At 40.7% G+C, this 72,089-nt stretch overlaps 2 long non-coding RNA genes across 2 annotated transcripts in view; one reads left to right on the top strand and one right to left on the bottom strand.

Moving 5' to 3' along the window:
• The window catches only part of LOC137618699 (uncharacterized), a 375,124-nt gene extending 363,602 nt beyond the window's left edge, over positions 1-11,522 (top strand). Inside the window, exons 2-3 of the long non-coding RNA XR_011039801.1 lie at positions 194-374; positions 5,045-11,522. This is a non-coding gene — a long non-coding RNA (uncharacterized lncRNA). The remainder of the gene's footprint in view (positions 1-193; positions 375-5,044) is intronic.
• A 19,074-nt stretch (positions 11,523-30,596) lies between these two features.
• On the bottom strand, positions 30,597-54,762 carry LOC137618701 (uncharacterized). The gene is made up of 5 exons (XR_011039803.1): positions 54,418-54,762; positions 46,210-46,367; positions 43,092-43,307; positions 38,894-39,022; positions 30,597-31,915 (listed from the first exon to the last, which is right to left on the bottom strand). It is a non-coding gene; the product is annotated as an uncharacterized lncRNA (long non-coding RNA).
• Positions 54,763-72,089: the final 17,327 nt, after the last annotated feature.

The following is a 72,089-nucleotide window of genomic DNA, read 5'->3' as shown; positions in this document are numbered from 1 at the left end:
AATATTTTTTGTCCTTTTTTTTAATATTGTATACACTATATCACCCTGAGAGAAGAGTAGTGCCACCAACACACTACACGTGGTTCACTGTAGGCATCCTTTTTAACCTTCTGCTATACAGTACCTCCATTCCCACTTCCTTTCTTACCAGATTATCCGTAGTACATTGTTTTGACTTATTTTTATTCTCCAGGGAACCAATTCAATGTTTATCAAGAGCAGAAAGGAAACAAGCCATGACACGACATGGAAGCTGCTGCCGATGGCCTCGGGTCACATAGAATCTTGGTCTAGTCTAACCTCCTAGAATTACTTCTCGAATGTCAACCGAACGTCAAACCATCTCCTGTCTGGATTCTTGCCAGTATCAGCATGTGAGTATCACTGGGTCTTATTTCTGTAACTGTACACATTCTCAAGCTCTGATTTCCTTCTCAAGTTAGGTGTAACATTTTATCTGCACATACTTGCATTCTCTAAAGATCATAGATATGTTCCTGAAAATCCAGCCACATAATGTGTTTCATGCAGATGGAACCAAAATCTTCTCTGGTTTAGAATCTCTTTTCTTTACTCAAAAGTGCAAGTGTTTTTGCAGCATATTTATTTACAATATGGCCATCAGTTAAGTTGATTAAAACCTGCTTGTACAGAATTTTTTTTTACTATTATGTACAGTAATAGAAGCCCTTTGAAATTATTTTGCTAAAAGCTCCATTTGTTCCTACGCAAATACAAACCCTCATCATTTATATGGGTTACACTTGCTATGACCAAAATAAAGGGAATCCTGTGGGTCTAGCAACATTGTATGGTTGTCCTCTGCTCCAACTTGCGCTGGGTAGGCGTGTAGGAGCCGGTGGCTCAATCTCCACTTCAGTCTTGGTTGCTGCATTAAACGGACCTCTGCTTGACCGGTGTCCACAATGTGCTTTTCCTTTTCAATTCTTGTGATCATGAGTGCTTCTCAAGTATGTACGGGAACCTGCTCTGCCCCTGAGGTCGTCCTTATGGTACCTTCACGAGTCAGTTTAAGGTAGATCCCTGTTGTTTGTGTCCTGCATGTCGAAGTAATCTTAACAGGAGAAATTCAGTAGCTTTCATAAGAGGAAAGCTAAAATAGATCGTTCCCTTCTGCTTCTTCCTCTAAAGAAAACAAGAAGCAGAAATCTTCTCTTAAGAGCCAATATTTTTCCCTGTCTGACCCTTCGTTATTGGATTTTCCAGGGACGCCAATAACAAAGGATGGCATCAGTTAAATAAAACAGGATTTGCAAAGGACTTGAAAAGCCTGTCTCACAAAGACATGTCTACGCAAAGGGAAGCAGTGCACGGATAGCTCTTCCTGCCACGTTTAGGTCGGAATTATGTAATGGATTTCTCTGTTACTCCTGATCAGTACTAAAACTCCAGAAATTCATCTTTTCATCATCAGGAATATTTTTCAACTGATAATTCAAATGGATTAACTGACTAAATCCAGTTCATCATCACTGATTTCAGTAATATATCAGCTGGAATCACTTTCTGATGTCATCAAATGCTGAGAAGTTTCATTCTTTGCACCTTGTCTTCACCACCAACAACATCTACGGATGACATTTGATCAAAAGGTGATACATTGTCTTACATTGACCTTCTCTTCCCATTTCCCATCATTTCATTAAAGCTTTCAAGGCATCTATGAATTTTAATGTTTGCATTCCTTCCTTGCATCTGAAGATTCAGCTGCTCAAAAATCTCAACTAAATAGGCAAGATGCATAATCCATTCCTAATCATTAAATAAGGCCAAAGATTCACTTGTCTTTGTCAAACATCAATTTGAGTTCATCTGTAAGATTAAATACTGTATTCACTCAGTTAAAGTTTCTTTTGACAACTATTTATTATTTGTGAAAAAAAAAAATCAGTTGATTGGCTGCATCTATGTTAATACATCACTGTTTGAAAAGTTGGGAGTTGAGAGCTGTTCCAATGACAAAATTCACAGTGTGAATAGTTTGATCGAAAACCTTCCTAGCATTGTTAGATGTGTCTTAAAGTCACTGGCTAACAATAGATCATACAATGAATGCCTTTTACTTTTGAAGCTTGCTTGCATCACACAAACTTGGAATCCCAATGTTGTCCCTAACATTACGGGTGCTCCATTTGTACACCATCCACAGATAAATCACTATACCACAAAAGATTTTATGATTTAAGAAAAAAGATGAAACATTTTATAAAATATTGCCATCACAGAAACCACAAGATTGAGACTTACAATTATTTTACAGGCAATCCTAACTTTAGAGTCGACAGGTAACTCCTGTTGTTATCTGTTCCTTCTGAGAAAGGAGGAAAAAGGCAAACACAGAATTACCGGTCTGGTAGTCTTTCGAGACTTTGACCTATTCCTGTGCATGGTTTCGTGGATCTAAAACCCAACCCCCTGGAAGGATTTTCAGTATGAGGTACAAGAGCTTATGCTCTTGTTACCAGCAAGTCTCCCAAGCACAGCTGGCTGGAATGTGGGAAGCTGCCCCTCATCTCCTTCCTGATGCTGCTGGGCATTCCATAGAGTCTTCGGTGACAACATCATTCAAGATTGCCTAACGGACCTATACTGCTCCTTGGTATAGATCTGCCCACACTCATAGCCCCATGACAGAGTTTTCCCAGATGCCAAGACCTTCCAACTTGGTCGCTAGTTCCAGTTTGGAATGTGCCTTTTCAAATCTATTCTTAGCATTGAAACAAGCACTTAAGATGCCACATCTTGCTCTTTAGGTTGTTGGCAAGAATTCTCTCCAACCAAGGACAGGCATTCGGTCACTTCTTTCTGTCCTTGGTTGTCTGGTGAGTCTCCTGTGGCAGGAAGAATTCTTCGATAGGATCTCATGCACCTGCCGCCTATGCTCTGTTCTTACATGAACCAGCTCCTGCACAACCAGCAGTAATAAAGGTCACTGGCCTTCTTTCCCCTTGCTGGCCATTTGACTTTTCTCTCTCTTCAGGAGAGTGGGAAGCAGTGATAGATAATTTGCAAGTAGTTTGGAGACATTTTCAATTAAAAGTTATGGTTTATGAGGGTTAAATGTCCATAACCAACTGACAGTCATACTTTTGGTTTTAAGAGGATATAACTTTATCCATCTGAATGAAAAATGAATAAAAGACCTATCCAAAGAGAAGGAAGAAGTTACCAAAGCACAGATTGTGGTCTCTGACAAGACATTGACTGATCCCTTTGCAGGGTTTTGTGGGAGGAGCAGTACTCTACCAATAGTCACGCTCCCGTGACCACGCTAGGGTTAAAAGAGATTGAACACAAGATATTGGCAGCCGCAATCGTCTCTCTCATGTCTCCAGACATATTCAAGACACTTTTGAGACTCTGTCACCACTGTTCATTGATTCAACAATGTCGGTACTGACAACAGGGATCTAATGTAAGACTCAGGCACTCCAACACTGATCTTGCGGCCAGAGTCTCTTCCCATAGAAGCCACTTCCATCATCTACTGAGCTTCCTCTTATTCAATCTTTGGTTGGATGCAGTCATATACTTTGCATCAACTTGGAGCTCGACATTCCCAAAGAGGCAGAAACAAGGGGTGGTACCCATCTACATTTGCAATTCCTGGGGACATCTCTTTAAATTTATGGTAGCGACTTGGAGTCGGTGTGCAATCTATACCTGGCCACAGCCTGCTAACCACTACAGTGTGATAAGTATTTTTCTTGGTAGTAGACTGTACAGTACTTGGTTCCCGTCTTCCTCTTGAACAGGAAGAAGATTGGTCAGTGAGCCTCAGACAAATTTCCCTTCAAAAGAGTTGATTGTGAAGACCTGCAGAACCATCTAGAGGACTTTAAGTGCATTCCTCTTCCTTGTGTTTCTTCGGGATTCACAAGACCATTGGTAAGGTGGCTGCTATGTCAGAATGGTAATTGCCTTCTGCCTATTTTGGCACTATGCTTTGATTTACACTAGATGCAGGCGAGCCTCACAACAGAGTTAACTTTTCTTGATAGATAAGTTTTGTATTGTGAAGTATCACCCCTATCCTTCCAGACAAGGTAGAGATGGATGAAATGTACGCAGCCCATTTCTTATAATAATCCCACATTCAGACACCATACCCTTATGGGTATAGGTTCTTACATGTCCACCTTGTAGGGAGGGACCTTGTCTGACAACCTGCGACATCTTCATGCTCAAGTAGTTAGGAGGTCGACAGTAGTCGTGAGTTTGCTCCAATGCAGGACCAAATTACCTGACATATCCCCAGTCAGTAATCAGCCAGCTCGGTTATTGGGACTTTGACCTCTTACAATTAATCTCCTATGAAAGATCTTCGGTTTGTATAGTTATGGAAAATACAAAACGATTGTAAGATTGTGATATTAGGTAAGGCTTTGAGGACATGATTCTACAGTAGATTTTGTGTGTAATGAGTTCTGTTTTGACTACTGACACAACCATGCTGGTGAAATTTATTCTTTTTTTTAACTGTAATTTATAAAAATCTCGTTGTAGTAAACCTAAAGTTCATGAATGAAATAGGCAGACCTAAGAGACCTTACAATTCATGGGGTTTAAGTAACAAAGCCTTAAAATGTGATTGTTTTGTCTTCAGAAGACTATGTCAAGTAAAAGTTCAAACATATATTTAATGATTTTTATGTTGAACAGGCTGACAAAAGTCTCTCTATAGAATATTTATGACAGTTGTGTCTGTTTTTAAAATGTTTTATTTTGATTGTTCATTACTTCTCTTTTAGGTTATTTCTTTCCTTGTTTCCTTTCCTCACTGGGCTACTTTCCCCTTGTTGGAACCCTTGCTCCTATAACATCTAGCTTTTCCAACTTGTATTGTAGCTTAGCTAGTAATAATAATAATAGCAATAATAATAATAATAATAATAATAATAATAAATTTGTGTTTTTGTGTAAACTTTTCAATATCACAAGAACTTTTACAGTGTTGTGAGGTCATTAATGTGAACAATAACTTTGTAATATATTAGAATAATTCTCATCTTGTATCTTTCAGGTACAAAACTTGCTCGTGTGTTACTCCGTCCTCATGTGGAAGGTTTCTGAGCACCTCAACAGGAAGAAACTCACCTTAGAGCTACTTCACCTGCAGAACTTGTTAGTTGAGAGAGATTATATCAGGGTCAAGGAATCGTAGATGAGGATTATAGATGAAATGGCAAAAACTACCTTTAGTAAACAGGATTAAACCCTGAAGATATATGTGCTATTAGACTGCAGAGAAGGTTGGAGGAGATTCACTCTGAAAAGGGTTCAGTTGGGCAAGTCTACTGTATACATTAGTTTCCCTGTGCTAATACAGACATTGTTGATAAAGACCGTAGTTTCCCCTAGGAAAAAAGGATAGTAAGACAATATTACAGTATATGCAAGAGTTCAATAAGCATAATTATTTACTTTTGCTTCAAAATACCTTTCTGTTTTTATCAAGTTTATCAAGCATTATGTCTCAATGAAGACTTTTCATGGTTCTTGTGTCATTAGTGTGTGTGTGCAGTTGATCAATGTAGTATGGTTGGGGTTTTGAAGAGTCAAGTCATAACTGGTTCTTAATACAGTAAATAAAGATTCTAAACACGAAGGTATACATTGCAGATATGTCTGTGAAAAGCTCTTGTAGGTTACTATCCTATTATTGTAGATCCTTTTTGAAAGTGAATCCTTTTGACTTTGTTTTCTAACACATGAATTGCATGGCCAGTTGTCTGTCAGGTGTTGAGGTTGGTTGAAAATTGAAGCTTGTCTTTGTCTAAGAAGTCAGACGGTTAGTTGAACATTGACTAATAATAGTATGTGCAAGAAGTTAGGAAAAGGAAAGACTTTTCTTTAAGCTTTGTGAAATTTTCCATCACTTACAAAGGAATCTTCAGAGATATTCTGTCATTGACACGACATAAGAATATCACACACAGGTACTGATTATCGCTCTTTCAAAAGTCAGGAGAAGACAACTCCATAATAGGAAATTAATATCTTTCTTTTAGTAAAGAACATTTCCTATATAGGACTCTTGAAGGACTAGACCATTTTCCCCAAGTGCAAGGGCAATACAGCATTACCCGTTCTAATATGTTATTGTTTGTGTGAAATATCCTGTTCACATTAATTATTTCCTGGCAGATCTCCCTACTCTTATGTTGTTCCACTGGATACCATTCACTAGACATATTATTGTTTAACTTGAGTTGTTGTTATTTCAATTCTCAGAGAATTTGGTCCAGCATTTGTTAATATCTGCAAAGAATGTCAATTAGATATCCACAAAAAATAATACACTACTTAATAGTTTGGTTATATTGGTACAGAACTTTCCTGCTTCTTTGTAGTACTACAAACATCATCTTCCCTAATTTGATTCAAACATTTGAGCTCATTTGATTATCTGTACAAAACTAGAGGCTGTTTCATGAGTCTTCCTCTTTGCTTATTCTTTAGGTCCACAAATTAATGTATCTTTTTCACTATTGGTGTCTGCAAACTACTTATCCAGGGGACCTGAAACTTCAGACTGATGCAATAAATTGTCTAATGAAAAATCTGTGTAAGGTTTGATTGCAAAGTATTCAACTTGCAACATTTTGAAACGGAAGTTACAAGACTCCACATTGTGTAAAGGATCTACATGTTAACATACAATTTAATTTATGATTCCTTTATAGGTTTACATATTTTACATTATGTTGAATGTACACATTGTCCAACTGAAGGATTGTGCGAGATATTACACACTTAATGCATCCAACACTAGCATGCACCGAAAGCTCCATCTTAGATTATCCTTTGCCTAAATACAGTACTTACACCCCATACCATAAGACAGGCTCTCATCCTGCGGTTTGTTTGAGGCCATAAAACCTTTCAAACACATTGCACACTTTGTGTATCACCCTTATTACTAATTTGTATTCATAAGACCCTTTTAGAAATATCAATCCTTATTAATGGTCTTTCATTTTTGGTTGTCAATAATCTTATGCGAATCAAAAGCCATTATTAATTTCATTTTCCTTCTTATCAAACTTTCACGTAAGCTGAACATAGAAATGGATGTGTCAGTCATATATTGAAGACTTCAGGTTAGCTTAAAAGTCAAATCTTTTCAATACCAACATCCAAGATTCGTTTGTAACATTTGAACATTCTGAGAATTATTGTCAATTTGTTTTTTTATTTCTTAAAGGTTTGCCAGATTGAATCCTGTTTTGCAAAGTGTTAGTGAACTAACATTGATAAGAGCATTGATTTTAAGGTTATGACGTAAATAAAACATTGTTTTTATATTCATTTACCTTTGTAGTGAATAAAATTGTTATTTTTACTGTGCCATGACAATATCATGAAACTGGTTTCCTTTGCAGGTAGAGAATTTGGGGTTTATATCTTTGGTTTTAACTTGTGAAATGAGATGATGTTCTGTGATGTTATATTTTCTTTGATTGTTAGGTTAGGGATAGAAATATAGACTCTGTAAGTTTAAAGACTGTATAACCTTATCTTTTGGGTCATTGGGAAGAATCTTTGTTGTCTTGGTGATTTGGTGCAAGAACTCTTCCAACTAGATTCATGAATAACATATCAGGAAAAATTGTAAAATAGAATTTCCTCTGTAGGAGAAGTGAATTTAGTTTTCAAGGATTTTCTCTTGAATATTACAGTTATAATTCAATTTTAAAACTTGTAGTTCAATGTATGCGAATATTGTGAAATAGAGACTGTTTTAAAACTGCTTGATTAAGTTAGTTTTAGGAATAGCAGAAGTTCCTTAGATTTTATAAGGGAGTTTAAAGTTCCTGGGAGTAGTTTTGATAACTTGATATTCAGTAGACTTAGGAGGGAACCATTTTGTCTGGTGTTATTTTGAAGGAAAGAAATTGTTTGTTATTTTGTGTTAACTGTTTCCTTCTCTGTTGAGCCATAAAACTTTCTTCTCTTTGATTTCCTATATATCTTTTTCATGAGGATTGCTGGAAAATTTATATTTATTGCCACCAACTTTTTTTTATTGATGAAAGTTCTCTTTTATTTTGTTCCTTCTCACTGATTGATATCGGCCTGTTCTGTTCTATGACATTTTTAAATCAACTTTGTTAATGAAATTTATTTATGTCTTGGGTCAACACATTTATGGAAAATTTCTGTTGTCTGCTCTTCCAATCACATTCTAGATGTGAACCTTTTGTATAGTTAAACTTTCAACCTGTTGGACGAATCTTTGTCATCATCTTCAGTGTAAATGTTTCTATATTTCTAATGTGGTTCGACTTGAAATGATAGCGCTTTTTTCTATGCTGTACTTTGTATCCGAGTTCCTTGTAGGTCTGTATTTATATCAGTCCTCTCTTTCTTTGGCAGCAAAAAGCATTTCTTTTAATTGTATTTTTAGTTGGAAAACTGTTCCAAGGCAGATCAGTTAATTACCGGACACTTTTATAGGCTGTTGAAAAGTTGAGGTCATTTGTAGTTTTGTTCTTCTGTTAATATTGTAGGGGATTCATTTTTCTCTGGGTCCAAGTGTCTTTTTCAATTGTTTCTTCAAAGAGTTTCATGAAAAATTGTCAAATGGCAAAATGAAGGTCTAAATAAACCATGGTTTTAACATTTAATCTTATTTTTGGGAAAGAATTTATGAACAATTGTATCTAGAGGAAGTTAGTCATGAGATTATACTGTATATTGAAAAACATGAACTAATTATTTGGTTGTCCTTTAGGAGTTTGCAAGGTGAGGAAAAAACTATACAATTGGTTCTTGTTTTCTGTTCGCATATTGCAATCTTAACTGGTTTTGACAAAACTGATGGATTTGTTGCAGTGAAGTGTAACTGCATTTGCCTTACATTGGTCTCCTGCATTTGCCTTACATTGGTCTCCTGCATTTGCCTTACATTGGTCTCCAATGCAAAGGGACAAAGTTGTGGTGTACAGTATGTTGGGATCGATTATAGTTTGTATTTTTTATTCAATATTTCATTTGATTCCTAAGGATGGGCGAGTGATGCTTTTTCTACATTGTATTTTGCCTCCTTTAAACTTTGTCTCTTTACACCTTGAACGATGGTTTTTCTCTCTGCCGTTTTCTGACAATATGAGGGTGTCACTTCTTGAGATGACTCTTGTCTTTTAGCCTTGAACGATGGTTTTTCTCTCTGCCGTTTTCTGACAATATGAGGGTGTCACTTCTTGAGATGACTCTTGTCTTTTAGCCTAAAGGAATGACCTGGTAGTTTAATGAATTCATTTGAATCTGTGCGAGTCCTTTGAGGTCCCTTATGGTGGTGCCTTCCTTTGTCAGACTTTTAGTTGTGTTCAATAATGGTTATAGATTTTGCATTGAGCCAAAGTGTAATCGTTATGGACTCAAATCTGTTGCTTTTAATGCATAAAATACTTTTATTTGTGGTTCCATTATGTGTTTAAGGCCAATTAATTCTTCCTTGTTTCATTGCAAAACAAAAGTGTTTGTTTAAACAATCTTTTGTCAACAGAGGATTTTAATTAAAGGGAATTTAAGGTTTCAGGTTTGAGTCCTTTGTTGTTTGACACTTGTGCATAACACCTGTTGTTTTGATGGTGACCAAGTGTTTAGGTTGCAAGGTCCTTCTGTTTTGTTATGATGACGCCATGTTCCTTTATTGCCTTCAGAAGTTTTCATTTTATAGAGTTTTCCATGATTTATACTCTGATTTCATTTGTGCTTTTTAAGAGATTCATCTATAGTTTGTTGGAGATTTAAAAGTACTACTTCTCTGTATTCTAATTGGTTTCTGTAAATCGTTTAATATTGAGTTATTCATAAATTTTATGCCATTTTAACTTCAGTATCTTTACCATTTCCTAAGAATTTTTATCTACTTCAGATTTTGAGAATTTGAAATTTTTACTTCTGCAAATTCATTACAAATTGCAACATCATCATAATAAGATGCAATTTGTTCATTGTTGTTTCCAGCTTCTCTGTAATGTGGTAGACTTTTCCAAGATTCTAAGTTCCAGTGAGATTTTCCAGACGTTTGATCGCAATACTGTACTACACACCGGTACATTGAAAACTTAATCGGGCAAAAATGATATAAGGATCTTGGTGTTTCTGTTGTCTTTTGTAGGTCCCAACTATTTGATTGTTGTATCATTTTTGATGAAGGTGGCTGCTCCCGTCAGTATTCGTACCCTTGGTATTCTAGTGTTTATAACTCATATTTCGGTTGTTACTTTCCTGGTTTCTCCTTTCAAAGCAATTATGGAAAGGATATGTTGCAAGACTTGCATGTGGGATCCCTTGCAGTGAGAATATTTTCCTTATTTGAGCTGGAATAGATTCAGTTGCTCTACCAAGAACACATTCTTTATCTAATGTGACGTTGCCTTCCTTCCTGCATTACTTTTAATAAGGAAGAAATAAGCTTCTCATAAACCTTTTTACCTGATTTGCACAACATGACCCTTTTTAGCATCATTTTCTGTTGCACTTTGGTCTTCTGTTGTCCTTTGGGATCTGATTTGTGTAACTTTTTTCTTCTGTTGGTTTTCTCTGGTCAAGTTATTGCTCCTTGGAACAAATTGGCCATAGAACAGCAGTTGTCAGTTTCTTACATATCTCCAGATATTTTTTAATATCTATTTATCTTTCTTTATTCTTTACTTTTTGTGGGTTGTGCTGCTTTCATTCTGGGTCTGGTCTCTTGGGCTTATAGCCATCTACTTTCCCAAGTAGCTCTAATAATGGCCAGATTAATCTGTTGTGACTCACCTTCTCTGCAACCTAATGAAGTAAAAAGTCACCGTCCTGTTTTACACCTTTCTTTCAGGGCAATGCAAATCAATGCTTTGTAGTGCAACCTCATGGTTTTTTTCCTTGATTTCAACTCTTATGTCAAGTGTACTCTAGGCCTTAACACTACCTTACTGACTAAATTCATCGCTGGAGAGACATTTGTCTTAATTCATCTTGTCATGCATCTGTCAATTTATGTAGCACCTGTTACTTTGTTCCACAAAATATCTGGATTCCAGTGTTTCATAGGTTATTTCATTGCTAATGGGTCTTCCACACCTCTCAGACTAACTGTCCAGGTTTAATATTGTCACATTTGTAATAAATTATATTTAATCGAATAGAGTTGGTTATGGAAGCCAAAATATTGACCACTTTCAAAATATACTAGTTGATAATGGTATTATATAATGAAGAAGGTAATATACCAGAAAAGTTAGGAATACAAGGTCATATATTGGTACTACCTTCATTAAGTTAATGTGGTTCTAAATCAATGTGAACTAAATAAGGAAGATGAACAGCATCATGGTAGCCTTGAATAAATAAATGTTCTTGATATAGTGTAGACAAAATTACAGTGAATTGAACATATTTACTTTTAAACATGAAAGGCATTGTATTGGGAAGGGAAACTCAATAATGAATTGATAATTATATATGATAGAAGAGGATACAATAAAAATTTACTTAAGTATACACAATTTTACTTAAAACCTAAATACATTACAAAAATTAAAGCCAAATAGCACCTCTTGGGTTGCATAGGGCAGGGAGTGCAGTGTGGCCGCCCACCTGAAAAGGAGGAGAAGGAAAGAAGAGGAAGAAGAGTTGGTGGGGAGGAGGTATGGGATCCCAAACACTAATTTTTCATTTCCCCCCCCCCCTTCTCTCTCTCCCCCTCATTCTGCCTACCTCCTTTCCTTGGTGACTTAAATTTCTCAGATTCATTCCCTCAGTGTCTCCCGCTCTTTCTCTCTCACCCAAGCTTCTGTTCCAACCAGTTTCATCCAGAAATTCAGTTCTGTAACCTTAAGTCTTGAATGTAACGACCCTTAGTATTGTTGCCTCGTAAGGCGGTTGAATTGGCCAGTTTGAATATGGTGTTTGAGAGGGTGACCCTTGAAGGATTCTTTTCAGTAAGTTTAAAGTGTCCATCTAAAAGGGCTTAGTCATGTTCCTCTTAAGTGAAAGTGGGTGAAATGAGTTTTGCTTTTGCAAGAACCATAAACCAGTTACTTATATAATTAAGAACCACTTATTTTGGTACAGAAGTTTCCTAATAAATATTCATCAGTTTTAACCTGTGATTTTCTTTCTGTAGTTTGATCAAAGTTCTAGAAATGATGGTGACAGAAACACAAGCACAAGATTTGATGTATATTTGTATGAGAAAATAAAACAGACTTTGAATGCAAAAGGAAATGTTTGAAATCCTTCTCGTTTCCCAAAGGAACACAAAAGCATCGTCTCCAAAACTTTGCAAGATTTTCTTTTGGATAAAAAGAGAAAATGAAAACCCAACCAAGGCCCTCCCTAAGTCCCACCTAGTAACGAATGATTGAAGCAGTTTCTGTTCTTGAACAAAAGGCGTCACTAGGTCCTTGAATGTTTTCATTTTCTCTTTTCATCTTTCTTTTTTTATCAATTTATTTTCATCAACAGATTCACATGAATGCATAAGTTTAAACTGATAATTTTACTACTTACATTCTGACCTTAAATCTCTCTGGTTGAACAATCTTATAATAAACTCTTTAATGAAATAAATTAAATTTTCAAAGTCAACTTTTTAGTCTCCAAATTTCTTTGGTTGCCAAAATGCCACAATATTTTCAGAAGAGATAAGATACACAAAGTTATTTCTTAAAATATCATTCAAAGTCAAATGCAAGTCAAAGTCACTTCAATAAAATGGCATCAAAAGACCTTAAGGCATTTCTTGCATTTGCAATAATTGCAAAAACATTTCTGTCTAATTTCCATTAAAAATTGCACGGAAACCATAAACACTAAATTGTGCAGACAAAGACACACAAGACTTCATGGGTCACACGCTTCCATCTCTTGAGCCAAGACAACTTTCCAAAGGGAACCACAGTCTGCAGTCGACCGAATCCTATGCCAACCTCTTACACTAGACTTGTAACAAATCCTGAATAGAAGAACCATGGTATCCCCAAGCGCTTGTCAGAGCTATGCAAGGAAAACACTGTTGGTTGAATATGGAGCACTGTAGGCTTGGAACTGTTAAATTAGCATCTTAAATGCCTTTTAGTCTTGTACAGTGGAATGCTCTATGTACAGAGAATTTGGTCACCTGTGTACAGACAATGACATGTTTCTGAACCAACCTCAGAAACACACTTCTGAGTATCAATGCTCCAAATGAATTCACAATAAAACAAATTTGTTTTGGATCAACATTGGAATAAAATGCTTTTGGAATGTCAATCCAACGTTTCAAAGAAGAAACGTACAGTACTGCAATTTAATTCACCTACAAGATACCAGAATGTACAGTAATTTCATCTGAGTACAGACACCAAAAGTAGCATCTCAAAGGTTTCATCACAAAACCAAGGATGGATTCCAACCAATGCCTTTTAGGTAGTTGCTCTTGACATTACCACATGTCAATGCTCTTCAGTTGCTTCTCTACTGAAATTTTGCCAAACAAAATCTATTCCTTCATGATGGAGAAGTCCAAAATCCATGAGGGAATTGAACGAAGGACATGACTACAAAACATGACCATTGAGTTGCCAATATCCAATTAGGCCTGATTTGTGCAACAAAAGCAGAAGAGACTGACTAGTCAAGAAGCCCTTATGAACAACATACAAAGAATGTCTCTTAGAATAAAAGAGAATCAATTTAAGCATTCTTCATAAGAGTATCTCTCATGCAAAGAAAGGGCTAAATGCCAAACTTGTCCAAGATGTGAACTTGATTGGAAATCATCTTCACATCATTGCATTGAAGGATACTTAAAGGAATCCCAGTTGGGACAAAGAGCGTCTGCATTGAAACACTTTGATTTCTCAATTGGGAAGAAGTTGGAGGAGGAGGAACATAGAGAAGAGAGAAAAGAATACCCAAGTTTAAGTGAGGAAAACCCTAGTCAATACCAATGAGGTTTTCTGGGTTAATCCCACAAGAATATGAGGCTGAGCTTGCACGAGGACAATACTTTCTCAGAGCCATAAATGAATAAAATTAACTTTCTAAATATCCATCAGGAGAAAAAGATAAGAGGAACTGCCAATTGCAGTACAGTAACCCTTAAACACAACTGCTAAGCAAACACCACTGTATGATGCCAGGAGTGAACTGAGTCAGTTGAGACTCCAACATTCCTAACACTTTGCCAGGCAAACATGATCTACATTGATAAATACCTCAAATCTCTATGATTGAAGTTACCTCAAATTCTGAAATGTTGAATCAACACGACTCGAGTTTACCTCAAAGCAACTAAAGGTCTCCTGGTACCTTAGACTTAAAACACAGCTTTCCACTGACTAAAATGACTTTTAAACTAAAGCACAAATATCACCTCCTCTTTCTCTCTTTTTCTTGCAACCAGAGACTGTGGTTCATCTGGTATTCTTGAAAGTACCAGATGCATAATAAAGGAACAGATGACCCTCAGAAATATCTAAATGGTGAAGACGTCCTCATCACTATTTGAAAACCGTATGCATAACTAAGGAGACAGATGTTAACCAACATTCAAGGAATGGAAGCATGAGACAATTCTGAAGATTTTAACTTCCTGATCAACAAGATGTACAAAGACACTTCTTCCACCTTCAAGGCTTCCTTTCAAAGGATCCTTCTTTGGCACCAATTCAAAACAGCACAAAACCAAACAAAAAACTCATTTCCAAAGAAACAAGGAAAAAAGGAAGATGGTGTTAGACATATTATCAGAAGCTCAACACAAAAATATCTGTCTGCCAATAGAATCCTTTCAGAAATGACCAACAAGAAAGGCAATTCCTTTCAAAGAACAAAGGGAGACAAACAGCATTCAAAGATAACATCCTCAATATTCCAAATCCAAAATTTCCTTCTGGTCTTTCTACAGCTGGACTTCCAATGAGATTTTTCATCTCTCAACGAAGAACAAAAGTTCCCCTAGAGCCTAGAGAAAGTAGGAATTAGATTTGGCTGTCAGGAGGTAAAAATACTTGACAATATTAATAACAATATTCAAAGAGGAAACCTTTCTAATCATCTTCAGTTATTTGACAGAAGACAAAAGATCCCAAACAATCTTCGTATTAAAACAGTCAATAAAGAAGACTAATAACCTTTGCCTGATTCCATTTCAAACCAGCATCAAGGAAGGCAGAAGACCACCAATGATTATCAGAATAAAATTCAAATTCATGCAGTTTTGAACCTCCATTTAGTGGCTACAAATATTATTCTTTTGTATCTAGCCAGGCTGGACACGAAGGATTTCTCCCAAACGAAAAAAATAATTCCATCATCAAAGACTTGACTTTCAACAAGAAAGCTCTCATGAGATTGGCTGACAAAAGCCAGACTCAAAAGACTATACCAGATTTCTTAAACTTAAAACCTGTATTAAAGAAGAGAAAGAGATGACGAGAGAACCAATCTAAGGAGGATTTTTTCTTAATACATAAGACATAGGCAGAGCAACCTCCTCTCAAAATACAATGGTCAAAAGCTTTCAAGAGACCTGAGGAGGCTTGGAAATGCAGCCTAAGAAACAATTGCTAAAGAAAGGTAAAGGGAAGAACATGAACTTGATTACAGATTACAATTGCAAATGTAATTTACAAACTCATTTAGAATTACAAACTGCAGGAAAGCAGTGTAATAGGAAAAGATGTCATCATACACAAATAAATGAACCATGTATGGCATCCATCAAAATGTATGGCCTTTTTATAAAACACACTAATCCTTTGCCATCCTGTTTACAGAAGACAATGTCGGCAGTATGTTTCTTAAACTTAAAACCTGTATTAAAGAGAAAGATTCTTGAAGACAATGTTCAGGTAACAATTCAAGTGTTCACTAACTTCATTCCCATACTGACTTGTTCAAACACTGAAGTCTACGTCAACACTTGCAACATACCAGTGTTGTGCTGGAAACTGGAATACTGTATAGTCTTTGTGCGAGAGAGAGAGAGAGAGAGAGAGAGAGAGAGAGAGAGAGAGAGAGAGAGAGAGAGATTCACATATCAGATTATCACACAAAGACAAGAGCTTAATGTATCGTACTTTCTTTCTCAGTGATGACAGAAGAGGAGCCTCTTCGAAATGATTTTAGAATTCCAAGGGAAGAACTTTTTCATCAAGTTCTCTCAAATAACTCCTAAATTAATACACAATAGAAGATAGCTAATGCTTTTTTTTTTGTTTGAAAAGTTGAACAAGATTCTTGTACGGACTATTTTCACAAACAGTGTTCATCATGATTTTAGAGAAAGCTGCAATCAAGATAAAACTTCAATCTTGAGGCATAAAAGAGGCTTTCATCTCATCCTGACTTATAGGATACAAGAATGAAAAGGACAAAATTTAGGAGTTTTCCTATTCCCTAAATTCAAAGGTTATTGGAATTTATAATCTTTTATAGCCAAGACTCAAAGCAAAACAAGATCAAGGAAAAGAAAGGCAGAGGTTAAGGAAAAGACAGACCTTTGGACCTCTTGAGGGAAGGAAGGTTATCTATCAAGAAAAACATATAAAGAGAATTCCTAACAGTGAGTCTTCAATTAAGACCAATCACAGAAATCAGGAGAAAGATCATTTAGGCAACTTCTATTGGTTACAAAAAATCTTTCAGGTAATTTTCAAAACCTTCTTTGAAGAACACAATAGCTGTGTTCCGTTGACATCCTGAACACAAAACTTTAAGAAACTGCCGGTAGTTTGTGACAATTTCAAAGATTAAACCTTGTGGATATTGATACTATATTGTACAGTACTGTAAGTAGTGTATCATTTGGCTTAAATACATTTATCACCATTTCATCAAATGGAAATACTTTTCCTTTTTCAAAATAGGATATTTTATTCTAAAGAAGATTCCTTTGCAAAAAAAAAACCCTTTTTAGAATTATTGTGGAACTGCTCAATTTCTCACACTCTGTTTTTGTTCTCATTTTTAATAACAGCTTCAAAATAATACCAACTGTAGGGAAATAGGGAAGGACCTTGACAGGGCCGCTGTTTATCACTTATAATGAAATGCATTTCGCTAGAATTATAAAATTTATGCAAAAAGCCGCATTGGAACTTGTTAGATCATTCAATGACATCATTTAGTAAAAGAACAGTTCTTGTGGAAATATCTTTTGCACTATTGTATTGGGATAAAGACTTGTATCAATGGCCAAAGTCAAACAGTGAACCAGTGTCATCAAGGGCTAAGTCTTTACTGTAGAAACTGTTGGAAACTCCATATGCATTTAATGTTGTCCATCAGAGCATTACTTGAAGATTATCGGCTGACTGAACATTGAAGCAGGTTACAATTTGCTCAAATGGGTTAGCAGGACATGATACTTGCTTGCTTCTTTTCTTATAGAACTCTGTACATTATGCTCTTTGAAGCAACAATTTGAATCCCCTCGATTCTGAAAAGTCTTCTGCTCTCTTAATTCCATCTGGCCTCCTCCCAGACAGCTGTGTAAGATCTCCAACTTTGCATTGTTCCAGCACTCAATTCTTATTTCTAGGAACAAAGTCAACAGAATTCTATGACCACACTCAAGCAGTCCGTTCAGCTGTGATAGAATACTGTAATAAGAATCTCAACTTGATCCCAACAGTGGAAGAAGGAAAAAGACCTTGACATAAGTCACAACTTATCGCATGTAATGAAAGAATTCAACTTGTGCGCTGAAACTTCTGCTGAAGGCCACACACTGGAACCGATGAAGTCCAACAGCATCATCACAAATTCATTAAAAGAAAGATTCTTGTGGAAATATCTTTTACATAGCATCTGGAGGTAAATACCATTTTCTATGGCTGGACTCAAACAGTGAGCCAGCTCTCTATACCACAATAGAAACGGCTTTTTATTTTCTGAGATATATTTTCATGACAATCAGCTGTTAATATTTTGTTACTTTTAAAACCAATTTTGCACTTATGAAAGTTGCCTTTCTGATATCTCAACAAATCTCGGTAGGACTGAACAGGTGTCGGACACTTAAGAAAGAGTTCTTACTGGCTCTAGCCTTGGCAAAGAGAGGAGGCGAGTTGCACGGCATCTCGTATGACGTTAATCAATCTGAGGAATTGAACAAGGTCCCAATGATCTTCATTTCTAAGCTTGTCGCTTAGACGCCCTTCCTCTCTCTCTCTACACACCGGTGCTTTCCTTATTCAAACGGTAGATTTTAAAGCAATAAAACCTGCTTTTGATTTTGTTCCTTCTCTCTTTCTCTCTCCACACTTTTCTTGGGAGACCTTATTCAAAACTGGCGGAACTTTCACAATACACCTAATCTGTTTCAGAACTTAACTCAAAAATTGTGTTCTGTTTGAAAAAAAAAAAGTTTTTATTAATCATTTCCATCTGTTGTTCATTTCTAATCTTTTGAGTTTAATTGTCTCGAGACATATTGGGTGGAAAGTTAAAGGACTTTGGGTTTGATTCTTTGTGCATAACATCAAGAATTATCTCCCAAAAATGATATTTTAATTATAAAATAAATTTTTGAATATACTTACCCGGTGAATATATAATAGCTACAACTCTGTTGCTCGACAGACACATACAGTAAAAACTCGCCAGCGATCGCTATACAGGTTGCGGGTGTGCCCACCAGCGCCAACTGTCGGCCAGATACCACTCTCGATGTAAACAAAGACTCAATTTCTTCTCATCCCACTGCGTCTCTATTGGGGAAGAAGGGAGGGTCGTTTAATTTATATATTCACCGGGTAAGTATATTCAAAAATTTATTTTATAATTAAAATATCATTTTTAAATATTTAACTTAGCCAGTGAATATATAATAGCTGATTCACACCCAAGGAGGTGGGTAGAGACCAGTTCAATATGTTTACATCGTATAAGCTAAGAGTTTTTTATTTCATTTTGACAGTTATCAATATAACAAAACCAAAATAAATAGGTACCTGGTAAGGAAGTCGACTTAGACGATTACTCTGCCTTGTAAGTACGTCTTCCTTACGGAGCCCAGCGATCCTCTTAGGATGCTGACAGACCCCCAGGAGCTGAAGTATCAAGGGCTGCAACCCATACAACAGGACCTCATCAAACCCCTAATCTGGGCGCTCTCAAGAAATGACTTTGACCACCCGCCAAATCAACCAGGATGCGAAAGGCTTCTTAGCCTTCCGGACAACCCATAAAAACAACATTAAAACATTTCAAGAGACAGATTAAAAGGATATGGAATTAGGGAATTGTAGTGGTTGAGCCCTCACCCACTACTGCACTCGCTGCTACGAATGGTCCCAGTGTGTAGCAGTTCTCGTAAAGAGACTGGACATCTTTCAAGTAAAATGACGCGAACACTGACTTGCTTCTCCAATAGGTTGCGTCCATGATACTTTGCAGAGATCTATTTTGCTTAAAGGCCACGGAAGTTGCTACAGCTCTAACCTCGTGCATCTTAACCTTAAGCAAAGATCGGTCTTCCTCACTCAAGTGTGAATGAGCTTCTCGTATTAACAATCTGATAAAATATGACAAAGCATTCTTTGACATAGGCAAGGATGGTTTCTTAACCGAACACCATAACGCTTCAGATTGGCCTCGTAAAGGTTTAGTACTAGCTAAGTAGAACTTAAGAGCTCTAACAGGGCATAAGACTCTTTCTAGTTCATTGCCTACGATCTCCGATAAGCTGGGAATATCGAAAGATTTAGGCCAAGGACGAGAAGGTAGCTCATTTTTGGCTAGAAAACCAAGTTGCAGAGAACAAGTAGCTTTTTCTGACGAAAATCCGATGTTCTTGCTGAAGGCATGAAGCTCACTGACTCTTTTAGCCGAGGCTAAGCATACCAGGAAAAGAGTCTTAAGAGTGAGATCTTTCAGGGAGGCTGACTGTAAAGGCTCGAACCTGTCTGACATGAGGAATCTTAGGACCACGTCTAAATTCCACCCAGGAGTAGCCAAACGACGCTCCTTAGTGGTCTCGAAAGACTTAAGGAGGTCTTGCAGATCTTTATTGTTGGAAAGATCTAAGCCTCTATGCCGGAAGACCGAGGCCAACATGCTTCTGTAGCCCTTGATAGTGGGGGCTGAAAGGGATCGTCCTTTTCTCAGGTATAAGAGAAAATCAGCTATTTGGGCTACAGAGGTACTGGTCGAGGATACGGAAACTGACTTGCACCAGTCTCGGAAGACTTCCCACTTCGATTGGTAGACTCTAATGGTAGACGCTCTCCTTGCTCTAGCAATCGCACTGGCTGCCTCCTTCGAAAAGCCTCTAGCTATCGAGAGTCTTTCGATAGTCTGAAGGCAGTCAGACGATGAGCGTGGAGGCTTTGGTGTACCTTCTTTACGTGTGGCTGACGTAGAAGGTCTACTCTTAGAGGAAGACTTCTGGGAACGTCTACTAACCATCGAAGTACCTCGGTGAACCATTCTCTCGCGGGCCAGAGGGGAGCAACTAACGTCAACCTTGTCCCTTCGTGAGAGGCGAATTTCTGCAGTACCTTATTGACAATCTTGAATGGTGAGAATGCGTAAAGATCCAGATGTGACCAATCTAGGAGGAAGGCATCTATATGTATTGCTGCTGGGTCCGGGACTGGAGAGCAATAGATTGGAAGCCTCTTGGTCAGCGAGGTTGCAAAGAGATCTATGGTGGGTTGACCCCAAGTCGCCCAAAGTCTCTTGCACACATCCTTGTGGAGGGTCCATTCGGTTGGAATTACTTGACCTTTCCGACTGAGACAATCTGCTAGGACGTTCAAGTCGCCCTGGATGAACCTCGTTACTAGTGAGATGCCTCGATCTTTTGACCAGATGAGCAGGTCCCTTGCGATCTCGTACAACGTCAGTGAGTGGGTACCTCCCTGTTTGGAAATGTACGCCAAGGCCGTGGTGTTGTCCGAGTTTACTTCCACCACTTTGCCTCGAAGGAGATACTCGAAGCTTATCAAGGCCAGATGAACCGCCAAAAGCTCCTTGCTGTTGATATGCATGCTCCTCTGACTCGAGTTCCACAGACCTGAGCATTCCCGACCGTCCAGCGTCGCGCCCCAGCCCAAGTCCGATGCGTCCGAGAAGAGAACGTGGTTGGGTATCTGAACTGCCAGGGGAAGACCCTCTCGTAGGCTGATATTGTCCTTCCACCAAGTTAGACAAGACTTTATCTTTTCGGAAATTGGGATCGAGACCGCCTCTAGCGTCTTGTCCTTTTTCCAGTGAAAAGCCAGATGGAATTGAAGAGGACGGAGGTGTAGCCTTCCTAGTGAGACAAATTGCTCCAGGGATGACAGCGTCCCTACCAGACTCATCCACAGCCTGACTGAGCAGCATTCTTTCTTCAGCATCTTCTGGATGGAGAGCAGGGCTTGATCTATTCTGGGGGCCGACGGAAAAGCCCGAAAAGCTTGACTGTGAATCTCCATCCCTAAATACAGAATAGTTTGGGATGGGACCAGCTGCGACTTTTCCAAATTGACTAGGAGTCCCAATTCCTTGGTCAGATCTAGAGTCCAATTGAGATCCTTCAGACAGCGACGACTGGAAGAGGCTCTGAGAAGCCAGTCGTCCAAATAAAGGGAGGCTCGGATGTCCGATAAGTGGAGGAATTTCGCCACATTCCTCATAAGCCTCGTAAACACGAGAGGAGCTGTGCTTAGGCCAAAGCACAGGGCCCGAAACTGGTACACCACATCTTCGAAGACGAATCTCAGAAAGGGTTGGGAGTCTGAGTGAATGGGGATGTGGAAGTAGGCGTCCCTTAGGTCTAAAGAGACCATCCAGTCTTCCTTTCTGACCGCTGCTAGGACTGACTTTGTGGTCTCCATGGTAAACTTCGTCTTTGTGACAAAGACATTCAGAGCACTGACGTCTAGCACCGGTCTCCAACCTCCTGTCTTCTTTGATACTAGGAAGAGACGGTTGTAAAACCCCGGTGATTGAAGGTCCGAGACTTTGACCACCGCTCCCTTCTCTAGCAAAAGAGACACTTCCAGTTTCAGGGCTTGTCTCTTTTCTTCCTCTCTGTACCTGGGAGAGAGATCGATGGGGGACGTCGCTAGAGGGGGTTTGCGTACAAAAGGGATTTTGTACCCCTCTCTGAGCAACCTCACAGATTGTTGATCTGCGCCTCTCTTCTCCCAGGCTTACCAGAAGTTCTTGAGTCTGGCACCTACTGCTGTCTGAAGTTGCGGGCAGTCAGACTCTGCCCTTAGAGGACTTGGATCCTTTTCTCTTTCCTCTTTTCCCTTCGGCACGAGCACCTCCCCTGCTGGAGGCTCTGCCACGAAAGGGCGGGATAAACCGAGACGCTGGAGTGTCTATCCTAGGTCTAGCAGACAATGTAGGCAAAGGGGGAGCTTTGCGAGCCGAGGACGCAACTAGATCGTGGGTGTCCTTCTGCACTAAAGACAAGGCAATTTCCTTAACCAAGACTTCAGGAAACAGGCACTTGGACAAGGGCGCAAAGAGAAGCTCAGATCTTTGGCATGGCGTCACTCCAGCAGACAGGAAAGAACATAGAGACTCTCGTTTCTTCAGGACTCCGGACGTGAATGAAGCGGCAAGTTCGTTGGACCCATCACGGACGGCCTTGTCCAAGCAGGACATAATGAGTAAGGAAACATCCTTATCAGCAGAAGAGATTTTCCTACTCAGGGCTCCTAAACACCAGTCTAGGAAGTTAAAGACTTCGAACGCCCTAAATATACCTTTAAGAAGGTGGTCCAGGTCCGAGGGTGACCAACAAATCTTCGAGCGTCTCATGGCAAGGCGGCGGGGAGAGTCTACAAGACTTGAGAAGTCGCCCTGGACAGAGGCAGGAACTCCCAAGCCGAGAACTTCTCCCGTGGCATACCAGACGCTCGATCTAGACGAGAGTTTAGATGGGGGGAAGGCAAATGCTGTCTTCCCTAAACTCCTCTTGATCTCTAACCAATCGCCTAACAGCCGTAAAGCTCTCTTGGATGAGCAAGAGAGAACGAGTTTAGTAAAGGCAGGCATGGTAGTAGGAACGCCTAAGACAAACTCTGACGGCGGCGAACAAGGAGCCACAGAAATAAAGTGGTCAGGGAACAACTCCTTAAACACAGCCATGACTTTTCTAAAGTCCAAGGATGGTTGAACTGCTTTAGGCTCATCAAGTTCTGAAGGTTGATCCTCAGGATGTGGTTCAGCAACGTCCTCATCTGACAGTTCCTCATCCGATAACTGATGAGAAAACGGCAAAGGTGTGGGCAACGTTTGACTCGCTGAGTCCGGTCGCACTGGTGCATACGTGACGGAGCCGGACGCAGCGTCATGGAACTGCTGAACAGACTAGGAACTGTCAACAACCACAGGTGCGCGGGGACGCACAGCGTCCACCCGAGACTGTTTAGACCGTCTGGGTTGTGCAGTCAACACAATACCGGGTTGCGGAGGTTGACGCACCGCGTCAAAACAAGTCACCTCTGATGGTTGATGAACGTCCTGAACGTCACCAACCACATCCGTGCGTTGCCTAACGTCAACGTGTGGCTGGAAATCCACACTGGGTCGCATCGGTGGAGGTACTATCCCAACTGGTTGACGCGAGAAAGCTACCTCAACGTCAACAGGACGCACAACAGACCGCTTGGATGGTTGTTGGCCAGTAGGTTCAGCGGCAACCTTCTCCGCATTGTAGTCCTCCATCAAGGACGCAAGCTTGGACTGCATGTCTTGCAGTAACACCCATTTAGGGTCTACGGAAGCAGGTGCGGTAACAGACGGGGTGAGCGACTGAGACGGTACAACTTTGCCTCTCTTAGGCGGCGAGCAGTCATCAGATGACGGCAACGGGTCTGAACTGTCTCAGTGGCTACAACCGGGACGTTGGACTTGTCCTGAAGGGACCGACTTACGTTTTAAAGGTCTGGAGACCTTGGTCCAAGGTTTCTTACGAGAAACACCTTCGGACGACGAGGTAAAAATGGGCTCTCTCGTCTTACGTTGGTAGGGGCGATCTTGGAGAGATACGCCTGATACCAAAGAGGGAACGTCTGTTCGCTGATCAAGGCCTCTCGAACCCATGAGTCGTACGACATTGCCTCTCCCCTGGGCTTGGGAGCTTGCAAGAGGTCCCGGACTAGGAGGACGACAGGCACGAACAGACGAACCCTCGAGCGCAACACTGTTCACAACACTTTGCGTAACACTAGGCACTTTGACACTATCCTTCGTGGCACTTTGACACTTGAGTTCCTTAACGTCCGCCATGAGTTGATTTCGGTCACTTGCTAAAGACTCAACTCTCTCCCCCAAGGCATGAATAGCACGCATCATGTCTGCCATCGACGGTTCCTGAGTGCTAGGAGGGAGGTTAGGAACAACCACTACAGGGGAAGGATTAAGTTCAGGGGCATGCGGAGAGGAAAAATCTACCGACCTAGAAGAACTTCTCCTTACCCTATCTCTCTCTAGTCTGCGTGTATATTTCTCAAATTCGATAAAATCGAATTCCGAAAGGCCCACGCATTCCTCACACCGATCTTCCAATTGACAGGTTTTACCCCGACAACTGGAACAAACAGTGTGAGGGTCGAGAGAAGCCTTTGGAAGACACCTATGACAGTCCCTAGCATTACATTTTCTGAACTTGGGAACTTGTGAAGGGTCAGCCATTTTGAATTAGTCAAGGGAAAATTCCAAAAACGATCTAAGTCATCAACAATTAATCCGATCCAAAAAAGAGTTCAAGGATTTATTTGAAGAAAAACACATGTACTGCGAAAGCTCAAACCAAATTAAAGTACTTCACCAAATATGATGGGAAAAACTCCAGGTTCAACAGCGAGTAAAGTACGTCTTGTCGACACGTCGACAGAGAAGAAATTGAGTCTTTGTTTACATCGAGAGTGGTATCTGGCCGACAGTTGGCGCTGGTGGGCACACCCGCAACCTGTATAGCGATCGCTGGCGAGTTTTTACTGTATGTGTCTGTCGAGCAACAGAGTTGCAGCCATTATATATTCACCGGCTAAGTTAAATATTTAAAAATACGGCAACACAAAACCAAACATTCTTCAGATGCAACAAAAAGCATTAGAATAAGAATGTGTAAAACAAGGTTCTCAACGCAATAACGAGATGAGACAAAAGCCAAAACATCCAGAACTTTGAAACGTTCCTGGAACAAAAACAGGAAAAGAAGGACAAAAACCTTTTTAGGGATACACAGAACAGAAACAGTAATCCCTATAATTCCTCCCAAGGTCCATAACATTCATCCAACAATGCTTCCAAGATTTCCAGACATCTGGAAACCCACCTTCCAGTGCCATAGCAAAGACAAGAACAAGAAGACAACATGACACCCCTATCCAGAATTTCCTACAGGGTCGCAAAGGTCTAACCGGCACTACCTACTGTGGCCCGCCCTGTACGGTCCCCTTGGAACCAAGAGATCTAAACGCACCCGCAATATCAATGCGTCTGTCTGCACAAATGGTGAATACAGTTGACGTGTAATCCTAATGACAATTGAACAGAACTTCCATTCAATTACTGCAGCATAAGAATGCTGTACACAGTCTTTTAAGACCATTATACAAAAGTGGCTTTTACATTTCATATGACTCTTACTTAAATGATACTTTACATTTCATTCTGCATCTCAGTTCAACTGAAAATAAGTGACATCTACAACAGCCAAAGAAATTAAGAATTTTACAGTACAATTTAGAACAATATTACTATTAAGTTTTTTAAATATATCCAATTATGACTTGTAAATATTGTCAACCAGATTTCATTTGTCAGATTATAAGTAGTAATTACAATCTTGCTTCCCAGTTATAGGAGACAGAACACATATTCCTTCATAGAAACCAGAAGTATTTCAAACAAAACCTTGAAAGTGTTAAGCACTACATTTCAAGTCATATTTTCTCATACAATATACATCAAATAATGTGCATAATCATTTCTACATTTGCTTAAAGAACAGAAAAAATACCACACACAAAAACTGAAAAATATTCATCAGAAAAGTTATGTACTGAAATAATTGGATCAAAATAATGAAAGTAACAGGGAAATGGTTTTGACAAATGCAATACTACAGTTATTCACTCTGTCTTATCAAGAACATTAAAAGCCTTTTTACAAATAAACAAACTTACTGGCGAGAACTATCTAAGGTTTACTCTTAAACAAAATATTCCTTCTATCCAATTTAACTAATGAGGCAATCGTCATATTTCAGACCAAAGTTACAGAACTGAACATCTCGAGGAAAATGGTTGAAACAGAGACTTGGGTGAGAGAGAGAAAGAGATAGAGAGACATTGAGGGAATGAATCTGAGAAACTCACAAAGTCACCAAGGAAAGGAGGTAGGCAGACTTGAGAGAGAGAAAGAGAGAGAGAGGGGGGGGGGAATGAAAAAGAAGTGTGTGGGATCCCATACCTCCTCCCCACCAACTCTTCTTCCTCTTTCCTTCTCCTCCTTTTCAGGTGGGCGGCCACACTGCACTCCCTGCCCCATGCAACCCAAGAGGTGCCACAAGGCAAAGTAAGTTTTAAATCTTCCCAAATTCTGTTGGGAAAAAAGTTTCACAGTTAAGAATCCACAATCTTTCACAAGAGATGACGTACAACAGGTATTTAACATCGATAAGATCTTCCCAATGGCTGAATATAATCCAAGATTAAAACCTGCAGGTTTTCAATAGAAAATGTTTATAAATATTTGTAAAGGAACTTGACACTAGCAAAGGATTTCAACAGATTCTGACTTCTGAAACTTGATAACAATATCAAAATGACATTTTAACTTCAACAAATGTTCAACTACTTTTCTCATTAATAATTTTACTACAGAATTTTTATGGTCAAAGATTTGCAAATGGAATCTGTCATTAATTTCATTCTGTCTCCTAATTATGAATGGAAAATTTGCTTCCTGAAGATTCTATAAAATTCAGAATAAAAGTAAAATATATTTATACCAAAGTTGTTTTATATTCTAAAATAAGTTTAATGTTCCCCACATATCTTTGAGAGATGGAAAAATTTCTTTGAGATAAAATGTAAAATATTTTTCCTAGGTAAAAAAACTAAATATCTATATAGGAGTGATACTGAAATTGTGTGAGAGCAGTAATTAAAACTAGCAGTGTCAAAGACCACCTAAGCTTCAAGCAGCGTGAAAAACTGCAGCAAGCATCAGTTGCAAAACAGATAAGATGTGATTCACTGAAACAAGAGAGGAGCTGAAAGTAAGGGACAAGTTTAACTGGAGATACAGGGCGACACAGAAAATGTCACTGGTGAAAATTGTTTTAATATTTCATGTTTATCAAGAGGCTTTGCAAGGACGGTTAAAGTAGAGCAGTTTCTAAAATGTCTTGGACAGTTCAAGAAAAGACATTTTGTGTAAAATCTTACTTTGAGACAAAACCAATGGTGACTGAGTAAGCTCCCTCCAAGAGAATATTTCATTGTTGTCAATATCCAGAAATGAAACAATGTACAGGTGGGTCCAGAAAATCAGGGCTCATAGAACAATCTTAAACTTGAACGTTAAGGGCAACAAAGCCGCTCATTCTGGCCGGCCCAGGAGTTCTCGATCACCAGTCAATATTGATGCGGTCAGGGACTCGGTTGATAACAGTCAACGCAAGTCGTTAAGACGTCGCAGCCAAGAACTTGACTTTTTCGGGAGTCCATAAAAAGGATCTTAGTGTAGGATCCGCACTTGTACCCCTACAAAACTAAGATTAAACAAAAACTTACTCAAGAGGACATGGAAAAGCTTGTGGTGATGTGTCAATGGTTCTGCGACAAGATTAATGAGAACCCAGACTTGTTGAAGGATGTTTGGTTCTGTGGTGAAGCTCATTTTCTGTTGTCTGGAGATGTGAACTCAAAGAATTACATCTTCTGGGGGACAACCCCAACAGAAGATTGTCTGCAAAGGCCACTGCACTCCATCAAGTGCACCGCATCAATTGCAATATCAAAACATGGGATCATTGGTCCGTACTGGTTTGAAGACCAGAATGAATGGTCAGTCCCCATTAATACTAAGCACTACGCACTAGTTGTTAAGAAGTTTTGAGCAGATGAAAAGATGTTGTGAGGGATGAACAGCAGTTTCAACAGGATAAGGCAACAACTCCCCACACTTCAAATGACTCGTTGGAATGGCTGCAGGGACACTTTGGTGATAGTCTCATCAGTAGAAGGTGTGATTCTGAATGAGCTTCACACTCACCGAAACTTAAACCCCAAGATTTTTATCTGTGGGGTTATCTCAAAGACAATGTCTATCAGAACCATCCCCAGACTATTCCTGAACAGAAGAGGGCCATCACAACCAAATTCATGGCAATGCCAAGAAAGGAGTTTGTTAAGAGTTACTGACAATTTTGCATGTTGTATCCAGGTGTGCTTGCAACGCAGAGGTGCACATTTGGAACATATCATGGAATGAAGATAAAACAAAGACTGTTGGATATTCATGGCTGAATCTTGGAGGACAAGTCAGGCATAGACTGAAGTTGATTTGCACTAAATATGACTGGATTGCAGAAAGCATTGTGAATTTTATTAACTATTACATTTATGGCATTTTTTTTTTGGGGGGGGTGTCACCCTGTATGAAGTAATTGACTGAAACAAGAGAGGAGCTGAAAGTAAGGGACAAGTTCAGTTGGAGATGATATCAGGAAGGTAAGCATTGGAAATCTTGGGTAGTCTATTACCATTCAGGAGTCTCTCAGTTGCCCAACAGGAACTTGCAAAAAGTTAGAAGCACTGTAAAAATGCAATTTGGGAACTGCCTGATCCAAACTGATTACAAATATATATATATAACATCATCAATAACATTATGATACAGTAATATATATTAATACTCAAAACTAATTGTGACTGACGCTTGCCTTTAAATAATTCTGTCCCTCACTGTGGCAGCAATAAAAAGAATTATGGAAAATAATTAATATTATATAAAGCGTATTTTCTTTGACCATAAAAATTTGCTGGAAACAAAAAGGATCTTGATAAAACTGTAAATGAGAAAACCTGCAAGTTAATATTCTTTGCCTGGATAACCACAAGAGCCACATTTCTGTTTTATAGGGTCAAGGGAATCCCTCTTCCTAAAGGGGAACTATCATAGTTGAACATATCATCTGAAACAGTCATGAATAGATATAGCATTAAAAAACCAGTTACTCTAACTCTTAAGAAACAAAAATCTAACACGAATTTGAAACACGGCCAGTAGGAGACGAGTCCACTGAAATCGTAGTTTGACTTATCAAGTCTGTATCTAAAACAGCATCATCATTTCCTACCTCTTCTTATTTTCCATTAAGGAACTCTCTGTACTGTATATTATATCATTAACCTTTTACTGATATCCAAAAATCAATTCTCTAGAACCCTAGAAATATCCTGTACAGAATATCATTCAAATTAAACCCTGATTTGATAAAACACACACTTTGAATCCTTCACAGCTTAAGGAAAGGTGAATCTTCAAACTTAAATACTACTAGTTATAAAAAACTAAGTTACCTAACAAATCATGATAACAACATTCAATTGTTTATGTTCCACTATCCCTAAATTGAAGTGGTTAGACGGACAGGAAGTCATTAAGCGATAGTTATGAAAGAAGATTAATTGAATCATTAAGTAATATTTCAAAAAGAGACTAATTGTTAGATTCAAGTGGAGGACTTGAATGTACAGTCATCAGGAATTCCTGTGTCTGTACTTCTATAAAAGTATACAGAAGTTTTGCAGTAATATTAAATGACTGTATCTTCAACAGGAAGAAGACTAAGAGGCCAGTAAAACTAAATAGAAGGAAAATGAGGCACACTGTTGCAACAGACCTTGGCAATGGGTCACATTGAGAGCCTGTAAGTTAACCAAGGAAAAGCTTGAGCACAATTCTCAAAGGTTCAGGTTTAAGGGTTTGTTATGAGTTGAACCTTCTCGCAGTGGAACCTCCACGAGACGAGCAAGAGAGGCTGCTTCAATCATCTTCAAAAATATCCAAGTTTTTTCTCACCCAAAAGAATTTTCTGTCTTTTTCCACGCACGCACGCACACACACACACACACACACTATCTCTCTCTCTCTCTCTCTCACACACATGTGCACACACACTCTCTCTCTCTCTCTCTCTCTCTCTCTCTCTCTCTCTCTCTCTCTCTCACAAACAAACACACATATTTACTGTGCTTAAAACTGTGGTTTGCCTATACTTTACATTTAAATACAAAATAAAATAGTTTTCTGAGACCAAATGCTAAATCCTTAAACTAAACTTAACTCTAAAACACCACTGACAGAATCATATCCATTTACTCCAGAGGCAATACACTGCAATGCTTCAAGTCTCGGTACTGACTAAATATCCTTACATTGTATAGACTGAGTCACATGACTGAGAGAACACAACCTATGAGAGACTGTCGAGAGAAGGTCCCTAACCAGAAGACATTGCCTCAAGAGTAAATGTGTAACAACATACCATCATTTTACAGGTGGTCTTCACAGATTACTACCTTCACATCTTACTAATACCAACAGTGACAGACCAGTCAGGAAATAGGAGAGCTGGTTGAGAGCTTAGGAGGTTGAGTCAGTAGTCAGTTTAACTCATAAATAATTCTAATAACAAAATTTGATGCTCAAAAAGAATAAATTGTTTGACGTTTAAGTTACAGAGGCTCCTAAGTCCTCATAGGATTGGCCAGGAGAATTTGAGACTAAAAATAATCTTAATTTGAAATATAATTCTTTAGAAATCTATTGAAATAAGATGAATATTCTAGCAAAATTCCTTAAACGGACTCATCAACAAACAATCACTGAAAAACATTTGATAAATTCAAAGTTCTAATGATTTCTCAAAATCAATTTCCTCAATGCTTCCCTTCCAATACCTTAGATCACGTACCCCAACATTAATAATGATAATATTAAAAGATTTAACTTATTTAATTTTGCATAAGATTTTCAAAGTCAAAACTTGATGAAGGACTTCTGTGTCACTTCGAGAATCACTGAAAACATCAGAGGGGAATTACTTTTACAGATCTAAAATGTCAAAACTCTCGATTTGAAAAATGAAGTATTGTTGGTAAAGAAATATTAACTTTTTTATTCAATGATTTCTACTAAATCCAACTGAGAAATCCACAGAAATTGAATCAATCTATTAACGCCTCAAATTGTATGGGAAAATATTTTCTATAGGTTCATGGCATCAAAGCATTTACCAATGGATTTTTATAAGTTGCATAACAGCCCTCCAAACTTGGTCAAATAAATTTATAGTATAATTAATGGATATCACAATCTCTCACATTATAAACTCAATACCATAGGTTTTTTTAATCTGACCTCTCTTTGGGAAACGATAACTATTGCTTCATCCGCAAGAACTGAAGCCTTACAGGGGAAGCTGATATGAACCTGATACGGCAGCTTTAGTTACAGCCTCACTGGAGTCCAGAAGTTGTGCACCCTCTGGCAAAATTACCCACACAGACATTATTTTCAAAGTCAATATGTACGTAACTATAGTAAAATATAAAAAATTTTAAAATGAACTTGTGAATGGGGGCAATGAACCCTACAGAAATCTCAAAATTTGGAAAACATCTGTAATCCTGACTGGTCTGACACCATTGCTGTGTAAAAGTTAAGACTTTTGTAAGTATTTTAAAATGTCCAGATGTAAAATGAATCAAACTTCACTAAGAACTAATTATAAGTGGCTGAGATGGAGTGGTCTGGCTGGAATGTTCTGGAATCCTGGTGCCACAGACAGAGGATGTTAAGGCACCAAATTTCAATCAGTCATGGAATAATCTGATTTAAAGATTGTTTGTGGTGACAATCCAGAAACAGGATTCACTTCCTGTAAGAGAAAATAAATACATGAATAAAACACTCTTTTGGGTTAGTTACAATAATCAATGGCAGACAGATTTTCAAAAAGGCTTAAGGATTAATTGGAAAATGGTCTAGACTATTAATAAAAAGCTTCAACATTTACTATCGTTAATATTTTTATCACTTTTTCATTATTACTACCCTAGCTACAACCCTATTTGGAAAAGCAGGATGCTACAAGCCAAGGGCTCCTACAGGAAAGTAAACAAGTGAAGAATAGAAATAGAGAAGTGTTCAGTATACTATAAATGATATATAACAAGAAGCATCACAAATTATATTATGACCAGTAACAACATTAAAATAGATCAGTCATATATAAACTATGAAACAAGACTTATATCAACCTGTTCAACAGAAAAATGATATTTTAATTATAAAATAAATTTTTGAATATACTTACCCGGTGAATATATAATAGCTGCTACTCAGCGGCTCGACAGAAAACACACTCAAAAAACTCGCGAGCGATCGCTATGAAGTTTGCGGGTGTGCCCACCAGCGCCAACTATCGGCCAGATACCACTCTTGCATGTAAACAAACCCTTCAATTCTTCTCGTCCCGCTGCGTTTCTATTGGGGAGGAAGGGAGGGCCTTTAATTTATATATTCACCGGGTAAGTATATTCAAAAATTTATTTTATAATTAAAATATCATTTTTAAATATTTAACTTAGCCAGTGAATATATAATAGCTGATTCACACCCAAGGCGGTGGGTAGAGACCAGAGTTAATTAAGTTTACAGCGTATAAGCTAAGAGTTTTTGACAGTTATCAATATAACAAAACCAAAATATATAGGTACCTGGTAAGGAAGTTGACTTAGACGATTACTCTGCCTTGTAAGTCTGTCTTCCTCACGAAGCCCAGCGATCCTCTTAGGATGCTGAAAGACTCCCAGGAGCTGAAGTATCAAGGGCTGCAACCCATACTAACAGGACCTCATCAAACCCCTAATCTGGGCGCTCTCAAGAAATGACTTTGACCACCCGCCAAATCAACAAGGATGCGAAAGGCTTCTTAGCCTTCCGTACAGCCCAAAAAACAATATTAAAAAACATTTCAAGAGACAGATTAAAAAGGATATTGGAATTAGGGTAATGTAGTGGTAGAACCCTCACCCACTACTGCACTCGCTGCAACGAATGGACCCAGTGTGTAGCAGTCCTCGTAAAGAGTCTGGACATCTTTTAAGTAAAATGACGCGAACACTGACTTGCTTCTCCAAAAAGTCGCGTCCATAATACTTTGCAGAGATTTATTTTGCTTGAAGGCCACGGAGGTTGCTATAGCTCTAACTTCATGCGTCTTAACCTTAAGCAAACATCGGTCTTCTCATTCAAGTGAGAATGAGCTTCTCGTATTAAAAAATCTGATAAAAAATGACAAAGCATTCTTTGACATAGGCAATGATGGTTTCTTAACTGAGCACCATAATGCCTCAGATTTACCTCGTAATGACTTAGTACGAGCTAAATAGATCTTAAGAGCTCTAACAGGACATAATACTCTTTCCAGTTCGTTGCCTACGATCTCTGATAAGCAAGGAATATCAAAAGATTTAGGCCAAGGACGAGAAGGCAGTTCATTTTTTGGCCAGGAAACCAAGTAGAAGTGAACAAGTGGCTTTTTCTGTAGAAAAAACCGATGTTCTTACTGAAGGCATGAAATTCACTGACCCTTTTAGCCGAAGCCAAGCACACTAGGAAAAGTGTCTTGAGGGTGAGATCCTTCAGGGAGGCTGAATGTAATGGCTCAAACCTGTCTGACATGAGGAACCTTATGACCACGTCTAAGTTCCATCCAGGAGTTGCCAAACGACGTTCCTTAGAGGTCTCGAAAGACTTAAGGAGATCTTGGAGATCTTTATTGTTGGAAAGATCTAAGCCTCTATGTCGAAAGACCGAAGCCAACATGCTCCTGTAGCCCTTAATCGTGGGAGCTGAAAGGGAGCGAACCTTTCTCAGATGTAAAAGAAAATCTGCGATTTGGGCTACAGAGGTACTGGACGAGGACACAGATGCTGACTTGCACCAGTCTCAAAAGACTTCCCACTTCAACTGGTATACTCTAATGGTAGAAGCTCTCCTCGCTCTTGCAATCGCACTGGCTGCCTCCTTCGAAAAGCCTCGAGCTCTTGAGAGTCTTTCGATAGTGTGAAGGAAGTCAGACGAAGAGCGGGGAGGCTTTGATGGACATTCTTTACGTGGGGCTGACGTAACAGATCTACCCTTAGAGGAAGACTTCTTGGAAAGTCTACCAGCCATTGAAGTACCTCGGTGAACCACTCTCTCGCGGGCCAGAGGGTAGCAACCAACGTCAACCTTGTCCCTTCGTGAGAGGCGAACTTCTGCAGTACCTTGTTGACTATCTTGAATGGTGGGAATGCATATAAGTCCAGTAGAGACCAATCCAGTAGAAACGCGTCTATGTGGATTGCTTCTGTATCTAGGACTGGAGAACAATAGATTGGTAACCTTTTGGTCAACGAGGAGGCAAAGAGGTCTATGGTGGGTTGACCCCAAGTAGCCCAAAGACTCTTGCCCACGTCCTTGTGGAGGGTCCATTCCGTGGGTATCACCTGACCCCTCTGACTGAGACAGTCTGCCAAGACGTTCAAGTCCCCCTGGATGAATCTCGTCAACAGGGAGATGCCTCGATTTCTTGACCAAAAGAGAAGGTCCCTTGTGATCTCGAGCAGCGTGAAGGAGTGTGTGCCTCCTTGCTTGGAGATGTACGCCAAAGTTGTGGTGTTGTCTGAGTTGACCTCTACCACTTAGTTTCGAAGAAGCTTTCGAATATCATCAAGGCCAAGTGGACTGCTAATAGCTCCTTGCCGTTGATGTGCATGCTCTTCTGACTTGAGGTCCACAGACCCGAGCATTCCCGACCGTCCAGAGTCGCACCCAACCCAAATCCGACGCGTCTGAGAACAACACGTGGTTTGGGTTCTTGACTGCTAGGGATAGTCCCTCTCTCAGACTGATATTGCTGTCCCACCATTTCAGGCATGCCTTTACTGGTTCGGAGACTGGGAATGATACCGTCTCTAACGTCTTGTCCTAGTTCCAGTGAGAGGCTAGATGGAACCGGAGAGGCAAAAAGTGTAGTCTCCCTAGTGAGACAAACTGCTCCAGGGATGAGAGAGTCCCTACGAGACTGTTCCAACTCCTGACTGAACAAACGTTTTCTTTTCAGCATTAGTTGGACTTCGAGCAGGGCTTGTTCTATTCGGTGGCAGACGGAAAAGCCCGAAAAAAACTGGACTGCGAATCTCCATCCCCAAATATAGAATAATCTGGGATGGGATCAGTTGGGACTTTTAGGTTGACCAAAAGTCCCAACTCCCTGGCCAGATTCAACGTCCAATGTAGATCCTGCAGACAGCGAAGACTGGACGATGCTCTGAGAAGCCAGTCGTCCAAGTACAGGGAGGCTCGGATCCCCGATAGATGGAGGGATTTTGCCACATTCCTCATGAGCCTCGTAAACACGAGAGGAGCAGGACTAAGGCCAAAGCACAGGGCTCGAAACTGGTACCCCACATTCCTATAAACAAACCTCAGAAACGGTTGGGCCGGGTGTATAGGAATGTGGAAGTATGCCTCCTGAAGGTCGAGAGAGACCATCCAGTCGCCTTCCATAAATGCTGTCAAGACAGCCTGGTAGACTTCATCGTGAAGTTTGTCTTGACAATGAACACATTGAGCGCACTTGCCTCTTACGTACTCCTGCAGTGAACATGGCTGCCAGATCATTGGAGCCATCCCTGAGGGACTTGTTCCTGCAGAGAACGTGGCTGTCAGATCATTGGAGCCATCCCTGAAAGCCTTGTTTATGCATGACATAATTGTACAGCAAAACTTCAAACGCTCGAAAATAGCTCTGAAGTCGACCATAAAATCTTGGAGCGTCTCATGGCCAGGCGCCAGGGAGAGTCTATGAGGTTTGAGAAGTCTATCTGGGCAGAGGCAGGAACTCCCAAGCCGAGAACTTCTCTCGTCATATCAGACTCTCGCTCTATAAGCCAGCTTAAAAGTAGGGAAAGCAAAGGCTGTCTCCCCCAAACTCCTCCTGGTGATAAACCAGTCGCCTAGCAAACTTAAAGCTCTCTTAGAAGAGCGAGAGAGCACTAGCTTATAAAACAACGGCTTCGAAGTAGCTAGGCCTAGTGTAAACTCTGACGTTTAGGCGAACGAGGAGCAGCAGTTACAAAAAGATCCGGACAAAGATCCTTAAAAATCAGCATGATTTATTTAAAGTCCATAGAGGGCTAAGCAGCTTTAGGCTCCTCTCCGTCTGACAGAGTCCTCAAGGGAATATCAGTAGGAGGGGGAACAGCAACTTCCTCATCTGAAGGAACCTTGTCCGACAATAGCCGAGTCTCAAGCAAGGGAGAGACCTACCGTGGTGGCAATGCTTTACAAGCAGAGTCCACACGCACTGGTGCATTAGTAGCGGACCAGGACGCAACGTCATGTAACTGCGTAACAGTCTGTGAACTGTCAACAACAACAGGTGCAGGAGGACGCTCGGCGTCCACTCGAGACTGTTTTGACTGCCTAGTCTGAGCAGTCAAAACAACTCTAGACTGGTAGTTGACGCTCAGCGTCAAAACAAGTCAACTCCGCTGGTTGGCGAACGTCCTGAACGTCAACAGGAGCATTAGGAAGCGGCCTAACGTCCAAATGCGGCTGAAAATCAACACGTGACCGCATCGAGTGAGGCTCTACATATCGTGACTGACGTGACTTAGCTACGCCAACGTCAACAGGACGCACAAAGGTTCGTTTGGGCGGCTGAAGGCCAGGAGCTCGATGAGATAAACGGCTAGGATCAACGTGAACCTTATCGGCAGAATAGTCTTCCATAAGAGAGGCAAGCTTATTCTGCATGTCTTGCCGTACAACCCATTTAGGATCAACGGGAATGGTTGCGGTAAGAGACGAGGGTAACGTCTGTGACTGCAAAACCTTGCCTACAAAAAGACTCTCGGAGCCTGTGTTACGCTTTTGTTTAGGCGGCGAGCAGTCTTCCGATGACTGCATAGGGTCAGAGCTGTCCTAATAGTTAAAACCAGGACGCTGGACCTGTCCTGAAAGGACTGACTTTCGCTTAAAGGGCCTCGAAACCTTGTTCCACGGTTTCTTATGCGAAAAGCCTTCGGATGACGAGGAGAAAATCGTCTCTCTCGCCTTATGGTAGGGGTGATCTTGGTGAGATACGCCTGATACCATAGAGGGAACGTCTGTTCGCTGATCAAGGCCTCTCGAACCCATAAGTCGTACGACATTACTTCTCCCCTGGGCTTGGGAGCTTGCAAGAGGTCTCGGACTAGGCGAACGACAGGCACGAACAGACGAACCCTCGGTCGCAACACTGATAACACTTTGAGCAATATCACTTTATCACTACGATTTTCGGTTTTGCACTTATTTCACTGAAATCGAATTTTTTAACAATTCACATTAGGTATGAATAAAACTGATTTCTACCTGAAGCACGCAATTCTACCCTCATCAAAAGGTTATAATTGCGAAATCAGTCGTATAATGTAAGCACATTAATACAAGCAAAAAACAGTAAACATATTTTAAGATAAAAAGATCAGTGGCTGGGAAAGAGACTAAACACTAGTTCATTCAAAACTACGTTTTCAATCTCTCACCGTACAGTGCCTTGGGACGAGAATAAAAACTAAAAACGTTTTATCCTTTCTCCCCGTACAGAGACTAGGGACGAGAGTAACTCGAGAACAACGTTACTCGCTTGGGACGAGAATAAAGATCGGAACGTTCTCTCTCCTCTCTCTCTCTCTCCGTCTCTATCTCTTTCTCTCTCTCTCTCTTGATTTCGCACCGAAGAGAAGAGCCCACTTACGTTTCGTCAATAAACAGGTTATTTGACCAAAGGAAAAAACTGAAAGGTTTTTCAATTAAAAAGTTCTTTTAAAATAGAATTTAAAACATTTAAGCTTTGAAAGAAAAATGAACAAACGTCAGAATCGATTTACTCTTTCTGCAAAGTGAAACCGTGATACTCTCTCTCTCTATCGTAACGATAGAGCGCAAACTGCGTAGCATAAATAAACTAAACGTTAGTTCATCTTTGAAACAGTACGAAGACTATTCAAAGAAAATCTTTCATAAAATATCTACTAAAAAATATTCATTTAATAAGTTTTAAATCATTAGCTCTGTAAAAGTTATTTACGATTGAAAGGGCTCAACGTTGTTTAACTTCGGTTTCCAAGTTAGGACCGCCTACTCTCAGGAAAGGTCGCATATAAACAAATCATTAAAATTTATCTTGATGTTTATTATAAATGGAAAACTAATCGAAGAGGCCTAATAAAGGCGGTTGTATAAAATATATAGAGGAAAATCTATAATTAATTTAGAACGTGATAAGATAATTGCTAAAAGCCTAAAACACACTTCCGTACTAAGGGAAGGGTCGGCCATTTAAAAGTCCAAAAAACAATCCAAAGTCATCAAAAATTAAATCTATCCAAAAACGAGTTCAAGATTTAAGTTGAAGATAAAACACCTGCACTGCGAAAGCTCAAACCAAAAGGAAGTACTTCACCAAATATGTTGAGAAAACTCCAGGTGATACAGCGAGTAATGATACGTCTTGTCGTCAAGGTCGACAGAGAAGAATTGAAGGGTTTGTTTACATGCAAGAGTGGTATCTGGCCGATAGTTGGCGCTGGTGGGCACACCCGCAACCTTCATAGCGATCGCTCGCGAGTTTTTTGAGTGTGTTTTCTGTCGAGCCGCAGAGTAGCAGCTATTATATATTCACCGGCTAAGTTAAATATTTAAAAAGACATTTGCAAACAAGTTTGAGTCTTTAAGATTTCTATTTCTTATATCACAAAATATCTTGGCTGAAAGTCTCTTGTAGATTACCAGAGTGGATTAGAATTGGAAAACTCACCTGGTACTTGCAGGATTTGCTAAGGGTTCCTAAAGCATTTTTGCTGGCTGTCTTTCTTCCTAATTAAGCAGGTGCCAAAGGATGAACTGTGCAGACGACGCATGGAGGGACTTCTTCATTTCACAAAACCTGTAAGATGAAAACCATTTAAACACATTTCACGATGAAGTTGTTCAGAATTTTCATTGCAAAATATGATCAGCAGAAGGCTTTAAAGGTTGGCCACAAAGAAGTATTTTTTCTAACTCAGTTATCTAGTTATATTAATTTGGTTAAATTACTTAACCAAAAGGCTTTGTCAAATAAGAACAGACTTCTTTTATCTCACAAAGTGTCTTAGTGAGTTACTGTACTTTTGGGGCCTAACTAAGCTGTTATTTTCTTAACAGTTCAACAAGATCTCCAAATCCAACTCCAAGACTTTGACATGGCTAAACCGAAAAGGAAATGGAAAGATAGATCAGGACGTAAAGCACAGCACTTCAGGAGAAATGTCCCTCTTCAGAGGAATGGTCGAGTGTTGACAAGGCATTAAGAAATCTTCAGTTATTTCAAGAAATGTCCTTTAAGCAATTCTAAAGGTCCACTTTCAATCCTTCAAACCTTACTATTTTTTTTCTCCTTAACTTTTCATCCGTTTCCCTTTCTACTTTCTCCAACTGAACATCTCCCTATCCAACTTTCTCCTGTTTTAGTTTTCGTGCAATACTGAGTACACTCTCATCATCATGAAGTTTTTCAAACGAGTATCTTGTGTTAGTTAGAGAATATCCTCAACTTACAAACTCAATCAGTTCCAAGAAGCTGTTTGTTAGACGAATTGTTTGTCATTTGAATCTTGTTAAATTTCAGCCTAGGGTAAGCCTAACCTGATTCCGATGCCTATGATTTCCTGCTACAAGTCAAAAAATATTCCTGTTTCCTATGAAATAAAGATTAGGTCATTGCAAATGTCATTTTACTTACAGTATTAAATGACATAATACAGTTTTACTGCAGAATATCTCTATCTCATTACAGTCTATGAAATTTTGATACAAGATCTAAGATTTATGATTTCAGTTGAATTTGTTCTTGTATCTCCGAATGTTTGTAAGTCGAAGGACCTTCTGTACTGCATCATCATCACCTCCTACGCCTATTGATGCAAAGGGCCTCAGTTAGATTTCGCCTCTTGCTTCTCTGTACTGCATAACAAGAATCAATTTATGAAAAAAATACCTATGAACCCTTTTAAGTAAGCTCCATGTGGTAGCTAATACATTACAATAGGTTGTTCAGTATTCCAACTTTATCCTTCTTAAGAATATATTTATCCATTTTAATCTACTTTTCCTACAATTTCCCAACAAAAAGAAATACAAAGTTGAAACCATTTAATAAGAAGTACATGATTGAGTTGGTGTAGATGTCACTCACTTACTCCCCCTCTCACTCCCATCTCTCTCTCTCTCTCTCTCTCTCTCTCTCTCTCTCTCTCTCTCTCTCTCTCTCTCTCTCTCTGTCATTCACTTAGCCACCCACTCACTCACTTAGCCACCCACCCACTCTCACTTAGCCACTCAATCACATAGCTACTCAATCACTTATTATTATTATTATTATTATTATTACTATCCAAGCTACAACCCTAGTTGGAAAAGCAAGATGCTATAAGCCTAGGGGCTCCAACAGGGAAAAATAGCCCAGTGAGGAAAGGAAATAAGGAAATAAATAAATGAAGAGAACAAATTAACAATAAATCATTCTAAAATAAGAAACAACGTCAAAACAGACATGTCATATAATAAACTATCAACAACATCAAAAACAAATATGTCATAAATAAACTATAAAAAGACTATGTCCGCCTGGTCAACAAAAAAGCATTTGCTCCAACTTTGAAATTTTGAGGTTCTACTGATTCAACCACCCGATTAGGAAGATCATTCCACAACTTGGTCACAGCTGGTATAAAACTTCTAGAGTACTGCGTAGTATTGAGCCTCGTGATGGAGAAGGCCTGGCTATTAGAATTAACTGCCTGCCTAGTATTACGAACAGGATAGAATTGTCCAGGGAGATCTGAATGTAAAGGATGGTCAGAGTTGTGAAAAATCTTATGCAACATACATAATGAACTAATTGAACGATGGTGCCAGAGATTAATATCTAGATCAGGAATAAGAAATTTAATAGACCGTAAGTTTCTGTCCAACAAATTAAGATGAGAATCAGCAGCTGAAGACCAGACAGGAGAACAATACTCAAAACAAGGTAGAATGAAAGAATTAAAACACTTCTTCAGAATAGATTGATCACCGAAAATCTTGAAAGACTTTCTCAATAAGCCTATTTTTTGTGAAATTGAAGAAGACACAGACCTTATATGTTTCTCAAAAGTAAATTTACTGTCGAGAATCACACCTAAAATTTTGAAAGAGTCATACATATTTAAAGAAACATTATCAATACTGAGATCCGGATGTTGAGGAACCACCGTCCTTGACCTACTTACAATCATACTTTGAGTTTTGTTAGGATTCAACTTCATACCCCATAATTTGCACCATGCACTAATTCTAACTAAATCTCTATTAAGGGATTCACCAACCCTAGATCTACATTCAGGGGATGGAATTGATGCAAAGAGAGTAGCATCATCTGCATATGCAACAAGCTTGTTTTCTAGGCCAAACCACATGTCATGTGTATATAGTATGAAAAGTAATGGGCCAAGAACACTACCCTGTGGAACACCGGATATCACATTCCTATAATCACTATGGTACCCATCAACAACAACTCTTTGAGATCTATTACTTAAAAAATCAGTAATAATGCTAAGAAACGACCCACCCACTCCCAACTGTTTCAGTTTGAAAACAAGGGCCTCATGATTAACACGGTCAAAGGCAGCACTAAAATCAAGGCCAATCATACGAACTTCCCGACCACAATCAAGGGATTTCTGTACAGCATTGGAGATTGTAAGAAGGGCATCACATGCTCCAAGGCCTTTACGAAAACCAAATTGCAAACTAGGGAGTAGATGATTACCTTCAGCAAACCTATTAAGACGTTTTGCCAGAAGACGTTCAAAAACTTTAGATAATATGGGAGTTATGGAAATTGGGCGGTAATCAGTGGGACTTGAGCTACCACAAACACATTTACATAGAGGAGAACATTACCAATTCTCCAACTAGTGCTAAAAGCTCCTCTTCTTGCTAACTTCCGCAAAATAACAGATAACTTTGGAGCTAAGAAATCTGCTGTCTTTATAAAAAACAAAGGAAAAATACCATTTGGGTCTACACCTCCATAAGCATCAAGGTCCATCAACAGAGCTTTAATCTCACGAGATCGAAAAGCTAAACTAGTTAGTTTAGCCTCAGGAAAACAGGAATGAGGAAGTTCAAGTTTTTCATTACTCTGTTTACAGTCAAAAACATCAGCCAAAAGGGTTGCCTTTTCCTTTGGACAGTGAGTGACTGAGCCATCTGGTTTAAGTAAAGGAGGAACTGTTGCATCTACACCAAAGAGTGCAGATTTAAGGGTAGACCACCATTTATGTTCCTGAGTTGTACCAGAAAGTGTTTCTTTTATGGTTAAATTGTACTCCTTTTCAGTTGAGGCATAAACTCTCTGAGCAAAACCTCGAAGCTGAGTATAGTTGTTCCAGGTCAAATCTGATCTGTTACCCTTCCAAAGTTGATAGGCCTCCTGCTTCTCCAAAAAAGCACGTCTACAATCATCATTGAACCACGGTTTGTCCTTCACTCGGTACCTTAGCACACGAGAAGGGATACGCCTATCAATTATGTTGATTAGATTCTCATTCAAAGGGACAACAGGATCTACACTATTATATAATTGTGACCAATTCAAGCACAAAAGATCATGTAAAATCCCATTCCAGTCTGCTTGGGTTTATAGCCACTCTCTCTCTCTCTCTCTCTCTCTCTCTCTCTCTCTCTCTCTCTCTCTCTCTCTCTCTCTCTCTCTCTCTCTCTCTCTCTCTCTTCTGCTTCCCTAGTCTTATCACTCAATGCAACCCTACTACACACTACGAACCTTTCAAGATCAGTTTGTCGTAGTTTTACGCACTTGTGAAAATCTACACAAAAGAATATGTAAAAGATTAGATCTTTCTTCTCTGACAAAACTCCCTGACAATTAAAACAAGAAAGATTCACAAGATCATTTTCAAACTTACCATTAAGACATCCCATCCAAATTAGATAACTGCTGTGTAAACGTTGGCCTAGATAATGTTCCGTTAGCTGTGCAGAGTTAGAAATGGTGCTGTCTCTCTTCCAAAGGATTAATCAAATGCCGACTGCAACGATCACAGCCCAATCTCCATCTTTCTGGGCCTTTCCAAATTTGCTGACAAACTAATCATCTGGTCTTTAATAAAAGCATCTTGAGTCTGGAAAATAACTTCCTGATGGCTACTATCCTCGTACAACAAATCAAAGAAATCTAAAATAATGTTCACTTCAAATTTAATTAGGTGAAAATGAAAAATTTGTAGATAATTTTTGCATTTTTCATAATGATAAAAACCTTTAGCTATTTATTAGAAGTATTATTTTCGGTGAAACTGAAAGGACGAGCATTAAAATTTTGACGAGGGTTAACTACCCATTACGCTAGTTAGCGGGAGGTAGGAGGGTACCTTGCTACCAATGCCACTCACACACTTGTGATTTACCTCACTTTGCTTGGAGGTAAGACTTCAAGGGAGATGGGGTCGGTAGGTAAGTTTGTATAAATAGCTAAAGGTTTGTTTCAGTAGGAAAAATACAAATTATCTATGAATTTGTTATTTGTTCCGTAACTGGAATATAAACCTTCGCTATTTATTAGGGATGACTCACCCATTAGGAAGGGTGGACGTCCTTGCCAATCTGGCTTTTGGCTTTACCCAGGGGCTCTGGACTTGTTAGTTCCTTTAGTGGCTGCAACCTCACCAATCTTTGTGAGCTAAGGATGGGTGATTTGGGGGAACCCATGGGTCTATCTGCTAAGTTATCATCAGCCATTGCCTGGCCCTCCCTGGTTTTAGCTTGGGTGAAGAGGGGGCTCAGGTGGGGAGGGGGTTTGGTCACTGATCATTTGTATATATGGTCCGTCTCTAGGGCATTGTCCTGCTTGTTAGGGCAATGTCAGTGTCCCTTCCTCTGCCATTCATGAGCGACCTTTAAACCTTTAAACCCGGCCTATGAGGTACACTATTACTATTACTAGTTGCTAAGCTACTATTCTATTTGGAAAATGCAGGATGCCATAAATCCAAGGGCTCCAACAAGGAAAAATAGCCCAGTGAGAAAAGGAAATAAATAAAATACAAAAGATTTAATGAAAAATTAAATTATTTTAAGAACAGTACAAACATTAAAATAGATCTTTCATAAATAAACCATAAAAAGAGACTTATGCCAAGGTTTGGATTGTTACACATATACTGAATAAGTCAATTGTCCTAAAGTGAATGGTGGCATCCGAATGTTAATTACGACAATTGACATATCAGTAGGAGTTGAAGGTATTAAATTATACAGGGCCAAGAGGAAAACTTTCTTCAGGGACAGGTCTCGGTCTGAGGCCCTATTTAAAGGTTCGTAAGGTGCCATCTTGAGGGACCGCAAGACCCTCGTCACATCCCAAGACGGGGGTTTGAGTTCCTGAGGTGGGCAGGTCTGTTCAAAGCTCCTGATAACTCCCACAAGGAAAAGAGATCAAATCCCTTTAGTTTAAAGACTCGGCTCAAGGATATCGCTCAGCAGATGTAAGTCACCACTTTGGAGTTGCTGCTCACCAACACCACAAAGAGACCTTTGAGGGTCTCTGAAAAGTGGAGTAATGCTAGTTATAAGTACCATGTGTTCATTAGGCCCTTCCGCAAGGCTACGTGATCAAGTCAAAACACGATTAGGTCATGTGTCCCCACGAGTGAGTGATAAGATGGTGGCATGATCAAGTTGCACACTCACACGCAGGGATGGCGCATATTCTGTAACACTAGCCCAAATACGTGAGGGTATGCTAATATGTGTGGTTGAGACACGTGGAGCCGAGACGTTTGTTGACATTCTTATAACTTTTGCCTTATGAAAGAAATGTTGGGAAAGGGGAGCCAACGTTCGTACTCTGATGAAACAGCCAAACCTGTACAGTGGAATTTGTCATGACACAACTGTGGATGTCCTATCAACATCCGAAGAAGACAATGGTGAATTGTTGGGCCTTTCTGTGGAGAAAGGTGATGTTGCGGGCCCCTTGGTGTACAAAGCAACCCAAACTGGCGCATACGAGCCAGGGAAAAGTAAGCACCTTCCACGATGGCTGCCTCCATTGAGGGGGACACGTCATTCTCATTCAGCACATGGGAAGAAGTTCTCAGATGAGAGTGGGGTGAATTCTTCAGCACTTTTACTGGAGAGTCCTCCTAAAGTGAGAAGTCACCTTGGCTCTGAAAATCTGAAACAAAAGCGTGACGATCACCACTGAGCACACTCATGGGGGGAGATGGGAATCTGAGTAGATTGGTATAATGTGGAACTAAAGATATTAGAACTTAGACCAGTCTAGGCCATGCTGGAGCTGAAGGATAAGTGTCAGGTAGGGACTCATGTTTGCTATGCACTAAGGGCAACAAAACATTAACAAGAGTTTCACTAATATGAAAATTATGGAGATAATGGCTGCACCCTCAGTTAAGAGGGTCACAAGAGGCTTCTTGCTTTCAACAGAAGAAGACGGGGAAGGGGACCCATCCTTCTTAGCTCTCTTCTTGCAACGTGCATGGAACTTCTCCCACTGGGAGGGTGGCCACTACCACCAAATTTCACACGGCTTACCACGGCATTTCGGGCACAAGGGGTGCGGATCAACTTCGTCCCATTTTACGTTCCTCAAGGGCGACCTTCACGACCAGGGAAAGTCAGTATAGTACTGTACCTCAAAAGCCATTCATCTCACAAAGCACACTGAAAGAAAAAGCCCTGGAGAAAGAAAGAATCCAGCATGGGGTCATGATCGTGGTGTGGGAGATCAGTTATAAATAGAGTGACTCGGCATCTCAGAGGTATAAGTGCACTACCCAACTATGGCACTGCCTGGTAACCATACATGGTTGCCAGTTTTACATTTTTCTTTCTGGTTGTAGCAAAACAACTTGGGAGTAAACCCATATAAATGACACGGAAGTCTGTATCTGCACAGGAACAAACTCATGTTATGCTGATGTTGGAAGAAGATGTTAGAATCATGGATAAAAGTGGCTACCCCACTGAAGAAGGAAAAGCTGGGCTTTGTTACCAACACACAATGACTGGGCTGAAGATAATGGGCTTGAATCCAATGATGTGGAAGCAAGGTGAATGATTTGGATGCATGGTGTACGCTGGCAGTATGACCACAGCAGTCTCCTTGCATTGCCTTGGTTGGGATGTACGACTTCTTCAATGATGATTTCAAGGTCTCCCTGAAAGAAAATTTATCTTTAAGAATACAATAAAAGTAAAAGTTTAACCATAAAATACAATATATTGTGGTGAACAAATGTTTTAAAATCCTATGAAGAAATATGCTTCAATTATTAAGGAATAAAAATCATAAAATTATGAAGAATATTGAACAATGCTCGACTTGACTAAAAATAATGTTGTACAGAATACTAATAAAACTAACCCAAGGCTGGAAAAGAATAGGTATACTTGACCACCAAAGGAAATGGTCATAGACAGAACCTGGTTAGTCAGTACAGTACATAAGAACATGACAAATTCGGAGATAATTTGTATTTTTCCTAACGATACAAACCTTAGCTATTTATTTAGGGGTATTACTTTCGGCGTAGCTGAAATGACGAGCAATTAAAATTTAGCAAGGGTTAACTACCCATACTACTCACTTTGCTTGGAAGTAGGACTTCAAGGGGGATAGGGCTGGCGGAAAAGTTAGCACAAATAGCTAAGGTTTGTATATTTAGGAAAAAGACAAATTATCTACGAATTTGACATTTGTCCGCAACTGGAATACAAACTCATGCTATTGATTTAGGGGTGACTCACCCATTAGTAAGGGTGGATGTCCCTGATAATCTGGCTTTTGGCTTTTACCCAGGGGCTCCTTATCTGAGTATGTTAGTACTCAGAATAAGGGGTCTCCGTGCCTCGCTAAAACCTTGTTATGCAAGATCCGCGGCATACGCAAGCTTTGTGTTGAGATATTTAGAAGTGTGACCATCCAGGTAAAGTTATTCCGAGTCTTTATTAGGAAAAAATGTTGTAACCAAGAATTTCCCAATACCACCTCACTAGGGTATGGGGACACAACAGTATTAGCTTAATACTAGGTACAAAAGGGAGCATGGTTTACCTACCATGGTTTGAGGTCATCTTGTGCAGAGAACCCAGGATGCTGCTTTCCCCAAGACGGGAGAATGAAGAAAAGAATAAGAGCCAGTCAAACCTTTTCATTCACGCAGACTAAAACTGAGTAACAGTGTCCTCAACCTTCTGCTACAGAACCAATATAAAATGTATCGAGCCTCACGTGGGTCACGTCTTGCAGGTAGTGGGATGTGAATGTAGTTTGTCGTTTCCACACCCCAGCCTGAAGAACCTGCGTCGCTAGGAAGTTCCTCTTGAATGCCTGGGACGTAGCTACGCCACTGAAATCATGAGCTCTGGGGCCACGTGAAGGAGGAGGGTCTGGATTCAGTGCTTGATCTATGACCTTGCGAATCCATGCTGAGATTGTGTTCTTGGTGACCCTCCTCTTGGTCCTTCCTGTGCTGACAAATACTGCACCACACGAGGACGGGCTACGGCTGTTCTCTTACGGTACAGCATCAAACTCCTCTGGGCAGAGTAAGAGATGATCAGGGTCATCTGTTACAGAACAAAGACTCGAAATCTAGAAGGGTTCTGAGACTTAGCAATAAACTCAGGGACGAAACTGAACGTTACCTCTCCCAATGCCCTTGAATGACCGATGTTGTATGAGAGACCATGAAGTTCACTGACTCGCTTGGCCAAAGCCAAAACTAGCAAGAACACCGTCTACCAAGTTAAGTGGAGATCTGTTATCTGGCGTAATGGTTCATAGGGAGGTCTCTTAAGAGACCTGAGAACTCAAACCACATTCCATGAGGGAGGTCTCATTTCAGACTGAGGGCAGGTAAGTTAATAACTCCATATGAATAAGGAGAGTTCTACCAATGAAGAAATGTCCATTCCATTCAGTGTAAAGGCGAGGCTTAAGGCTGAGCGATAGTCTTTTACCGCCGAGACTGACAGGCGCATTTCTCTCCATAAATACATGAGGAACTCTGCTATTGCTGGAATAGTGGCATCGAGAGGAGAGATACCCTTCTACGACACCAACCACAGAAGACCTTCCATTTTGCCTGGTAGACTGCTGCTGATGACATTTGCAGGTGTCCAGAAATCCTGATTGCAACTTGTTGGGAAAATCCTCTCTGAGAGAAGATGCTGGATAGTCTCCTGCTGTGAAGTCGTAGCGAAGCTACCGCTTTGTGGAATATGTTGGCATGTGGTTGTTTGAGTAGATCTTGTCGTGGAGAGAGTTCTCTTGGGGCTCCTTCAGGAGATGCAGAAGGTCCGGAAACCATTCCGCATGATGCCATAGCGGAGCTATGAAGGTCATTGAGAGGTTGACCGATGTTCTAGCTTTGTTGAGTACCTTCCTCATGAGACAGAATGGCGGAAAGGCATAAATGTCGATGTTGGTTGTCCCACCGTTGGTGAAATGCATCTTGTTAGTTCAGGGCCGTTGCGAAGAGATCCACTGTCGGAAAACCCCACAAGGTCAGGCGAGCACATTCCTCTTGCCCGGAATGAAGCGTGCCGATGGTGGTATTGAGTCAATCTCGGCCCATCTCCGTATCTCTACTGATAAATGGGATATGAGCTGCGAAGAAGTACCTCCTTGCTTGTTGATGTAAGCCACTAATGTGGTATTGTCGCTAATCACCAGCACTGAGTGCCCCTTGCGGAACTGTTGAAGGGCCAGAAAGACGGCCTTCATCTCTAAGAAATTTATGTGGAGGTACTCTTCTGACTCTGACGAGAAGCCTGAGGTCGAGTGGTGCAGCACGTGAGCCCCAACCCTTTTTTTTTGAAGCGTCTGAGAACAGCATCAAATCCGGGAGAAGGTCGAGAAGATCCACTCCGTTTCGTAGGTTCTTGTTTGCCATCCACCACTCGAGGTCCGTCTGTTCTTCTGATCTCCTGGGGATCCCAATGTCCAGGGAATCGAGAGCCTGATTCGACCGGGACTTGAGTTGCCACTCGAGAGATCTCATCCCCAGGCAACCGTTGGGAACTAGACGGGCCAGTGATGAAAGGTGACCGAGGAGACGTAACCAAGTATGGGCTTGAAGTTCTTCTCGTCTGAGAAAGGGTCTTGTGACCTTCCTCAGCCTTGCTATTCTGTTGTCTGATGGGAAGGCATTGTGGAGATTGGTGTCTATCATCATGCCTAGGTATACCAGTCTCTGTGTAGGATGCAGGGATGACTTCTCAAGATTTACCATGATCCCAAGATCTTGGCAAAGTCTCAGAAGTTTGTCTCGGTGTTGAAGAAGGGTTGACACCGAGTCTGCCAGGATTAGCCAGTCGTCCAGATAGCGAAGGAGACGGATGCCAATCCTGTGTGCCCAACATGACAGTAGGGCACTTTGGTGAAAACTCGAGGTGCTGTGGAAAGACCGAAGCACAGCACCTTGAACTGGTATTTCCTGTTGTCTAGGCTGAATCTTAAGTACTTCCTTGAAGACGGATGGATTGGGATATGGAAGTACGCGTCCTTTAGGTCCAGTGTGCACATGAAGTCCCGTGGTCTTACTACTAGTATGACTGTGTCTGCTGTCTCCATGCTGAACGGAGTTTGTTTGACAAACTTGCTCAGAGCTGAGAGGTCGATGACTGGTCTCCAGCCTCCAGACGCCCTTTTCACAAGAAAGAGTCGACTAAAGAAGCCTGAGGACCCATTGAGGACCTCCTGGAGAGCACTCTTCTTCAACAGGGTCTGGACTTCTGCCCGAAGTGCCAGCCCCTTTGCTGATCCCATGGCAAAGGAGTCTATAGACACTGGATTCCTGGTCAGGGGAGGGAGAGATGGTATGAACGGGACGCGATACCCTAGAGACGAATCACAGAGATTGTCCAGGCTTCGACTCCGAGTTGCTTTCACCTATCTGAGCAAATTTGTCAGCATCCCCCTACTGGTGGAAAAGCAGGGGGAGTGCCTATCCTAGTTTGCGGCCTCGGTCGCCCCATCTAAGATATTTTCCTCCCCTGGAGGACTTAGTGCCTAGGGCTTCTTAGACACAGTGGTCTTCACTGCTGTCCTCTTCATCCTAGTCTCGGCTGGACAGGACTGCTGAGGAGCTGGTGGTTTACAGGGCTTGAAAGTCAAAGCCCTATGGAGGAGTTCCTGATGGGACTTCCTCCATCTCTCAGAAGTATGTTCCATGTCCTTAGGCTCGAATAGATGGGCTCCCTCCAGAGAGGAATATTTGAGCCTAGCAATCTGGGCATTTGGAAGTTGTTGATGGAACCTCTCAGACACCGCATCCCGACGTTTCAGTATGGTATTCGCCCACAAGTTCGAAACTTGGTGGGTGAGAAACTCGATCGTGCGAGTGCCTGAGAGCAGGAAAGTCTCCATTGCTTTCCTAGTATGTTCCTTGGAGAAATCCTGTTTGTACCAGGACTCTCAAGGTCCCTAATCAGACATCAAGCCACAAAGTAGCCTCTATGGCGTACTTCATGACCTTCTTCTGGTTAAGGATGTTGGATGCCGAGAAGGAGACCTGTCGATTGGAGTCTCTTTCTAGAAAGACTCCCTTGGTGAACTCTTCCAAGGAGTGATGGAGAGGAAGAGCTGGACAAGGCTCCTCCAGAATCTCAAAATACCTCCTCTGTTGGACACGAGGAGGTGGGAGAAGCTTAATGGCAGAGCCGGAAAGTTGGGAGGAGGCATGTTCGGAGAGCTGTAGGGCGATCTTAGCCCTGGCACCCTTCAGCCCATGAGACCAGGGCAAGGCTCCACTGGTCTTTGAAGGTTTCTAGGTGCCAAAGACACAGTCTAAGACCGTGTCCATAGCCTCCCGTGGGAGTATCTCTGGGTCGGTAAACCCATTGAGAACCCTTATGAGAGTCACAACCTGCCAGAATGCATGTACTGAATCTTTTTACTCTCCTTCCGACGTTGGACTTGCAGCGAAGTCTCCGGCCTCCATCCCCGAGAGCTCTTCTCGGGGTGGGTCACAGACATCCCTCGAGTGACCGGCTGTCTCTGTAGACAAGTCCTAGAAGAGGACTCTGAAAGAGTCTTAAGAGTCCTTGGACTCCTTCCGAGAAAGGAGGTAGGTCTCCAACACCGAAGGCCGAGATGTCGTGTCCCTTCTGATTTTCGTTGGTGGTGGGGAACTCTCAGTGTGAGGGGAGGCTTCTTCCGAAGGTGGAAGGGAGGAGGTCTTTCCTCACATGACTCCCTTGGCAGAGGTGAGGTAGGAGAGTATCCGGAGGAAGATGCATGAGGAGCTGGCCTTGATGGCCTAACAGGAGTCCGCTTTACCCTAGAGGAAGTGACCGCGTCTGAGACTCCTCTTTTCCTCTTCAGGGGAGAAGCTGTGGGATGCTCCAAAGAGTGGCCAGACAGAGGAGGATTGAATGCCTGTACCACTGCCCTGACCATAGCACTGAACCATGGCTGCTGATTGACTGACGCACTGTCAGACAGATCCCCTGAAAGGAAAGGGACCGAAGGTTCCCTATGAGAAGTCTCTGCTGTAGGTGGGTCTGCCATAGAGGAAGGCAGTTTCGGAATCCTGAACCCTACTGTAGAGGCCTGTTCCCCTTTCCCTGGTGGAAGCACTGAAAAGCGTTTGTGGGGTGGGGAATGAGGCGATGGTGAACTGTCAATGTGATGTTCCTGTTGCTGGTCAGTGCACGAGTGCGCAGGTGAGCGCTGGCGCATTGGCACGTTGGCGAGTGCTGGTGCATTGGAGAGCACAAGTGTGCAGGAGAGCGCTGGTGTTCCGTAGAGCGTTGGCACGCAGTAAAGCACCGTGCAGCTTCTTTAGAATGCGCAGGAGAGCAAGGGCATGCAGGAGAGCGGCGCCCACTAAGACAATGTTCATGGTGTTGTGCAGTCCCCTAAGATTGCGCAGGATGTTGCTGGAGAGCACTGGCCAACGCTCTCCCCCACAGGAGAGTGTTGGCGCATGGTAGAACGCTAGCGCGCGAGAGAGGGCTGGCGCGCAGGAGAGCTGTGGCATGTAGGAAAGCGCTGGCACGCAGGAGATCGTTGGTGCGCAGGAGATCGTTGGCGCGCAGGAGAGCTCTGGCACGTAGGAAAGCGCTGGCACGCAGGAGATCGTTGACGTGCAGGAGAGCTCTGGCGCGCATTAGAGTGCTGTAGCTGTCGTATAAGACAGCATTGGCGAGCTTGAGACCGAAGTAGCGCGGGCGCACGCTGAGGTTTAGGCGAGCTCTGTTGCGCCAGCGATCGTAGGCGGGCTGGTGAGCGCTGGCGAGCTGGCAAACATTGCTCTTTGTGGCGAGGTTGCGCTGGAAGATGCTGAGGACGAGCTGGTGAAGGCCCGCGCCGAAGCGTTGTAAAGCGCTAAAAAGCTGGAGAGAGTGCGTGCTGAGTAAAGCATGACAGAGCAGGGTGGCGCTGAAGAGAGGTTGGAGAACGCTGGTGCACTGCAGGGCGCTGGCGAGCTGGAGAGCATTGGAGCACAGCTGTACGCTTAGGTAGGGCCTCAAGAGACTGTACCAGTGACAGGAATGGTGATGATAGGTTGGCAGGTCAGCTGGTAGGAAGCTCAGGAACAGGGATGCACCCTTTGGAAGGGTGAACATCCACCGATGGAGATTGTTAACAATCTACAGAAGATTCCAGGACCAAAGTCTGAGGACTAGCAGCAGCGTTGTCAGGAGAAGGTCCAGGAACGAGCGAAGGTCGAGGGCCAGGAGACGACTGAAGTGGAGACTCCTCTGCGAGGAACGGCTGCGAAGACGAGGCTGAAGTGCTGAAGAGGCGTCTTTTCCCTGATGGTGAAGGACAACCTCTAAGGTGAAGCGGCGGGTGAACTATGCGACGGAGACGCCCTCAAGGGGCCCTTGGATCAGAAAGCTGACAATGAGCAGCACAAGTCCTCCGAAGAGGAGTCTCTTTGAGAGAACTTCACTGAGGGAGAGAAACACTCGCAGGAGGGACAGATGTAGGACTAAGTTTCCCCCTCGAAGGATGATCAGGAATGGGGGAAACTAAGTCAGCAGCAACAGCTGGAAAGTCTGGAGGGGCAGGGCGTGGGCAGAAACCACAGAAGACACCTCTGACGCCACAACGTCGATGAGCGCAAGAGGATCTACCTCCGAAGTCGACAACGGCTGATCACTTGCACCCCGGAGGATGAGCTGTAGCAAGGACGACCATGCCTGTAAAACAAAAAACATAGACAAGACCTCACCCGGGGGGAGAAGTGGGGCAGCTTCGCTAGGGGAAGCAAGACCATCTTTCGAAGACCGGGGTTGGCCGCAATTGAAAGGGTCTACGTTACTACTCGATGGTCTCTCGGAAGAGGCCGAATGAGTAGGAGCTTTGGAGGAAGGTCGGGAGACTGAAGAAGAAGCCTTAGATTTTCCCCCTTTGAAGGAACCTTCGAAAGAGATATCCCGCTTAGACTTCTTCCGTCGTCATCCAAACCTCTCCCACTGAGAGCCAGACCACTCCCGACACTCACTACACTGGATGTTACTATCACACCGTTGACCTCTTCAGGCATGACAAAAGGTGTGGCGATCGGTCTCCACTGCTGACATATAAGTTTCGCAGGGCTGGCCATCAAGTCCAGGGCAGGAGCGCAAGGTCGCAGAAGACAACATACACACACACTAACACAAAGAAAAAGCACAAAAGAATTCATTAACGGCGAAGGATGAGGAACGGCAACAACCATATACCATCCGAGCCAAAAGCAAAAGTGAGTTAAATCACCGGTGTGTGAGTGGGAGCAGTAGCAAGCTAGCCTCCCTACCCCCGCTAACTAGCGGTATGGGCAGTTGACCCTCATTAAATTTTAATGGCTCGTCATTTCAGGTACGCCAAAACTAATACCCCTAAATAAATAGTGTAGGTTTGTATTCCAGTTATGGAACCAATCTGATTAGCAGTAGATATTAGAATACAGTTCAATACAATACTGTAATGTATTATAAAATAGTGAGGTCTTATTTCTAAAGCTCAGCAAGAAGTTGATAATGATTATGGGTACAGTATCATACAACACTGTATACAGTAATTATCATAAAGGAATGATTAAGCCAGACTTGTTTATAATTGAAGGGCAGAGACTGGAGGATAAGACAATCAAACGGTCAAGAGGGAAGATGGAAATGGAAGTAACCTAACCCAAAGGCCACTGAGATCTATGACACGGCCTCTTACACATTGGGAACAGTAATCCAGAGGGAACTGATTCCCAAACTCACCAATGAAACAAGAGGAGTCTTCAGTGGATGTCCCTTCAGCCAATACCTGTCTCATTCAGTCTTTGGACAAGAGAATTCAACGCAATGGATTCCATTGTTTCTGGATTTAGCTGATCCTCTTCATTTCTTCTTTCTATAAATGGCAGAATAAGGAACCATCTGCATCTCCATTGAATACAGTATTGACTTTACTAACACCCAAGAAAACGAGGGGGTCTGGAGTCACAGCAATGGTGGAACCCGATAAGCTGAGCTGCTATGAGGCTGGATGGCGATTGTCTTAGTCACCTTTGTGGTGAGACTCCTGATAATATGACGGGTGTTATCTCCTGCCACAGCAAAGATTAGGACAGTCAGCTTGATACCAGAGGGCGATGACAACGTCTTCCTGAGGAATATAAAATGATATTTTAATTATAAAATAAATTTTTGAATATACTTACCCGGTGAATATATAATAGCTACAACTCTGTTGCTCGACAGACACATACATAAAAAACTCGCGAGCGATCGCTATGCAGGTTGCGGGTGTGCCCACCAGCGCCAACTGTCGGCCAGATGCCACTCTCGATGTAAACAAAACCTTCAATTTCTTCTCATCCCACTGCGTCTCTATTGGGGAGGAAGGGAGGGTTGTTTATTTATATATTCACCGGGTAAGTATATTCAAAAATTTATTTTATAATTAAAATATCATTTTTAAATATTTAACTTAGCCGGTGAATATATAATAGCTGATTCACACCCAAGGAGGTGGGTAGAGACCAGAGTTAATTATGTTTACAGCGTATAAGCTAAGAGTTTTTCATTTTGGCAGTTATCAATATAACAAAACCAAAATAAATAGGTACCTGGTGAGGAAGTTGACTTAGACGATTACTCTGCCTTGTAAGTCTGTCTTCCTCACGGAGCCCAGCGATCCTCTTAGGATGCTGACAGACTCCCAGGAGCTGAAGTATCAAGGGCTGCAACCCATACAACAGGACCTCATCAAACCCCTAATCTGGGCGCTCTCAAGAAATGACTTTGACCACCCGCCAAATCAATCAGGATGCAAAAGGCTTCTTAGCCTTCCGAACAACCCATAAAACAATATTAAAAACATTTCAAGAGACAGATTAAAAGGATATTGGAATTAGGGAAGTGTAGTGGTAGAACCCTCACCCACTACTGCACTCGCTGCAACGAATGGACCCAGTGTGTAGCAGTCCTCGTAAAGAGTCTGGACATCTTTTAAGTAAAATGACGCGAACACTGACTTGTTTCTCCATAATACTTTGCAGAGATTTATTTTGCTTGAAGGCCACGGAGGTTGTTATATCTCTAACTTCGTGCGTCTTAACCTTAAGCAAACATCGGTCTTTCTCATTCAAGTGAGAATGAGCTTCTCGTATTAAAAAAATCTGATAAAATATGACAAAGAATTCTTTGACATAGGCAATAAAGGTCTCTTAACTGAGCACCATAATGCCTCAGATTTCCCTCGTAATGACTTAGTACGAGTTAAATCGAACTTAAGAGCTCTAACAGGACATAATACTCTTTCCAGTTCGTTGCCTACGATCTCTGATAAGCAAGGAATATCAAAAGATTTAGGCCAAGGACGAGAAGGCAGTTAATTTTTGGCCAGGAAACCAAGTTGAAGTGAACAAGTGGCTTTTTTCTGTAGAAAAGCCGATGTTCTTACTGAAGGCATGAAGTTCACTGACCCTTTTAGCCGAAGCCAAGCACACTAGGAAAAGTGTCTTGAGGGTGAGATCCTTCAGGGAGGCTGAATGTAATGGCTCAAACCTGTCTGACATGAGGAACCTTAGGACCACGTCTAAGTTCCATCCAGGAGTTACCAAACGACGTTCCTTAGAGGTCTCGACAGACTTAAGGAGATCTTGGAGATCTTTATTGTTGGAAAGATCTAAGCCTCTATGTCGAAAGACCGAAGCCAACATGCTCCTGTAGCCCTTAATCGTGGGAGCTGAAAGGGAGCGGACCTTTCTCAGATGTAAAAGAAAATCTGCAATTTGGGCTACAGAGGTACTGGACGAGGACACAGATGCTGACTTGCACCAGTCTCGAAAGACTTCCCACTTCGACTGGTATACTCTAATGGTAGAAGCTCTCCTAGCTCTTGCAATCGCACTGACTGCCTCCTTCGAAAAACCTCTAGCTCTTGAGAGTCTTTCGATAGTGTGAAGGAAGTCAGACGAAGAGCGGGGAGGCTTTGATGGACATTCTTTACGTGGGGCTGACGTAATAGATCTACCTTTAGAGGAAGACTTCTTGGAAAGTCTACCAGCCATTGAAGTACCTCGGTGAACCACTCTCTCGCGGGCCAGAGGGTAGCAACCAACATCAACCTTGTCCCTCCGTGAGAGGCAAACTTCTGCAGTACCTTGTTGACTATCTTGAATGGTGGGAATGCATATAAGTCCATAAAAGACCAATCCAGTAGAAACGCGTCTATGTAAATTGCTTCTGTATCTAGGACTGGAGAGCAAAAGATTGGTAACCTTTTGGTCAACGAGGAGGCAAAGAGGTCTATGGTTGGTTGACCCCAAGAAGCCCAAAGACTCTTGCTCACGTCCTTGTGGAGGGTCCATTCCGTGGGTATCACCTGACCCCTCCGACTGAGACAGTCTGCCAAGACGTTCAAGTCCCCCTGGATGAATCTCGTCAACAGGGAGATGCCTCGAATTCTAGACCATAAGAGAAGGTCCCTTGCGATCTCGAGCAGCGTGAAGGAGTGTGTGCCTCCTTGCTTGGAGATGTACGCCAAAGTTGTGGTGTTGTCTGAGTTGACCTCTACCACTTAGAGTCGAAGACGCTTCCTAATATCATCAAGGCCAAGTGGACTGCTAATAGCTCCTTGCCGTTGATGTGCATGCTCTTCTGACTTGAGGTCCACAGACCCGCGCATTCCCGACCGTCCAGGGTCGCACCCAACCCAAACCCGACACGTCTGAGGACAACACGTGGTTTGGGTTCTTGACTGCTAGGGATAGTCCCTCTCTCAGACTGATATTGCTGTCCCACCATTTCAGGCATGCCTTTATTGGTTCGGAGACTGGGAATGATACCGTCTCTAATGTCTTGTCCTAGTTCCAGTGAGAGGCTAGATGGAACCGGAGAGGCAGAAGGGGTAGTCTCCCTAGTGAGACAAACTACTCCAGGGATGAGAGAGTCCCTACGAGACTGTTCCAACTTCTGACTGAATAAAAGTTTGCTTTTCAGCATTAGTTGGACTTCGAGCAGGGCTTGACTGCGAATCTCCATCCCCAAAAATAGAATAATCTGGGATGGGATCAGTTGGGACTTTTAGGTTGACCACAAGTCCCAACTCCCTGGCCAGACTCAACGTCCAAAGTAGATCCTGCAGGCAGCGAAGGCTGGACGATGCTCTGAGAAGCCAGTCGTCCAAGTACAGGGAGGTTCGGATCCCCGATAGCTCGAAACTGGTACCCCACATTCCTGTAAACAAACCTCAGAAACGGTTGGGAATCCGGGTGTATAGGAATGTGGAAGTATGCCTCCTGAAGGTCGAGAGAGACCATCCAGTCGCCTTCCATAAATGCTGTCAAGACAGCCTGGTAGACTTCATCGTGAAGTTTGTCTTGACAATGAACACATTGAGCGCACTTGCCTCTTACGTACTCCTGCAGTGAACATGGCTGCCAAATCATGGAGCCATCCCTGAGGGACTTGTTCCTGCAGAGAACGTGGCTGTCAGATCATTGGAGCCATCCCTGAAAGCCTTGTTCATGCATGACATAATTGTACAGCAAAACTTCAAAGGCTCGAAAACAGTTGTGAAGTTGACCTGTAAAATCTTGGAGCGTCTCATGGCCAGGCGCCAGGGAGAGTCTATGAGGTTTGAGAAGTCTATCTGGGCAGAGGCAGGAACTCCCAAGCCGAGAACTTCTCTCGTGTCATATCAGACTCTCGCTCTATAAGCCAGTTTAAAAGAAGGGAAAGCAAAGGCTTCGAAGTAGCTAGGCCTAGTGTAAGCTCTGACGTTTAGGCGAACGAGGAGCAGCAGTTACAAAAAGATCCGGACAAAGATCCTTAAAAATCAGCATGATTTATTTAAAGTCCATAGAGGGCTAAGCAGCTTTAGGCTCCTCTCCGTCTGACAGAGTCCTCAAGGGAATATCAGTAGGAGGGGGAACAGCAACTTCCTCATCTGAAGGAACCTTGTCCGATAATAGCTGAGTCTCAAGCAAGGGAGAGACCTACCGTGGTGGCAATGCTTAACAAGCAGAGTCCACACGCACTGGTGCATTAGTAGCGGACCAGGACGCAACGTCATGTAACTGCTTGACAGTCTGTGAACTGTCAACAACAACAGGTGCGAGAGACCAGGACGCAACGTCATGTAACTGCTTGACAGTCTGTGAACTGTCAACAACAACAGGTGCGTGAGGACGCACAGCGTCCACTCGAGACTGCTTTGACCGCCTAGACTGAGCAGTCTAAACAACTCTAGAATGCGGAGGTTGACGCTCAGCGTCAAAACAAGTCAACTCCGATTGTTAGCGAACGTCCTGAACGTCAACAGGAGCATCAGCAAGTGGCCTAACGTCCAAATGTGGCTGAAAATCCACACGAGACCGCGTCGAGTGTGGTTCTAAACAACCTGACTGACGTGACTTAGCTACGCCAACGTCAACAGGACGCACAAAGGAACGTTAGGGTGGCTGAAAGCCAGGATCTCGATGAGATAAACGGCTAGGCTCAACGGACTTATCGGCAGAATAGTCTTCCATAAGGGAGGCAAGCTTATTCTGCATATCTTGCCGTACAACCCATTAAGGATCAACGGAAATGGTTGCGGTAAGAGACGAGGGTAACGTCTGTGACCGCAAAACCTTGCCAACAAAAAGACTCTCGGAGTCTGTGTTACGCTTTTGTTAGGCGGCGAGCAGTCTTCCGATGACTGCATAGGGTCAGAGCTGTCCTAATGGCTACAACCAGGACGCTGGACCTGTCCTGAAAGGACTGACTTTCGCTTAAGGGCCTCGAAACCTTGTTTCAGGTTTCTTATGCGAAAAGCCTTCGGATGACGAGGAGAAAATTGTCTCTCTCGCCTTATGGTAGGGGAGATCTTGGTAAGATACACCCGATACCATAGAGGGAACGTCTGTTCGCTGATCAAGGCCTCTCGAACCCATAAGTCGTACGACATTACTTCTCCCCTGGGCTTGGGAGCTTGCAAGAGGTCCCGGACTAGGTGAACGACAGGCACGAACAGACGAACCCTCGGTCGCAACACTGATAACACTTTGCACAATATCACTTTATCACTACGATTTTCTGTTTTGCACTTATTTCACTGAAATCAAAACTTTTACTGATTTCTACCTGAAGCACGCAATTCTACCCTCATCAAAAGGTAGTAATTGCGAAATCAGTCGTATAATGCAAGCACATTAATACCAGCAAAAAACAGTAAACATCTTTTAAGATAAAAAATTCAGTGGCTGGGGAAGAGACTAAACACTAGTTCATTCAAAACTACGTTTTCAATCTCTCACCGTACATTGCCTAGGGATGAGAATAAAAAACTAAAAACGTTTTATCCTTTCTCCCCGTACAGAGACTAGGGACGAGAGTAACTCGAGAACAACGTTACCCGCTTGAACGGAACGTTTTCTCTCCTCTCTCTCCCTCCGTCTCTATCTCTCTCTCTCTCTCTCTTGATTTCGCACCTAAGAGAAGAGCCCAATTACGTTTCGTCAAAAAAACATGTTATTTGACCAAAGGAAAAAACTGAAAGGTTTTTCAATTAAAAAGTTCCTTTAAAATAGAATTTAAAACATTAAAGCTTTGAAAGAAGAATGAACAAAATGTCAGAATCGATTTACTCTTTCTGCAAAGTGAAACCGTGATACTCTCTCTCTCTATCGTAACGATAGAGCGCAAACTGCGTAGCATAAATAAACTAAACGTTAGTTCATCTTTGAAACAGTACGAAGACTATTCAAAGAAAATCTTTCATAAAATATCTATTAAAAAATATTCATTTAAAAAGTTTTAAATCATTAGCTCTTTAAAAGCTATTTACAATTGAAAAGGCTCAACGTTGTTTAACTTCAGTTTCCAAGTTAGGACCGCCTACTCTCAGGAAAGGTCGCATATAAACAAATCATTAAAATTTATTTTTATGTTTATTATAAATGGAAAGTTAATCGAAGAGGCCTAATAAAGGCGGTGAGATATAAAATATATAGAGGAAAATCTATAATTAATTTATAACGTGATAAGATAATTGCTAAAAGCCTAAACACACTTCCGTCTAAGGGAAGGGTCGGCCATTTAAAAGTCAAAGAAAGTGCATACTCTCTTTGTCATCAAAAATTAAATCTATCCAAAAACGAGTTCAAGATTTAAGATGAAGATAAAACACCTGCACTGCGAAAGCTCAAACCAAAATGAAGTACTTCACCAAATATGTTGAGAAAACTCCAGGTTCTACAGCGAGTAAAAGTACGTCTTGTCGACACGTCGACAGAGAAGAAATTGAAGGTTTTGTTTACATCGAGAGTGGTATCTGGCCGACAGTTGGCGCTGGTGGGCACACCCGCAACCTGCATAGCGATCGCTCGCGAGTTTTTTATGTATGTGTCTGTCGAGCAACAGAGTTGCAGCTATTATATATTCACCGGCTAAGTTAAATATTTAAAAAAAGAAATTTACTTTGTGAAAATAATATGAAATACTGCATATTGTGCTGTACATGGAATTCATAATCACATAAAAAAACAGCTTAATAAGGAATGAAAATGATAAAACTATGAGGAATAAGAGAGATATTTGACTCTGCTCAAGGTAACACATTATTGTCCTGTACTCTATAGTCTACCATCTGTCTACCAGCAATGCTCAATGGTGAAACAGTATTCATTTTGATTTCAAAAGTCTGAAACATAAGATAAAACAAAAATTATATAGTCTAAATTTAAATTACTAAGTGAGGTTTTTTTAATATAAATTCTAATTGATAATGAATAAATGTACATTATTGTACAATTGTAATAATTCCTAAACCAATTAGATTTGTTTTTGAATATTGGGTATATCTTGAACGATAGAAAATGGAAGAAAACTTTGGAGTAAAATTGGCAGAAAGAAAAAGGAACAAAATCAGAGTTTGCTAAGAAAAGTAAAATAGCCACAAGAATAAACAGACCATAAGTGCTGCGACGCCTAATTGCGCTGAGCACTGTATGTCAAAACCAGCATCTCCCAGAAGGAAACGTCCTTGAAATTGACCAAAACCTTAACTAACCTAACTCTGAGATTTTGTCCTTAGGCTGACAAGGAGATATTCTATAATATTAATTTGTTTACAATTTGAGGTCATTTCATGGCTGGCCTATGTGTAGGCCAAGACAGGTTCAATGTAGGTCATGACAGAAGGTTTTACCAAAGAGACAAAAAAAGCAAAGTCCGAGAGATCAGGTTTCTGAGAATCTTTTGTTTCGTGACGAGATTTTGTCAACTCGCAGTTGAAAATTGAAAATTCTTATTTGCCTACTTCTGTACAATGCCTGTTTAGTCTAAATAAAATTAGTAAAACTAAATGCAATAAAACCCATTACCCAAAAATACCACAATTATCGTAAAAGTTACATGGGCGCAGACCCCTACCGACGCTGGTAAAAGTTTATTTATGGTCAGAGAAACATTTAAAACAGAAAATTTAAGATTTCCTGTAGTAATTAACGTGATTTAACCAAATTTGACCTTCATTTCAATCGCAACCAAACAGAACAACCAGATCGGCTAACTTCATTCTACACAGAAGTTAGCCGAACTGGTTGTTCTGTTTGGTTGCGATTGAAATGAAGGTCAAATTTGGTTAAATCACGTTATTTACTACAGAAAAATAGATTTTGTCTTCAAAATCTTCTACCCTAAATATAAAGGTTCTTCTCCCGCCGTGAGCTCGCTTCGCTGGCCGAAAAATAAAAACACTAAGCTCCGTATGTACTGGCAAAACCGGTAAGTACATACGAACGAACAAACGAATATGAGCGAACACAACCGATCTGAGGAATGTCAAAAAATAAATGAAAAATTTACCATTAGTATAAAATAATAGATAATTTGTGCAGTTTACAATGGATTTATTATACAAGAACATAATGTATAGAAAAGAAAAGGTTTGTTTTCCCATTAAATACCGTTTTCCCCAATGTGTTTTCCCCAACCAAAAACCCAGAGTTGGTTTTGGGTAAGAAAGGTTTCCCCGACCGAAACTATAATAATACGAATAGGCTATTTAACCGGTCCCGGTAAAATAGACAAACCTACTTTTAAGCTTATTTAACCGGTCCCGGTAAAATAGACAAACCTACTTTCAAGCTTATTTTGCCGGTCCGGTAAAATAGACAAACATGCAGGATGTGCCAGTGATTGACATGCCAATTGACCATAATTTCAGCATCACTGAATGCACAAAACGGGGTGATTTGCCAGATATACAGAATTCTGACTTAATTCCTACAGGTACAGAATTATCTGTAGCCGATTGTGAAACAGAACCACCCACTTTTACTGAGAACAGTGCAGTTCCAGAACCTGCTAATCCTAAACTAGACAATGTCACTTTGCCTCCAAAAGCCAAGAAAAGGGGTAGACCTAAAGGATCAAACAATAATGTTCTGGGACTTCCAAAGAAAAAGTCAAGACTTGATAAGCCAACTTCATTCATCAAAAAATCATCTAATGACAGGGATCTACAGGTACTTGGCTACTTTGTAAGTGATAAAGATGCCATCTGTGCCATGCTGGAAAGGTTCTCTTTGAAAATGCGGTAGAACAAAACCCTTCTTCAATTCCATCAGCATGTCTGGATGAAAATGTTTCAATCCACAAAATCCGCCGATATTTTGATTCAGACGGTTGGAGAGCTGTAGAGCATGTTTATGAAGCCTCAAGATTGTCAGCACGGTGGACGTGTGAGCTCTGTAGTCAGGATTTGAGCAAGATGGATTCTGTGGTCTGTGACTGTTGTCTTCAGTGGGTGCACCTTAAGTGTATTGGTAAAATAACGCTCCCGAAAGGAAAGTTTTGGATTTGCAGAGACTGTTATGCCTAAAAATTCTAAGACAGCTGTATTTATTGTAATAATTGATTAAAATAATCGTTTTAATGATTTTTTTTTTTAATTTGTAGTCAACAAGATTCAAAATTGTCTTTGAAATTATATAAATAAATTTCTTTTAAGTGTTTTGTAATTTATTTCATTTTATTGCCATTATTTATAATATTTACCGGCTAAATAAGCTTAAAAGCAGGTTCGTCCATTTTACCGGGACCGGCAAAATAAGCTTAAAAGTAGGTTTGTCTATTTTACCGGGACCGGCTAAATAGCCTCTTCCATAATAATATCAACCAACCTGTGACTAAAGAGGGTCCTTCAACCTCATGTTCTTGGGGTCCTGAGGTTAAATCTACCCCATAGGCACAATTTATATGGGAAACTCTGTCTATTAATATAAGGATAATACGTCTCTATGGATTAAATATCCTACAGGATATGGGATATGGGGAGGCCACCCACAGACGTATATAATGGCCTTATACAATAACAATACCCTTTATATGAAGACAAAATTACATTGATTATACTAATTATATTTTAAAGCAACATTAAATTAGCAATGTAACTTACTTTAGATTATAATACATAAGAAAAACGAAGCCATTTTTCCTTCGAATAACAACAAATTCTCGATTTCTGGTTATTAAAGAAAACGGGTTATTTAAGAAAACGGATTATTATGAAATTCAGGAGTCATGGTAGACTTCGATAAATCTACATTTAGGTTTCAATTCGTGAATTTTGCATTTTTATTGATTTAAACCAAACAATTGTGTACCATATTTTAAATATATTATAAATATAGATTATTTCTAACAATATATAAATCTTCAAGCCACTAGGTCCATGAAATAATCTCGTTTTTCAAGATTTTTATTACATTAGACAAAATTCTTTCTTATGCTTCAAATCACTTAAAAAAAAAAAAGATCCTATATGTTAATAAAAGATATATGATTGTTAAATAAAAACAACCAGATACAAAAAGCCTTTAATATACTAGAATTAATAATGAATAAACGAAATATAACGTCTACACATCATGTAGTTTATAGCAAATTTCCCCCAACAATAATTGTACTTGAAGTAACACTAAGTGTTTTTAATCAGAGTTTGCAATATTGCATTAACAAAGGCAGCATTGAATAATGGCGAGTTTTCTTCTTCTTGGAGGAAATGTCTGTGAAAAGAATATCTATCAAATGATTAGATTTCATATATAAATTTTGAAGAAAATGGCGACCTTTTGCAAACTCACTTCCTTTGCACATTTAAGAAGATTTAATGTTATTATCATAATTGCTCTCCAATAGCCGTTAGGTAAAGCCAGACTTCTATTAACATTAACAGAAATTGCCCCAAGATTAATTGCCTCATTAAATCAAATGTATCAATACATCATTTCTAATAAGAATGATATTTAGTGCATGATTGGACAAGAGATTTTGAAACGAATCTGTACTAAATTAAGGGTTTTAGAAATGATCTATTAGATAAATGTCCAACAAGATATTTGAAGATGTCTTTGTTTCTCTATTGAAATATGTCTTACCCAGAGACACGAATACAGGAATGGGCGAAAAGGAATGAACACATAAGTAAAGGGGATGAAAATGATTAAGAATTTTGGACATAGAAGAGTGAAAGGTGAATGGTAAGGAAAGGGTAGCGAAAGTTTAAACTGATTCTTTCTTTCTCATTAAACAGAGAAGAGAGAAGTTTGAAAGCAAATAAAAGAATTGTATGTGGAATACATAGAGAAAATGCTGATTGTATAGATAACTAATATAGAGATCTTTGGGAATTCACGAAACAGAAAATAAGTTGAGAATAATTGAAAGATTTATGATGGAAACAAAGTGTGTCTACGTAGGCCTATTGGAATCTTATAGAAATGAAAGTGGAGATGAGAAAAATGTGTGTTATTGGATTATCTGTATTTCTTTTGTTCAACATCTTTGTGGATGGAGTGATGGGAGATCTCTGAGAGAAGATACAGGATGGTGGAACAGAGTCAGTTGTGGGATAAGGAAATGAATGGTGAATAGGGAGAGAGGGCTGGATGGTGATTGCAAAGGATAGTGGTGCTTGGGGATAGTGAAAAGCAATTGAAGAAACTGGTGAAGGAGATTAAAAGCATTTACAAAGTAGGAATTTTAGAGCAACTTTGAGCAAAGGGACAGAAATTAAAGTAAAGATAGAGTTTAAAGTATATCAAAATAGATGGATGAGGAATCGAATATTATTATTGATATATTTAGTTAGGACTAGTGCGATGTGGGATACTCTAACTACCTAGGAATGTTATACAACAGACAGATCTTGTAGGTCCTGTAGGGCACAGGGCTCCCCTGTGTGATAGGATCAGGGAATTAAACCCTAAATTAAAGTAAAGTAAGTACAGCGGATGATAGAAAGATGACAAAGGAGGTAAGTTGAAAAAATAGTTAAAGTCAGAAAAGCAGCCGGATGTGTGCAAGAGACGGCTAAGATACTCGAGTTGTAATGAACCCCAGGTTGGAATGTACGGAGGCAGAGTTGAACCCACTTTTCTTTAGAGAAGTTAAGTGCGGATTGTGAATGGGATGAAAGAAAAAAGGTTGAAGCTGTCAAGATGAAGTTTGCATAATATATGCGATGTAAGAAGAATCAATTTGATGAAAATTTCAGAAAATGGTATGAGAAATGATAAAGAGTTGAGTGAAGGTGACGGGATTGATCAGAACATTGTGAAGTGGTCTGGTCATGTGGGAAGAATGGGTGCTGACAACAGGTTTATTATTACTGACCATTGTTAGAGGCAGGATGAGAGGAGGAGTCCCATCAAAGGATGTGAGAGATGACACTGAAGGACTTGAGTTAAGGAAAGGATTAAAGGACCCACAGCAGATGTGCAGGAAGTACTAAAAGATCCCTTGAGGATGGAGGTGCATAATGGGGCAGTGTCTGTCTCTGTAGGGATTTGATGTGCTGTTGGGGAGGTTTCTGTGTGGGTGTGTGAAGTGACTGGTGTGGATGTTCTACTGCACAGGAGTCTCATCCTTGATTTATCTTAGAAAATTAATAAGGCAGTGACAATTGTCTTCTTTTCCCTGAGACAGCCACCACTTGGAAGAAATGACTACTGTACATTCATGTGTGTGTTCATAAAATGATGTTGGTACATCTGCTTACCTTTCATCTCCTCACATTTCTTCATTTCCTTAACTGACGAAATCGTAAAATTCGTTAATTCCACAATATTTTCCTTATTTTGTTAATTTTTATGTTAATTCTTGACATCCCATCAATCACATATCTGTTCTCTCTTTATAAAACTTCGAATAATGACAACAAAACTCTTTCCAGGGTCTTAAAACTCGCTATTATATTGACGTATATTTGCTATAAAAGGAAATCATCTTGCCTCCCGTGAAGGCGTTGGCGACGCTGACATGGAAGGCGTCGGTTTGATGACGTCATCGTAACCAAAGCGTCTATCGACTGAGGTCACGTGAGAGAGAGAGAGCGACTCCCATAACAAGATGACTTCAGGTTTCTTTCAATGTAAACAAAACACCCAAACTCTTCTTCTACTTACTAAATGAAGTGTGATTAAAATCAGATTCGTTTTGATGTTTCTGAACTATTTGAATTGTTATTTTTAATTCTTTTATTATGTAATTATGTATATTTACTTATATTTATCCTGAATTACACCATGTGCTAAACAAGTTTATCTACGAGGCCCCTACCTTAGTCCATAGTTAGTTTATTTAATAGATCTTGAATAAGTAGACAGAGTCTAGAAGCCCCTACTAGATCCTTTGTGCCATTTAATGCATTAAAGGATTTGCCAACTGGTCCAATTAGCTTAATCTTGACTAAGTTCTTTTGGTACCATTCGGTCCACAACCTTAGAGCCATTGTTTAGTTCAGATCGTCTACCTTCACCATTGCTCAAAGTCATGACAGAAATGGTAAATACAGTTCACCACAATACACACTTACCCTCCATGACTGTGTCCTTAGATTTGGCCTCACAATCAAGTAGTTTACATCACTAGTATAGGCCATGCAATAAGGTAGGCTTCACCTCTAGGTGAGATTGAGAGCTCACAGGAATTTTCAGGTTTTGGTATTATAGAAACCCAAATAAAGGAGCAATTTTTCTTTAAATCAGATGTGGGGAACTTGAGTCATTAAGTCATTTGGAGTAAATACAGCAACGCCTCTTCACTGTCAATACAGTACATGTGGGATGACACTATTATCACTACCAAAGGATCTTTGCAGCAACTCTTTGCCCTAGAGTGGCACCAATGTTGTCAGATACTTTGACATCCATTTCAAAATGTTGTACAATCACTTGAGAGAGAGAGAGAGAGAGAGAGAGAGAGAGAGAGAGAGAGAGAGAGAGAGAGAGAGAGAGAGAGAGAGAGAGAGAGAGTTGTACAACCACTCGAGGCACAGAGGGTGGGGGGGGGGGGGGTTGGAAGGAAGAGTCTGTGATCCCATAACCCTTTCTTCTTGACCCTATAGCAGAAAGGTCATTGATGATTTTTGCTCTATATTTTTCACTTACAAGTATGAGATAATTATATCTATAACAAATTGGCTGTGTATGTAGGTATAAATTAATATAAATATGGTGAGGAATTTCGTGTGTGTCCTGGACTTCTAATCTTGTAGTCTGGCAAGCCTAAGCAAGAGTAACATTTAAATTAAGTTAAATCAAATGAGCTTGATGCGTTTATGCATAGCTAAGTGGTAAAGTGAGCAAAAGTCTGGGCATTAACTTAATTATTATTCCTGAAATTGAGCTCAGGGAGTTATGATCTTACCTCTCCGTTTACTTGTTTTTTTTTTCGAGAGCTTTTCTTGTCAAAATAAATTTCACAAATGCATTTTGCAATTCAAAGTCATCTCCATATGTGATGATATATTCACAATAACTCCGATAAGAATGGTTTTCTTCTTGGCTAAGTAGAATCATGACTGTTTAGGTTTATACATGATGATAGACAAATTGCAACACAATAGCAACATATGTTGTGCCGTGATGGGCAACAAAAAGTTCTCGCCCCTTTTTAACTGCCAAACTTTCCCTCTGGATCAAACAAGTGATTACGCAAAAGGCAGCGCCAATTTTAGAATAGACTTACCACCAAAAACACAATAATTCCTTTTCAGTTAAAGGTTTAAAGGCTACTCATGAATGGCAGAGGCAAGGGACACTGACATTACCTTATCAAGCAGGACAATGCCCTAGAGACTGACCCTATATACATGTGATCAGTGTCCAAGCCCCCTCTCCCCCAAAGCTAGGACCAAGGAGGGCCAGGCAATGGCTGCTGATGGCTCAGCAGATAGACCTATAGGCTCCCCCATACGCCTCATCCTTATTTTACAAGGATGGTGAGGTTGCAGCAGCCAATAAAACTAACGAGTCTGAGCAGGACTCAAAGCCCAGACTGGTGTTCACCAGTCAGCGGCGTTATCATATAAGCCACCATAACTGATGTACTTATAATCCATTAAACCCTTAAGAGGTTGAGGCATGATTTCTATGATAGGTACAAAGCTCTGATCTGTGTCCAAACAAAACTTGGCTGTCTGTCCAAGGGAAGGTCCAAATGGTTGGGCCATAAAACCCAATGTTATGTTGACTCTGGGGAGACTCTTCAACGCCATAGATGCAAATGGGGAAACACTTGACAATTGACTTCTTTAGCTGAAAGTAAAAAAAAAAAAAGATTGACAACAGAATGGAGTAAAGAACTTATGATAATGTTTACAGTGCAATGCTGGAGGAAAACAGTCATCAACCCCTTCTGACTATATTGATAGACTCTGGACCATATAGCTTGGTAATGGGACCATAGAAGTCATTCAGTTTCCCTAGAGGGAAAATTCAGTAGAAGAAATGAACAAGACCACAAGATGGATGAAATGAAGTCTGAGCAATGAATGGAATACGACACAAAGAATTAATAAAGTCAAGTCAGAAGAGAGTTTTGCTAAAACATTAACAAAACTGTAAATTATTGATTAAAGATGTATAGAATAATCTCTTGGGACAAACTACCTTCAAATATAATTTCGTCTATTGAACCTCCCTTCCCTGAAGCAGGACCCAAAAGAAGTGCCAAAACAGATTGAAATAAAACCTGTTCCTTCTGCCAAGTGATCATGTTCCTTCTGCAACTCTTCAACACAAGATAATTGAATGAAAGGCCCCACTGAAGATTGATTGTAAGAAACCAATTTCAAAAAAACTTAGAATATCTCAAAATTTGCCCAAAACTCTTAACAACCAACATAAGTCTGATTTGCCTCAGAATATTTTCCTGTCAAAACTAAAGATTGGAAAATTTCGATCAATACAAAACATTTCTTAAAGTTAATTTCCCCATTCACAGATACAGATTAATTTTGACTACTGTTCCTTGAAACTCGAAAGGCAACTGTGAAGTCAAAATTGAAAATTTTGAAAATATAGAAAAACAAAAGCTAATGCTAAATACTCTTGGTTAACATTGACCAATGGTAATAAGTGTCTCATTGGAGAAAAAAAAAACTGCAAAAAGTTGGAGTTTTTGACAAAGTAGTTACATAAACAACTAGGGCAGTACAATACAATACAAACATAGCTGGAAGGAAAAACTACTTGGTTGAGCGGCTCATTTGCATCAAGCGTTCAGTTCAGCGCATTACGGCATGGCGGAGAGAGAATAAAGAAGAAAACAAACGGCCAGACATTGTCACTTCTCATTCTACTCTTAGACAAGGTGCTTTTCATCTCGTGAGGTACATAGGCTCCCTACAAAACCACAGATCCTAAAGATAGTCTGGCTTTTCCAGACTAGAGAACTTGCGCTACTGAGTCTTCCTGAAGGATGGAGAGGAACCGATAGCCAGGACTCTGTGAGCTTCTTGCACCTTGGGAGGTCCACCAGATGTCTCTGTAGCTGACGAGTAAGTGTGCCTGATGGTATTATGAAGACAGAGAAAACCCTTGTTCTTTGATATCCTCTTCTTCACCCTACCAGCACTGAGATACAGCCTCTGGTACTCTTGTCTGTAAGGTTGAGTTCTTTTCAGGGAGTGCTGTAGCAGCCTCACTAGTCTGGTCCTGGAGGGGAAAGATGGAGACGGAGGACTCTAACCTGGAGTTGTGATGGCTTGGTTCTGTGTCTTGGCCGTAAAGAAAGGAGACCTTCGGTTGCTCCAAATGACTCGTGAGATACCAGATACCAAAATTTCAAGAGCATAAAGAACAAATATCTAATAAATCCCAATATTATAAGCCAATGTTTCAGATAGAAACTGCAACATAACAAATGATAGGAAAAGTCTTTTGGAGAGAGGTGGCCCTCCCAAGCCTCCTGCACTCAACAGAGGAGATAGATAAGTTACAATATTAGAAAACAAAACTTATGGATTAATATTGAGAGCTCCAAGGTATACACCAATCAGTGTATAGAGTGCAGAAGTTGGGTCCTCCTGCTACTGCAGCAGAGATATGTACAAAACTCAACTATGTCAAATATATCATGAAAGACAATGAAAATGCATTGGTAAAATAAATTTGTTCCGTAACCGAAATACAAACCACGCTATTTACATTGGGTTTACCTTTTAGAGCAGCTGAAATGGCGAGCCATTAGAATTTAACGAGGGTGTATTACCCCCGCGCTAGTTAGCAGGGGGGGGGGTAGGGGAGTGGTAGCTAGCTACCCCCTCCCCCTCACACACAGGTGAATGCTCAATTTCACTTTTGGCTCGGACTGGGACAGACGTCTCTGTCTTGGTCCTCGCTTGGCAGCCATTGTTTGTTTTGTCTTTACTTAATCACTTACTTTTCTTTTACTCTATATATATGTAAACATGTTTTCATGTTTGTATATATATTTGAGTATAGAAATCAGTAAGTTTCCTTTTCAGAGTTGTGTGTGTAGTGTACGATATCTCCGTGGAGTCCTCGGCAGTTAGGCCACCACGGCGTAATTTTATGGGTTGCGATCGAGTTTGACTTCGGTCTTTCTCTCTCTCTCTCTCTTGAGGTCGTTCACCCTTTTACTACGTTTTACTACGCCCCTTGTAGCTTCCTTCCCGTGTGGGGGGGTTGCTACACCGTACATTTTGTCTCAATTAGTTTATGAATCTAATTGTAGTTGTTAATTTTTCAGCTTGTAGAACGATTCCTTTCGGGGTTTTCGTTCTTTCTTTAGTGTTCATTCTTTTTTAAATTACATTATTACACAGTTTCATAATTATAATTGTTATAATTCTGTTTTGGTTACAGCTCTCCTTCCGTGAGTGTAAGTGGTTGTGAGGGCACGTGCCTGTTGTGTAATTCTTGTTTCCTTTCCCTCGGTATTCCTCTTCGGAGCCTTCCCGGGGGAATGAATGTGTACTAATGATTTTTGTTTTATTTTCTTACAGTTACCGATCTAGTTCGCTTCTGTAATATGGCAACGGTGTGAGCTGTCTTGTTGAGGCCTGGGGATTCGGCTGTTGCTGCCTCCCCTTTGGATTTTCGTCAGGGGCGTGTTTCCTCCTACTGGAAGTACTCCCGTGACGTTTG

Source organism: Palaemon carinicauda, chromosome 25, assembly GCF_036898095.1.
Source record: "Palaemon carinicauda isolate YSFRI2023 chromosome 25, ASM3689809v2, whole genome shotgun sequence".
NCBI lineage: Eukaryota > Metazoa > Arthropoda > Malacostraca > Decapoda > Palaemonidae > Palaemon > Palaemon carinicauda.
The sequence above is the reverse complement of the archived record's forward strand: the minus strand, read 5'-3'. Positions and strand labels throughout refer to the sequence as shown.